The sequence below is a fragment of the Humulus lupulus genome, chromosome 3 (genome assembly GCF_963169125.1).
Source record: "Humulus lupulus chromosome 3, drHumLupu1.1, whole genome shotgun sequence".
In the NCBI taxonomy this organism is placed as follows: domain Eukaryota; kingdom Viridiplantae; phylum Streptophyta; class Magnoliopsida; order Rosales; family Cannabaceae; genus Humulus; species Humulus lupulus.
In genome coordinates, this window is record NC_084795.1 from 185,139,080 (window position 1) to 185,211,168 (window position 72,089).

Sequence of the window (72,089 nt, forward strand, 5' to 3'; positions counted from 1 at the left end):
ATCAGCTAGAGCTTGGATTTTTATTGCAGTCCATGGTACGTACAGTATTTCGAATTGGCTGAGCTCGATGGCCCATTTCAAAAGACGTCTCGATGCCTCAGGTTTCTAGAGTTCCTGCCTTAAAAGGTTAATCAGTCATGATGTGGATTGAATGGGACAGGAAGTACGGCCTAAGCTTTCTGGAGGCCATGATAAGGCAGAAAGCCATCTTTTCCATTAAAGGATACCACGATTCAGCTCCGAGAAGTCTTTTGCTAATGTAATAGACTGGCTTTTGAACTCGGTCCTCTTCCCGGACCAGCACGGCACTAGCCGCATCTTCCGTAACAGCTAAGTAAAGAAAAAGAGGCTCTCCTTCCGTTGGTTTAGACAACACTGGTAGCTTGGCTAAATGTGTTTTTAGATCGAGGAAGGCCCGCTCGCACTCTTCGATTAGTTCAAAATTTTTGTTCCCCCGAAGCAAGTTATAGAATGGCAAACACTTGTCAGTAGACTTGGAAATAAATCGATTAAGGGCTGCCACTCTTCCTGTCAGACTCTGGATGTCTTTTTGTGACCTAGGCGGTGGCATTTTGAGCAGCGATCTGATTTTGTCAGGGTTCGCCTCTATCCCTCTAGTGTTGACTATGAACCCCATAAATTTTCCCGATGTCACCTCGAAGGTACATTTTTGGGGATTCAACCTCATAGCATACTTCCTTAGGATCTCAAAACACTCCCTCAGATCAGGAACATGGTTATCAGCAGTTTTTGACTTGATCAACATGTCATCAACATACACTTCCATGTTTTTCCTGATCTGATTAGCGAACATTTTGTTAACCAATCTCTGATATGTAGCTCTTGCGTTCTTCAGCCCGAAGGGCATGACTTTATAACAATAGACGTTGGTTGGAGTCATGAAGCTTGTATGCTCCTGGTCCGCGGGATTCATAGCGATCTAGTTATAACCAGAGTATGCATCCATGAAGGACATGAGCTCGTGTCCCGCTGTGGCATCCACCAATTGGTCAATTCTTGGAAAGGGGAAGCAATCCTTGGGACTTGCTTTATTCAGGTCAGAGAAGTTGATGCAGGTCCGCCACTTTCCCGTTAGGTTTTGGAACCAGAACAGGATTGGCGACCCAAATTGGGTATTTTGCTTCGCGAATAAAGCCGCATTTTAAAAGTCGAGCTACTTCCTCTTCCAGGACCGCAGCTCGGGTTGTGCCTAGATGCCTCTGTTTCTGGGACTTCGCACGCATGCTTTTGTCCAAGTTAAGGGTATGCATGATGACGCTCGGGCTGATCCCTACCATGTCTTCATGAGCCCAGGCGAAAACGTCTAGATTTCCTTGCAGAAATTTCAGCAGCTCTGCCTTTCTCTCATCACCAAGGTTTTTCCCGAGCCTAACCACCCTCGAAGGGTCTTTAGGATCGATGTTTACCTCTTCGAGCTCTTCGATAGCCTGGAGCTCGGATCTATCTTCGCCTACTCTAGGGTTGATATCATCACTCAGGGTGGTACCTACGCCATCGGCTTGCTGAGGTTCTTCTATCCCAGGGCTATTCCTCACTTCCTGGGATTCCTCGCTCCCGTCTTGGATGGTCATCGTCTGCTGCCCGGGTTGTGACTTTCCCTTCATGGAAATGCTATAGCATTCCCTGGCAGCGAGCTGATTGCCTTGGACCGTACATATCCCCATAGAGGAGGAGAATTTGACTACGAGGTGGCAGATAGAAGTTATGGCTGCCATCAACGTAGGGCGACCCAAAATTGCATTGTACGCGGTGGGACAATCGATGACCACAAACTCGAGGAGCTTGCAAACAGTTTGGGGTCCCTCACCCAAGGTTATTACTAACTCGATTGTTCCTATCGCTGCCGACCCTTCACCAGAAAACCCATACAACATCATGGAGGTGGCCTTCGGCTCGGTTACAAAAAACCCCATTTTTTCTAGCGTGAACCGAAACAACAGGTTCACCGAACTCCCATTATCAACTAGTATCCTCCTAACTCTCTGATTGGCGAGCTGGGCGGTTATGACTAGAGGATCATTATGCGGGAATTGGACATGACTAGCATCTTCTTCGGTAAAACTGATTGGTTGTCTCTCCAATCGCTGCTGTTTAGGCAAATGCTGCTCCAGGATACACTCAACTCTGTTATGAGACCTCAGTTCATTGATGTATCTCTTCTGGGCACCTCTGCTCATGCCTGCCAGATGAGGGCCTCAGGAGATGGTTGTTATCTCTCCCCTACTATGGGAGGAGGGGTATCTTGATTTACCCAGGCCCCGGGCTGGTTTATAGGAGCCTCCGGAGCTTGTTGAGTTCTTTGTCCAGCGAGCTGACTAGAAGGGACTCGATTCCGCGCATACTGGGCCAAGGGTCCGGCCCAAATGAGTGTCTCAATCTCATCCTTCAAATGCCTGCAATCGTCTGTGTTGTGACCAATGTCGTTGTGGAATCGACAAAATTTGGAAGGGTCCTTTTTTGCCCTTTGATTTTTTAAGGGCTTCGGCTCTTTCCAAGGAAGGCGAGCAGAATTTTCCAGAAAAATACGCTCTCTAATATCCGTGAGGTCGGCATAAGTAGCGTAGACTGGTTTGAACTTCTCCTCGGGCTTATTTTTCTTAGGACCATTCTGGCCGCCCTCACCATTTCCCTTTCTCTTGCTTCCTCCCCCCTGGTTATTCTGGGCAACATTTTGAGTCGTAGTTACGATGTCCGTTTCCGCTCCAACGAGCTGGTCAGGGACTTGGCCGGTTCCTGTGACCGACGCTCGTGCTTCTTCCAAGTTTATCCATCTCTGGGCCTTGTTCAGGAATTCATCCACAGTGCTGACGCCCTTCCTCTGGATTTCTTTCCATAGGTCGCCCCCAACAAGGATTCCAGTTCTCATAGCCATGAGTCTGGAACTTTCATCTACGTCTCTAGCTTGGGCTGCAACGTTGGCAAACCTGCTCAGATAAGCTTTTAAGGGTTCTCTGGGCTGCTGCTTTACGTTTGCAAGAGAGTCTGCCTTGACGCGAGTTGCTTGAGAGGCTCAGAATGCCCTCTTGAAATCGGCAGAGAAACTCTTCCACGAGCTGATAGAATGTTTCTTATATTTCTTAAACCATTGCTTAGCTGGCCCGATCAGAGTCGAAGGGAATATCAAGCATCTCAGCTCGGGCCTGATATTATGGCCCATCATCAGGGTGTTGAACATCCCCAAGTGATCCGACGGATCTCTGTCCCCATCGAATTTGGATAGATGGGGCATCCTGAAACCCTGCGGGTACGCCGTTGCCGTGATGTTAGGGGCAAAAAGCTCGAGCTCGTCCCCTGAGTCATATTCGTCTTTTCCCTTTTCTGATAGGAGTCTCTTCATTAGCTCCTCCATCTAAGCTAACCTTTCGAGGGTTTGGTCTTTGATCCCTTGGTTGTTCTGGGGCTGTTCAATAGCTCCTGTCCCATTGTATGCGTTAGGCGGGTTATTGTCCCTCCAAGCTTGAGCTTGGTTTGGTGGGACATTCCCGTTGTCATGTATTTCAGAAGGACCATCCTCTCAACGAGCATGACTTTCATTTTTGGTCGGATCTCCCCTCTGTGAGTTGAGGCGATCTCGAAGGTCGGTCCACGGGGCGGCTCGAGGGCTTTGTGCTGAACTTAGATGATTTCTCATATCTCCACCAGATCTGCCACTTCGATGGCTTTCGATCCAATAACTCCCATTAGAGAAGCTCAGAGGTTGTTGTCAAGGGTGAGGATCTAGGACATTTCTGTGCGCTCGTGGGGGATGAGCAGGAGCAGCGGGAGGAAGATTCCTCCTGCTGTTTCCGTATGCAGGAATGTCTCGAGCAGGATGAGGAGGAGATGGATATCTTATCGGCAAAGGAGGATGTCTGATTGGTGATGCAATTCTAGTTCCGTCAGGTTAGACTAAACTAGCCCGCGGTCTCTCTACTCCAGCGCCTCTAGCCCTCTGTGTCTGGCGATCCGATTGCTGCACGGAAGGGTTAGCAGGAGCAGGTTGGCCATGCGAGCTCCCCCCAGACCTCCTTCTTGAATCATCGCAAGCTCTCCTAGGTGCATTCGAAGGTGGAGCCAAACTTGGGGTTGAAGTTCTGACTGACCGGCTGACTCATTGATGGTCCCTGGGAAAATCATCAAACATAGTTTCCTGGTGATGGTGCGACATGGACGCAGAACTAGGGGTTGAGGTTCTAACCGATCGACTAGGCCTGGGCTGACTATCCCGGCGGGACTTGTGAGTCCTGCTTTTCCTCTTTCTGAAATTAACGTCGATCACAAGAGGGGGTAGCCAGGCCAAGACTTCCTCAATTTGCTTATTTGCTTTGGCTAGATGGCTCCTCAACTGCATGTTTTCCATCTCCACCGCCGTTAAGTAACCCGGGTTCAGATTTGAGGGTAGGGGCGCTGAACTTCCGATGTCATCATGGCTCATCGACTGTTTCCCCGATCGTTGCTCAATCTCTGGGTTTTGTTCATTGGACACAGCGGTATGGTGAGCCTCCTACCCACCATGCTGATCCGTTTCGTTACCATGCCTTGAACGAGTGACCACCATGATAAACTTTTCGCGATAACACTAATCTAAATCCTCTCAATGAAAGCACCAAACTGTTGATGTGGTTTTTCGCCAACAGTGAATTATATGAATAACTAGGATGGATTAGTGCTTAATGGTAAACCATACTAAGAAAGGGATAATGCTCAAAGATGTTGGGAATCAACTACAAAGAAAATGATCACTCCTTTTTACATGGTTCGGAAGTTAAAATCCCCCTAGTCCACGAGTCCATATTATTGTTGTATACTACTTCTTATTTTTACAGAGTATTTGCATTACAGATAGAATTCAACCCCTTTCACTACCCAGGGTCTTGGTATTTATAGGAGAATAATCTCTGGGTAGGTATTGGGGTTATTCCGTGATCTCTTGATCCTTCACATCATCTCTGTGACCTTGATGATTAATATCTAAATTTTTTATTGAATTGTGGTCTAATCAATAAGTAAAATAGAGAATGGGTCGCATGGCCTAAAACAAGCCTGTGATGTCTGACCACGCACATTTATATTGCGTATCTGGGAATTCGGGAATAAAACAGACATGTGATGTCTGTTTTATGCATGTTTATATTGCGTGGTCAACTTTATAAAGACCCTGGGGTACGACATACCTCTAGCGTACCACGAGCTTAACGTAATGTTAGCTCGCGCCTTTTGATGCCATATTACACAATGGTTCCAAGTGGTAAGTTGCTAAATGACTTATTAGCTCGAGCTATTTGTCTAAAGGATCGTACCAAATTTCCTCGGATGAAAGGTGGACACATGGAACGTTGATTATGGCTTTTAGCTAGGTCGCTGTACCCGAGCTGCCTCAACAAGGTACGTGCTGATTTTCAGGGCGTACATTTCTTATTCTAGGTGCACATATCATTACTCTTTTTTAATATTTTTTTGTTCATTTCAAAAGTTTTTTTCTAAATATCAATAATATCCCTATTTCAAATTTTTATATAAATAAATATGTAGATGGCAAAAAATATGCATCAATAAAAGACCTTTATCCCATATCTCTCAAAGAATCATCTCAGGATGGGAACAAACAAACATGACCTCGAAAAACATGCGCCTCACGCCAAGTACATCAAGAGGCACCCATCGCGCCTGCTCCCATGGCCTCGAGTCGAGGCTCCTGCAAGGCACCCACCTAGCGCCTGCTTCCATGGCCTCGCACCTAGGCTCCTGCGAGGCACCCGCCTCGAGTTTGCTCCCATGGCCTCACGCCTAGGCTCCTGCTAGGCACCCGCCTCACTCCTGCTTCCATGGCCTCACGTTGAGGCTCTTATGAGGCACCCGCCTCATGCTTGCTCCTATGGCCTTGCACCGACCTCCTCACGACGTGGTCATGCTTATATGCCTCGCACCTGCTCACACGGCCTTGCATCGAGTCCCTCACAACATGGTTGCACGCCTAAAAGTCCTGAGATCCCCCCTCATCTCGCCTCCATGGACCATCTTACGAGACCATTGCTTCCCCAACATTTATGGAGCGTGCACTATGTTGACAAGGCCCTATCCTATTTTCTAGGGTAGGTGTCACCAGTGGGACGCACCTCCTCTATGTATCCCTACCATGGCAACAAGTGGGCTTGACACTTAGTAGAATACAAAGAGGCATGAGGCATAACCGTAGCTAGGGAAGGTTAGAGCGTCTATCAAGTATGTGGTACACGTGTAGGTACGAAATGTACATCCTATTAAGAGGAGTTCGAGTATAAGGACAACATCCATGCCAGAAAATTAGTGGGCATACAAGAATGGTACATAGTAAGGACTCCCCCAACACACCTTTAACGTGCATACCCAACAAGTAGTGGTGGTACGACATGGCACCATGGCAGGAGTACTTTTGTAGATCAGTGACACGTACTAGGACCGACCACCACTCCTCCAGCACCACTACCACCTGCTTTGCAAGTGCCTGCAGTGTGGAGATGAGTGCTCACATATAAATAGGACCTTCCTTCACTTGAAAAGGGGGTTGGAAAATGATGCATTGTAACCAGAAATTCTTGAGTAATATGAATATTCTCTCCATTTTCACTCTGCAACTTGATTATAAATTCAGATAGCTATCCTAAGTTCTTCTAAGTTTCTTCATAGCTCTTCATTTACTTTTAAGCTCATAAGTTTTCTGATCTAACTTGGTTGGCGAGTTCTTACCATCAACAGTTTGGCATCGTATGTGGGAAGGACAAGTATCAAGTCGTTGTTCTTCCATCAATTCCGACAAGAAGAAATGCCAAGGCATTCAAGACGCCTATGGGAATCTCAGGATGTTGAGACCCACCTTGACTGAGACCAACTAAGAGCCTCCAGAAGAGACCCTCCACCACCTAAGGATGGAGGTATGCTGGAGGAACATCCAACCCCTAGAGAGGAGAAGGAGGCATCATCTCTGGCTGTCCAACCTGAAGGAGGTCTTCCTGAACCATCTGTCACCCATGTGGATGGCTTGGGTACGCACCCTTCTCCTTGACCACCGACTACACCGCACTCCGGACACCGGGATCCAGGTCCCTCTACGCGCAGAACGACAAGACTCCGCGGGTGCATTTCGTGAGCTCCAGCTCCAAAACTCGCTTTTGCGAGTATGAGATATGCAAGTTGCACAAAAAGAATCAAAGGTTGGAAGTCACACTAGAGAACATGCAAGAGGTGTTGACGGCCTACTGCAAGGGAAGTTAAGCATGTCCCTTCCCAAGCATATGGAGAAGGAACCTGTACGAGGAAAAACCACCATACCCATGGACCGTGGCAAAACGCAACTCTCCACTAGTCATACCCTTATCCTAGGAGGCAAGGAAGATTATACACCAATGGCACAACCTGGCGTGAACCCCAGCTACGAGAGGTGCGAACCCAAGACCACCTCCAAAAGAGCTTCACCCGACTTGAGGGAGAAACTTAACCATAGAGGGTCCGAGGTAAAAACCGCACCCTTTGCAACTCCCCCGAGGAACACAACCAAAGTAAGGGTTCACCTTGAGAACCCACGAGACTCATTAAACAAAAAGAGAAGGGAACTAGACACTGAAATGCAAAGCCTTTGATGCAAGATAGTCATTGCACTTAAGGGCACAGAGGTGACGATGAGTTCGACCATGAGTCGCCCTTCACAAGGGAGATCCAAGTTGAGCAACTCCCCACCAAATATAAAGAGCCTCACATGACTCCATACGAGGGCACTACGAACCCAAAGTATCACTTAGACGCCTTCAACGACTTAATGAAGTTAAGGGGGGTCAACAGCAGGGCAAGGTGCCATTTCTTCGTCATTACACTCAAAGGAGTTGCGTACAAGTGGTTCAAGAGGTTAAGTCCAAGAACAATCAAGTCATGGCAGCAGTTCTCTGGCGAATTTCTTCAGCAGCACCACGCGGTCCGTGATTATGTTATGCCAAGTACCAGCCTCGCTAACATAAAACAAGGTGAGAGTGAATGCCTGAAAAGCTATATCCATAGATTCAATATGGAAGCAACTAAGCTGGAAAGTTCAACTAAAGCGGAGCTTAAGATGGCTATCACAACCAGAGTTTATCTAGGAAGCAAGCTATGGGATAACATTCTCAAGAGGGAGGTTACAAACTTAGACGCTTCTTTGAAAGAGCACAAAAGTATATACGTGTGGAAGAAGACCATGAGAACTTGCATGCTAGGGAAAGCAAACCTTCCCCCCATCCCCCTTCTACCAATACATCTAAAGACTCCGCGTAGAAAAGATCATTGTGATAGAGAAGTCGCTTATCAAGTTGAAGATTGGAAGAGGTCTACAAGAAGGTTTCAAGAAGAAGCTAGTGAGATTCATGAAGGATAACCTCTGATAAGACTCCCTTTATTTGTGTCACTTAGGAACCAAATAAGTCACCTTAATTGGCCCCAACAAAGTAGTTACAATAGTTTTTCTTTATTTGAGTTATGCCTCATGAGGAATCAAAAGTTTCACCATAGTTTGCCTCCTATATATGTAATTTATCTTGATAGGATCCAAAGAGGTCACCAAGCTAACTATGGGATGTAATATGACAATGACATTGTGTTTACCCTTGCATGTTGCCTACTATTACTAATGCCAAGCATCTATCTTATATATTACATCTCTCATCTCCAAGGACACTCATATGACGCACATTGTGACAGTTAGAATCCTGTGATCCACAGGGGGAAAGACTGGGTAAAAGTTGTGCAATCCTACATCGCCTGGGGAAGGTCAAGTGTGATGATTCTAAGACTGTGTAGGTATAAGACTACATAGTTGAAAGGACTACATAGTTGAAGAGGGCTTAAATGGATTGATGGGTATTACCTATGCCAACAAGATGCATCTTCTTTTCGGTAGCCCATCACTTGAAAACTCCAAAATTAAGCGTGCTTGACCTGGAGTAGTCTCATGATGGGTGACCTCCTGGGAAGTTTTCCCAGGAAGCGTGCGAGTGAGGACAAAGCACACGGGAAAGACTCGTGTTGGTTTACAGGGCCAGTCGTCATTCCAAGAAGCAACCATAGTGATGTGAGGCATTACACACGTACTGCCATTTTAATTTGGAATTGTCAAAGCCTATCGAAAAGAACGAAAAACAAAGTGCTTGCCAAGATAGATCCCATCAACCACTTAGGAGGTATTATACCCAATCTCAGTAGGCACCTAACCATGTGCAAAATATTGTTGGTATTAAATGATCAAATCAAAGGTGCGCATCGGAATATATGGACTCATTTTAATAAATATTAATACTAGCCAAGATCATATACATATATAAACATTAAATCACATACAAAACAGATCAGGGATTACCTCTTGTAGCCTATCAAGTGTCCTTGAGTCTTTTTGTATAAAATCAACGATCTTCTTATCCAGTAATCTGAAAGCTCACACCTTGATCTTCCAGACCAATTCTCAAACACACAAGAACGTGTGTAGGCACATAGGATTCAAAAGATTGATTTATGTGACTCTCTAGTTGTTCTCAACACATGAGATCTAGAGAGGTTTGACTGGAGAAGATGTTTAGAATAGTTTTTAGGTTTTGAGAAAACTATGTGCAAAATAGGTGCCTAGCCTCGCGAGCCTCAACAGGCACCTAGCCTTGTGCGAAATAGGTGCCTAGCCTCGCGAGCCTCAACATGAACCTAGCCATGTGCGAAATAGGTGTGTAGCCTTGCGAGCCTCAACATGCACCTAGTCATGTGCGAAATAGGTGCCTAACCTCGCGAGCCTCAATAGGCGCATGGCAATGTATAAAACAGGTGCCTGGCCTCATGAGATATATATAAAAATATGTATATATGTATATATATGTATGAGCAGTGAACCTTATAAGACAACCTTTGAATCTATAAGGACTAGCTACCCTTACAAAATCTAAGAAAGTCAATAGGTCCCTCAAAATTGATTTCCTCACAAACACATCCACTCTTCAAAGGGACCACCTCTTAGAAGATAAAAGGGGATCCCAAAGAGATCCTCAAGTCTAGATCAAACAAGTCGCCTTACCAATGGAAAAATGAACTTCAAGGAGGTCTTAGCAAAAACACCCTCGCAATCAATAAAAGGGCCTTGAAAATAGGTGCTTGCGAGGCTTCACAAGTACCATCTCCCTATGAGGATCCCAACCTAAGGGGAGATCCCCTCAAGGCCGAAAAGGGTCTCAAAGAAGATGCTTGCAAAAAGAGTCTCAAAGAAGACGCTTGCAAAAAGGGTCTCGAAGAAGATGCTTTCAAAAATAGTACTATGCATAATGACGAGAAGGACATTTCTCACACAAAATAACATGCCCGCGCAAAAATATATAAAAGGATAGCGAGAACTCAAAGGGTCAACATATCCTTACAAGTAGTCAAGGTGCACAACCAGACACGAATCACACGTAGTAAAGAGGTCCCAAAGGGAACCCTTTCAAAATAAAAAGGTGCTAAAAGAAGCCCTCATGCATCAAAGGACACGATAATGTTCCATCACAAAATAAGCATAAGAACATAGTAGGACTTGTTAAAAGTTCCTTATGAAGAAAGCAAGAGACCTGGAGAAACCTCTCAGGCAGAATAAGTCAAGTATAATTACAACCAAATCGAAGTAAAAAGAAAGAAGCTGCCCACTCATGGGAGAAAAAGACGCGACAAGAAAAAAAAAGAAAAAAAAAACTTCGTGGCTTCCCGCTTCGAGTACTCCATTCAGCATCCTTAGCAACAACGTGGTCACCGAATAAGGAGAAGACGAAGCTAGGATTCTGTTTCCGCACACCATGTAAGAACTTTAGCTTCCACCCTTTTCTTACTCTTAGACGAAGAGGAAGCATTTTGTAACGACCCAAATTCGCTAATAAGGCTTAAGGGCCTTGATTAGCGTGCCAGGAGGGCACGATGGGATTTATGTGTGATTTTATGAGTTAAATGCATGGTTATGATTTAAAGCATGTTATATGACTAATTGAACATTGAGATGCATGACTACGTGGTTAGTATGCATGTTAGGTGAAATAATTACGCATGTGGACCCCGTTTGCATGATAGGGGTAAATTTGTAATTTTAGCCCGCTGAGGGCATATATGTGATAATTGTGTTCTGTGAATTGTACCACGTGAGTGTGGTGTTATTATTGTGATGCACGTGCCGAGACGGTCCTAGAAAGCTAGTTAACTTAAGAGTCACAACGGGATTTCTATACCCGGCTCGGGAGGAGCCTAGGGGTACCTTGGGAATTTTATGGTTAAGTTGAGATTTAGCGGGTAATGGTTATTGGAGATTTAGTAACCTGGGTAACCATTAGTTACTGCTGTGGGTAACAAGTTTTAAGGTAAAAAGTGATAGAATTGAAATGATGTGTAAAGACTTAAGTGCCCTTTAAGGTTTAGCTAAGGAGGATTAGTAGGAAAGGGTAAAATGGTCTTTTGGCAAGGGTTATAGACAAAGTTCAGCTGGGATTTAGGGGGGTTCGGTTTGGGCACTTATGTGCACTTGAGCATTGATAGAAATGGAAGAGAAGAAAGAGAAGGAGAGAAGAAAGCTAGGGCAAGTGAAAGAGAAGAAGAGGAAGGGAAGAAGGGCTGAAGTGAGGAGGCTCTTGGGTGAATTCTCTACTTAAGGTAAGGAACTTATGCATATTTAAGTTTGATTTATGTTTTGATTTGAGAAATTTGAAGCTTGAGTTAAGATTTTAAAGTTTTAGTTTGAAGTTGCTGATTTTTGAATCTAAGGGGTGGACTTTGAGAGTGATTGTGTTATTGAGTTGGATTATGATGTTTATGGATTGATGTATGGTCTATTTGAAGTTTGAAATTGGTTTTGGGGCTTAGGTGTGAGTTGGGGATGTTTTGGGAGTGTTTTGGATGATGAAATGCAGAGGAAAAACCCAGTTTTTCTGGGTTCGCGAAGGAGCGCCGCGGCCCTGTTCTTGGGCGCCGCGGCGCGAGGCTGTTTTCAGTCAGGGGAGCTTTCTGACTTCGCTGGGCGCCGCGGCCCTTGCGGGTAGCGCCGTGGCGCTACGCCTTTTTCAGGATGGGAAATTTTGCATTTTTGGGCATTTGTTCCAGGGGCTCGGGGGATGTTTCCGATGGATTGTTTTAGGATTTTGGGAGTCCCGAGAGTGTGGGATTGGTCCCGGGAAGTGGTTATGAATTGATTAGTATTAAAGGATGTTTTATGTGTGTTGTGACTAGGATATTGGAGAGGCTCGTGCTAGAGGACCGTGCTCACGGCTTGAGTGCATCAGGAGGCTCGGAATACAGGTAAGAAAACCGTAACACCCGAGAATAGGGCATGGCCCCACTGTGTGATTGCAGGGCATGGCCCCAGATTGTATTATGTGCAAATGTTTAACCTTAAATGAATCATGATGTGTGTGAATGATTATTTCGAATGTACTATATGTGTGATTATACTGAAATGAACGGCAAGGGCCGAGAGCGGCGTAGGCCGGGTGCAGCAGCGGGGCCGAAAGTAACACTCAGCACATGGGATGCTTATATTCAGGGTGGGACCCAAGGGATACATGAGTTATCCTCGCGGTGAGAACCGAAACCCCAGGCTTTGGTAAGGCCTCTGGGGCGGCATGGCCGTGCTTGTTTATTATGATGGTTTTTCCTATTTACCAGTGAATTATGCCAGCTATATGAATAGCATATGCTATGTATTATTTGGGTTTTCTTGCTGGGCTTCGGCTCACGGGTGCTCTGTGTTGCAGGTAAGGGCAATGACTGAGTCAACCAACCATGAGTACGGAGAGCGTGAAGCGACGCGTACATGTTTGGCCTGCCCGACTGCTTTGGTTGGGGGTTTATTCGAAAATGGCTGTAATAATCTATGATTTTTATAACTGATCAATTGTAAACTTATTTTAAGGTGTAAATAGTTTTCAAACCTTATTTTGGGATCCCAAATGTTTAATACTATAAGTTTTATTGAAACGACGCATTTTTCTAAGATTACAGCCTTAACTTTTAATTAGTCACACTTTCGTTTAAAAACCTCGGTTAGCGAGTTCATTGCACACTGTTTTGTCTTAAAAACTCACTTAGTAACGGCTCTAAGGAAGTAGGGCGTTACACATTCGCTACGACTACTTCTATCTTGTGTGTGGCCTCAGCAAGCTGCTTCTTAAGTCCCTAAATCTTGACAGTAAGCCAATCATTCTCCACCCCGGCCAAAGATAGGTCTTTTGTCGACATCACTTATACTTGAAGGGTATCAATCAGCGAGCAAGTACTAGTAGACTTCACGGTCAAGTCGACCTGCGATAGTGAAGAAGAAGCCAACAAGACGAAAAGACCATGAGAAAGAATTGTTAAAGCATTCTTCACTATGAAATCTGACAAGTGCTGGATACACTCAAACCACCCAGGGAAGCATCTTAGGAGGACCACACGAGGGCTCACCTTGGCTAGACACTACTTCTTGGGCTCCTCTGAGTAGTCTGCCTCAAGCTCTTTTGCGCGTCCCAATGTTTTGTACACCAATGATACCCATGGGATCAATACCAAGGAATGATTGGCATTAATTAAACTTCAAGGGAGTCCCGAGGATCACCATATATGAAGTATGCTTTTTCCATATCTCTAAAACAAAGAAACACACTCTTACCTTACATGTAATGTCCCAAATTCGCTATTAAGGCTAATTGCCTTGAATTATGGTGCTTGGAGGGCATAATAAGATTTATATGTGGAATTAACCGAATAAATGTATGATTATGTGGCATACATGATTTATATGATAATATGAATATATATATGTGCATGTTTATGAGTATTAAATATGTATGTGGGCCCGTTCTTGTCAAGGCGAGTTAGCGGAATAGTCACAACGGGGTCAAATACCTAGCTCGGGGTGAACCTGGGGGTATTTTGGGGACTTAGTGCATATTCAGAATTTATGGGGTAACGAGTAATTATTTTGTGATTAATTGGGCATGTCGAGATTAATTGGGAATCTATAAGACAATCTGAGGATTAGCGGGAGTTGTGGCTAATGACCATTTTGCCTTGGGGCCATTAAGGAATAAGTTATGACTAAGGGGCATTATGATCTTTTTATCAAGAGGATAGACTTACCTTAGGATAGCTTAGGCACTAAAAGCCTATAGAAACAAGACAGAACTTCTCCCTCTCTCTCCCTAGTCAGTTTGCTCCCTCCCCCTTGGTGTGCATAGAAGCTAGTGGAGTTCTTGGAGAATTGGTGCCAAAGGTTGAAGATTAGAATCTTGGGGACTGAGGAATCAAGCTAGGGTCACTTGAGGATTAAACTCATGGTCGTAATTTTTAGTAAGGGTTATACTGCAATGGCTCAGGGTTAGGGATCGTGCTCGAGGAGACCATGCATTAGCTGCTCGGGACTTGAGGTAAGAAAACTGCACCCAGGTTGTGAATGGGGCTTAAACCCTGTTCATGAATGTGAACATATCTGTATCTGAGAATATCTGGATAGGCATGCTTATATACGTTGCCATTGACTACTTGTTGTGCATTGTGCATTTGTGATTATATCTGTTTACAGGCCGACATAAGGGTTCGGGGGCCGATAGCAAGGGTGCAGAATGCAGCCAGGCCTAAGGGTGCCGGGGTCGGCTATAAGACCAGAGGACTCTGCCTATAGGCGCCAGACCTGAACATTATACAATAAACAGAAGTGTGGTTTGCACTTAACTATTTCTATTGATTGATGAGTTTGGTTTATGCATTTGACTGAGTTGAATGTCACTGTTAGGTTGGATGCATATATCATATTATTGATTGAATCTAATGATTTATGTTTACTGCTTTTATATTGTTGCCTAGTTGTGCATGATGATTTAATTTTTCTTGTTGAGCCTTTGCTCACAGGTGCTATGTGGTGCAGATAAGGGAAATGGATAGTCGAACCAACCATGAGTTGGAGAGCTTTAGGGGCGGTGTGTACATATGAAGCCTACCCGACCACCATGGCTAGGATAATCTGGGAGGAACTAGGGTTGAACCCTGTTTTGCCGCTTAGGATGGCTAAGTTGTATTCCATTTGTCTTTTACACGTCTGTAACTAATTTTGGGATCCTGTGTATAAACTTAATATTTTAATGAAAAATAATCATTTTGTTGACCAAACTTTTTAATACCTGACCTTGACTTAGTCTTTAATAACACATTTAAGTTCAAATGACTCGCTTAGTGAGTTAAGCACTATTTTAAACACACAGTGTAACAGTCTTGGTTAACCAGGACATTATATTACATGTCATAAATATGGCACAAAGAGAGTCTACAAGAGTGCCTAAAGACCCTCTCCTAGACTGAGGGGCAAGTGTAGATGCCAAAAACTCTGCATCAATAAAATACCCTCATCCCATGTCTCTCAAAGAATCAGCTCAGAATGGAACAATCGAACACGACCTCGAAAAACACGTGTCTCGCGCCAAGGGCATCGCGAGGCACCCATCGTGTCTGCTCCCATGGCCAAACGTCGAGGCTCCTGCAAGGCACCCACCTCGCACCTACTCCAATGGCCTTGCACCGTGGCTCCTACGAGGCACCCGCATCGTGCCGACTCCCATGGCCTCGTGCCTAGGCTCCTGCGAGGCACTCACCTCACGCTTGCTCCCATGGCCTCGCGCCGAGGCTGTAACGCCCTGGAAAATTAAGACCGTTACACTGTGTGTTTATAAAGGTGCAAGAATTGCTAATCAAGCCATTTAATTAAAAATGTGGCACAAAACCATAATTGAACTAGGGTTAAAAGATTTTGGTCATAAAAAATAAATTTCATTTTAATAAGCATTTGATACATGGGATCCCAAAAATAAACAAGGTTAAAGAAAAATTTACAAAACTTCGAAGGTTATATACAACCACAAGCCACTCTAATGGCAAAATAGGCATTTTAGGTTCTCTTGTCCCTGTATCAACCCTCGACTGTGGCGGCCAAGCAGCCGACTACGTACATTCCGCCCCCAGAGCTCTCCAATTTAGGGTTGGTCCAGCTTACCCTTGCCTTTACCTACACCACGTAGCACCCGTGAGCCAAGGCCCAACAAGAAAACCATATAACAAAGCATAATTAATAACAGTAATCAAATAACTCACAAAACATTAGCTAGATATTCAGTAGACCATAGCATTCATATAAATAGTGACATCAATAATCTTTTATCCAGGTAATCAACATGCCAAAATCATCAGATCAACAACAATAAACATATCATGCAATATCCTGGGTCGACGCCCTTAGGCCGCACCCTCTCTTTATCCCACTGACTCCGACTCACTTAGGCCGAGCTCAGTGGTTATATAATTAACCTCAGCTACCAGTGGCCGAGTCGCGTCCTGTGCGCCAATATAATTTCGGCACTCTTAGGCCATTTATCTCATGCTCACATGGCATAATACCATCATGCAACAGTGCATAAAAGTATAGGGAACTCTTAGTCCAAACATAGTCACACAACCGGGTGCAGTTTTCTTACCATTGATTCCGAGCGGAGAAGGTGAACTGGTTCCTAGCACGATCCCTAGCCTCGAGCCTTGGCGATAAACCTAGTCATAAGAGTCATTGATATCTATCAACTTCCAATTAGAAATAAAATACCTAGGGAACGAAACTAGCCTCCGGAACCTCACTTTCTACTAAACCGGGTAGTAGAAATTGTCCCAAGCCCCTAAGATCGAACCCTCGAGCCCTAACAATAATTGAAAGCCTCCAAGGCCAAACCTCCCAGGCGAGTCGTGACTTGGCTCAGCAAGTCGCGACTTGTCCCAAGTCAATGAGCAAACTCTCACACCAAAGGGGAGGCGGGTCGCGACTTGGCCAAGCAAGTCGCGGCACGCCCCCAAGTCAGAGAGCTCCCACAGCCAGAAGGGCCACACGCACCGTGACGCCCTCAGGCTGGGTCGCGACGCGCCCTGCGAACCCAGAAAAAACCTGGGTTTCCTCCTCTTTCTTCCAGGCAAGATCACCTTAGTTTACCCAGAATTTTCCCAAAAGCTTTCCCAATCCAACACTAGTCAGTATCAAACTCAGAACCAATTTGCACGTTTTAACCACTCAAAACCTCAGCAATATCCCTCAATTATTACCTCAATTCATCAGGAAATCAACATTCAAGAACCTAGAATCAAACCTATTCTTAAGCCCCAAGCTATTCAACTTAACTCTACATAGCTAACCATGTTCATCAGCTAATCATACCCAGAAACCCAGCTAAAATTCAATGATGAGACTGAAGCTCTTACCTCAAATTTGGCTGACCTTTCCTCTGAATTTTCCAACTTCAACACCTAGCTTGAATCTCCCTAACTTTTTGTCCTAAATCCCCAAGCATCAGCCACTTCCAACAGCCCCAAAACAATCACACACCAAGAGTGAGAGGGAGAACTCGTGAGGGAGAGAGAGAGAGAGAGAGTTGAACCATTTTCCCTTCTTTCCTTCCTTAATTCTTCTATATTGTTCTACCTTATTCTAACAAAAAGGCTGAGCATATGCTTTATTAACCAAAATGACCATCTTACCCCCTTCAAATCAAACAAACCTTAACTTAATCTAGGGGTAGAATAATCATTTATTCCCAATTCCCACTAATTTCCTCAAGTGTTCCTAATATTTGCCATTTAAATCCCATCATCCAATTAATCACCAATTATTTACCCTAAGTCTAATAGTCTCCAATATATCTCCTAAATTCCTGAAAATACCCCTAGGCTCCCCCTAGCCAGGTATAATTCCCTACCGTGACTATTTCGCCAAACCGCTCACTAGGGCCGTCTCGAGCCATATACTGCAAATATATCCACATAATAATATGGTCTCAACAATTTATCATAAATAATCACATTTATGCCCTCAACGGGTCAAAATTACAAATATGCCCCTATAATCTAAACATGACCCACATGCATATTAATACTCATAAACATGCATTTCACATATCCATATAATCATATAAGCATGCTTATCACATAATCATGCATTAAATCATTTAAACCACACATAAATCAATTATGCACTCCCAGCATACTAATCAATGCCCTTAAGCCTTATTAGTGATTTTGGGTCATTACAACTATCCCTTCCTACTGAGAATTTCGTACTCGAAATTTACCTGAATAACTCGGGATACTGATCCCGCATTGTTGACTCAAGCTCCCAGGTCGCCTCCTCGACCTTGCTATTCCTCCATAACACTTTAACTAGATGAATTGTTTTATTCCGTAGAACCTTATCTTTCCGATATAAGAGCTGAATCGATCGCTCCTCATAGGACAAATTTGTCTATGTGAGCACCGCAAATTTGACATGATCCTGAAAGACCTAGGCCTCACGCAAGGCCTTCGCGAGATTGACCTGTCTCACCCCACGCGAGGGGCAAGCTCACTTCGCCTTGCTTACCTCACTGAAGGTCCTATGGAGCCATGCACCATCGTCTCGTGAGGCCTCACAGGCGTGCCCACTAGCTGCGCGCGCATCTCGCCCTGTCTCGCGAGGCACCAAGGCCCTGCGAGGGGGTGTCTCGCACACCAGGGGCGCACCACCAAGGGCCTCGCGAGGGAGGCCTCGCGCCAAAGGCGTGTCCGCTGGCTGCGCCACCAAGGCCTCGCGAGGGGGTGTCTCGCACACCAGGGGCGCACCACTAAGGGCCTCGCGAGGGAGGCCTCGCACCACGGGAGCTGCGCCATCAAGGGGCCTCGCGAAGGAGACCTCGCGCCAGAAGAGCCGCGCCACCAAGGGCCTCGCGAGGGAGGCCTCGCGCCACGGGAGCTACGCCATCAAGGGGCCTCGCGCCACAGGAGCCGCGCCACCAAGGGCCTCGCGAGGGAGGCCCTGTGCCACGAAAGTCGCGCCTCCAAGGGCCTCGCGAGGGGGCATCTCGCCTCGCACACCCAGGCATCTGGCGAGGCCGCGTCATCTCGAGCCCCCAGGACCATCTCGCACACCTATCACCTATGTCCGTGGTTGGCCTTGAGGTGCTTCGGGCGTCTCGCGCCAAGGACCCGAGAGCCCCACCTCGCACCACGACGCTTACATGCATCAAGTGTCTCACTCCCTATACCTCGATGCGGTATCTCTTACGAAGACCTATGGAGACCCTAATGCTTAGAAGCTCCAGTACGAGTCGAAAGGATCGTACTAGTACGATATTGTACGGGGTACGACCTTCAAGACCCCGTATGCTCGATCCAAATACTCATGCCAGAAAAGTAGTGGGAGTACTAGGAGAGGGGACACGGCCTGTATGCTTCTCACCAGATGTCAGAGCCGACACCACCACCAGCACCACTATGCCTGGTGCCTCACCTCTGACACTCGTACTAAATGAGTAGTGGAGGCATCCCCACAGAATCTGACCATGTATGAGAACCAACACCACTACCCCTAAGACCACTCACCTGATAGTGTACTTGCGTACTATCTGGTCCCCTGGACCATATTGTATTGGGAGCCATTAGAGCCCACTATAAAAGGAACTCCACTTCCAATTGGAAGGGGGTTGGAAAAAACACTGTAGCACTAGACCATAAGAAATACAAATTCAGTTCACCATTTTTCTTCTGCAAGTGTTCTTTAAGTTTCCAATTAGATCTTTAAAGTTTTTCTATTGATAATCTCTACGTTTATATTTTTCTAAATTAACTTGGTTGACGAGTTCTCACCGTCAACAGTCTGCAACTCCAAGTCTTCATACTTCAACACATGCGTTGTATCTGAGACATACTTCCGAAGCATAGAAACATAGAATATGTCATGAACTCTCGACAACGACGGCAGCAAAGCAAACCTGTAAGCCATCTGTCCGATCCTCTCCAGGATCTCAAAAGGTCCAATGAATTGAGGGCTCAGCTTGCCCTTCTTCCCAAACTTCCTCACCCCTCGCAGTGGTGAAACTCGCAGAAACACATGGTCTCCAACTTGGAACTCCATGTCCCTACGCTTAGGATCAACTTTTCTGTCTACTATGTGAAGCAAGCATTCTAGGTCGGATCTTCTCAATAGCTTCATTAGTCTTCTAAACCATGTCCAACCCTAAATACTTCCTCTCACCCATCTCATCCCAATGAATGGGCGATCTACATTTCCTCCCATATAACATCTCATATGGAGCCACTCCAATTGTCGATTGATAACTATTGTTGTATGAGAACTCAATCAATGGGAGATACTTACTCCAAGATCCCTCAAAATCGATCACACATGCCCTAAGCATATCTTCCAACACCTGAATCATCCTCTTAGACTGTCCATCAGTTTGAGGATGAAAGGTTGTGCTGAACTTCAACTGAGTCCCCATAGCCTTTTGCAAACTACCCTAAAACTTGGAGGTTAAGATAGGATCCCGGTCTGACACTATAGACTTAGGAACCCCGTGAAGACGCACAATCTCCCTCACATATATTTCTGCATACTGATCCACCGTATATGTCGTCTTCACTGGAAGAAAATGAGCTGACTTGGTGTATCTGTCCACTATCACCCACACCAAGTCATGAAGCCCCACTGTCCTGGGTAAACCTCCCACAAAATCCATTGTAACATCCTCCCATTTCCACTCGGGAATACCCAAAGGCTGAAGCAACCTCGCTGGTCGCTGATGCTCAGCCTTCACCTGTTGACAGGTCAAACACCTGGCCACATACTCCACCATGTCCTTCTTCATCCCGGGCCACCAATACAACGTCTGTAGATCCTGATACATCTTCGTGGTACCTGGATGAAGTGAGTACGACATAGTATGCGATTCATCTAATATCTCTCGTTTGATCCCCACATCAGTCGGAACACAAATCTGACCCTGATACCGTAGCAAACCAACCTTAGAAATATAATAGTCCTTATCTACTCCCGCTAAGACATTCTCACTAACCTTCTGTAACTGAGCATCCACCAACTGGCCTTCCTTAATCCGCTCTAGTAGGGTCGACTGTAGAGTAATGTTGGCCAACCGGCCCACCACCAACTCTATCCTCGCTCTAGACATCTCATCAGCCAACTCCCTTGAAATCTGAATGGAACTAAATAAATGCTCTGAGCCCCTTCGACTCAATGCATCTGCCACTACATTGGCTTTTCCTGGATGGTAAAGAATATCATAGTCATAGTCTTTTACCAACTCCAACCAACGCCTCTGCCTCATGTTCAGGTCCTTCTGGGTGAAGAAGTACTTCAAACTCTGTGATTGGTGTATATCTCGTACTTCTCCCCATACAGATAATGTCGCCAAACCTTCAGTGCGAATACCACCACTACTAACTCCAAATCATGGGTAGAATACCGCTGCTCATACTCTTTCAACCGTCGTGATGCATAAGCTATAACCTTCCCGTTCTGCATCAACATACAACCTAACCCCAACCTCGATGCATCACAATATACCACAAACTTTCCTTCCTCCGAAGGAAGACTTAGCACAGGTGCAGTAATAAGTCGTCACTTCAATTCTTGAAAAGTATTCTCACACTTATCTAACTAGACAAACTTCAAATTCTTTCGTGTCAATTCTGTCATTGGTGCAACAATCTTCGAGAACCCTTCCACAAACTGTCTATAGTAACCTGCTAACCCGAGGAAACTCCAAACCTATGAGGCGTTCCTTGGCCTTGGCCAATCTCTCACTGCCTCCACCTTAGATGGATCCACCTTAATCCCATCTTCACCAACTATGTGTCCAAGGAATGTCACTTCTGGTAACCAAAACTCACACTTCTTAAACTTGGTGTACAACCGATGTTTTCTTAACCTCTGCAAGACCTGTCGAAGATTCATGCTCTGCCTTTGAACTGGAGTACACTAAAATGTCGTCGATAAAGACAATGGTGAACTGATCTAAGAAGTCCTTGAACACCTTGTTCATTAAATCCATGAAGGCTATTGGGGCATTGGTCAAACAAAACGACATGACTAGAAACTCATAGTGCCCATACCTTGTTTGGAAGGCCGTCTTCGGTATATCCTCGTCCTTGATCCTCAAATAGTGATAACCAGATCGAAGATCAATCTTTGAGAATATAGTCTTTCCCTACAGCTGATCGAACAAGTCGTCAATCCATGGTAGAGGATACTTATTCTTGATGGTCAACTTGTTCAATTCTCTGTAGTCTACACACATCCTCAAAGTCCAGTCCTTCTTCTTCACAAACAAAACTGGAGCACCCCATGGTGAGTAGCTAGGCTTGATAAACCCTAAATCCAGAATTTCCTACAGTTGTATCTTCAATTCTTTCAGTTCTGCCGGTGCCATTCTATATGGTGCCCTCAACACTGGCTCTATCCCCGATGCCAACTCAATGATGAACTGAATCTCCCTGTGCGGCGGCAACCCTGGTAGATCCTCAGGGAATACATCCAAGAATTCACAAACCAATCTAGTCTCTCCCGACCCTGTTGGCATAATTCTGGTAGTATCCACCACACTAGTTAGGAAACCTATACATCCTCCCTGTAATAGGTCTCTGGCTCTCAGCGCTGATATCATGGGTATGCGGGGTCCACATACTGTACCCACAAAAATAAAAGGATCCTCTCCCTCCGGCTTAAAGGTCACCATCTTCTTCCTACAATTAATAGTAGCTCCGTATCTAGCCAGCCAATCCATCCCCAAAATCATGTCAAAATCCTCCATACCTAACTCGATCAAGTTTATTGATAGCTCCCTACCATCAACCATCACTGGCAGTGCTCTAATCCACCTCCTAGAAACTACTAGTTCCCCTGTAGGCAATATAGTCCCAAACCCCGCAGTACTGAACTCACTAGATCTACATAATCTATCAATTACCTTACTAGAAACAAATGAATGTGTAGCATCAGAGTCAATCAATACAGTAAAAGGAGAGCCAGCGCTAGAAAGCTGACCTATCATCACTGAGGGACTAGCCTCGGCCTCTGCCTGTGTCAAGGTGAACACTCGAGCTGGAGTCAAGCTGTTCACCTTCCCTGCGTCCCCTTTCTTCACTGTTGGGCAATCCTTTTTGAGGTGTCCCACCACCCCACACACATAATAGGCCTTATCCTGACATTCACCCGGATGGCGTCTTCTGCACCTCGTGCACTCTAGATAGCCGCTCCATGTGTCACCGCCTCCCTAACGGCCACCCTGCACACCCCGACCCCTCCTATCAGGACCAGTAGCGATCAAGGTATCAGGGGCTGTAGCGACCCAAATATGCTAATAAGACTTTGGGTCTTGATTAGCTTGCCTAGAGGGCAATAAATGGTTCATTATGATAATATATGTGTATTATATGATTATATGGTTAGAATGTATGTTTAGGTGATTAAATATGCATGTGGGCCCCATTTGGTAGTTAGGGGCAAATTGGTAATTATAGCCCTTTGAGGGCATAAATGTACTATATGTGATATTCTTGATATAATAGTAATATATTTGTGATGCACGTTCCGAGACAGTCCTAGAGAGCTATTTCGCTAAAAGTCACAACGGGATTAAATACCTGGCTCGGGAGGAGCTTAGGGGTATTTCAGGAATACTATAAATTTAGTTGGGGACTTTTAATTAAAGGTTAATGGTATTTTAGTAACTTGGGCAACTATAGGTGACAATTGAGGATAGCTACTTTAAGTGAGAAAGTGGTATTTATGTAAAGGAATAGGAAAGGTCTAGGCTGCCCTTGAGTTTTAGTTAGAAAGAGAGTTAGATGGAAGGGCAAATGGGTCCTTTGGCTGGGATTTAGATAACTATGGTTGAGAGAAGGTCATTCACGTTTTCTACACTTAGACAAAATTCAATTCTTGCTGAACGTTGAAGAGAAGCTAAGAAGCAAGAAGGAAGGAAGGGAACTCTGAATTTTGTGGGATCAAGAAGGGAGTTAAGGCTAGAGAACTTAGAGGATTGTTCAGCATATTGAGGTAAGGGAATTTTGTGTAATTATGTTGTAGAATTCAGCTAAGAATATCATGCTTGAGAATTGAATTGTGTGTTTTGTTTGGTGAATTCTTGGGATGAACTGTGGTTAGGTTCAGCTTGAATTTTGTTGAATTAAGCTTGGAATTTGATTGGGAAAGCAGCTCAAGGTCGAATCTCCACTTGAGGTAAGGGTTTCATGCATCTCTGTTTGGTCGATTGCTGGTGTGGTTTAAGAATTCTGAGGGATGGTTTAAGCTTTACAAGTTCTGGTTTAAGTTTTGAAAGGCTTGGTTTAAGTTTCTGAAGTTTTAAACCAAATTGTGAATTGTAGGTTTGATTGTGTGTTTGAACTTATTGTTGATATTTTTGAGTTGTTAGATGGTCTATGTGGGGTTTTGGATTGAATTTGAGACTTAGGTATGCATTGGTATTGATTTGGGAGTGTTTTGGCTCGGGAAAATGTTGGGGAAAATCCCAGAAATCTGGGTTTGCGAAGGGGCGCCGCGGCCCCGTTCTTCTGCGCCGCGGCGCTAGGCTGCATCAGTGGACGGGGGCCCTTCTGGGCATCGCAGCCCTCATAGGGTGGCGCCGCGGCGCTAGGCCATTTCTGGGTAGGGGAAAATTGTGGTTTTTAGGCTTTTGCCCAGGGGGCTCAGGGGACGCTTCCGCCACCTTGTGTGGGGATTCGGAAGGTCCCGAGAGCTTAGGATTGGTTCCGGGAGATGTTTTTGAATTGGTTAGTAATGAGAGTGCTATGTATGTGTTGTGACTAGGTTCTCAGTGAGGCTCGAACAAGAGGACCGTGCTTGAGGGTTCAGTGCTCAAGAAGCTCGAGACACAGGTAAGAAAATTGTTGTACCCATAGAGCAGGGCGAGGCCCCATAGTTGTGTTGCAGGGCACGGTCCTATATGATTATGTGTTGGGTGTAGCCCATTGTTTATGCTGGAATATGCTTAAGATATGTTTAATTAAGCTGTGTATGCATATTTGTGAATGGTCGGCAAGGGCCGGGAACGATGAAGGCCGAGAACGGCAAGGGCCGGGAATGGCGAAGGCCAAGAACGGCAAGGGGTCGGGAGCAGCGTTTAGCACGCGGAGTGCGAGTTGCCAGGGTAAGACCCTAAAGGATACCTGGGATATCCTTACGGTGTAGACCGCAACCCAGGGCCTGGTAAAGCGCCTGGGACGGCATGGCCGTATGTGTTTAGCTTGTTGGCGAATTGGTTTTATGCTAAGTGGTTCATATGCGTATGTTATCTGTTTTTGTGGAGTTTTCTTGCTGGGCTTCGGCTCACAGGTGCTCTGTGGTGCAGGTAAGGGCAATGAGAAAGTTAACCAACCATGAGTATGGAGAGCGTGAAGCTCAACCAAGTATGTAGAGAATACAGAGGGGAGTGGAAGGCGAGGTGAAGATAGGAGGGGAGTTGGATCATTGGGGCTGAAATCAACATTTGGAGGCCGAGGGAGAGGAGGGCATCGTGGGAGAGGAAGAGGACGGAGAGGGGGGCGTGGGAGAGGTTGTCGGTGAATTGAGTCATCTTATCTTTTTTTGTTTACAATCTTCTCTTTGAATCTAGTTGTCATTCTTTTTTGTTCCTGGCTTCTTCGACATTTAATTGTTTTATTTGGTGAATCTCTATTCCAAGATGGGACCATGTGGACAAAGTTTCTAACTTAAAGAAGAATGAGTTATGCTTTCTATTTATTCTTTATTTAAAACAGAAATGGTTGGGAATTTATGGTCCCAATCCTATGGATGGAGTTCAGAGAATCTTGTATTGGACAGACCAAAAAAATAGCATAAATTATAAGAGGTTATATATATTTTCCATCACTTTTTCAACAATAGCTTCTTGAATCTTTTGTTTGGAGTTATTATCTTGCATATTGTGATGTTAGTGTCAATTTATTTTCATAAAGCCTCCTTCAGTTTCACGTCACTGTATTTTGGCTCTCCTTGATAAATTGTTTCTACTCATTTGATAAGGAAACGTTACGTAGAAAAACGCGTGGACCTTCTATAATGTCAAAAGCCTATTATTCATTCACTTAAAAAAATAATTGACATAATAGTACAATTATTCCGTAACATTATAATATTTCTAAGTATACTATTTAATTTCTTGTGTCAACTACAAAATATCCTTTTTGATATGATCATTTGATAAGTGTATTGTTTATTAGTCAAACTTGATCATAATTGAAGCGTGTAATATGTTGGCGCAATATTTCTTCTCTATATTATGAAAAAATATGAGTTCAAACTTGTGGATTCTAAACGATATTGAGCTTGAGTCTTAAACTCCACCTTTGGGGTATGTTGAAAACCTGATATCAAGCAATAGCTTCTCTCTTGAGACTTATCCTCCCAAATGGAGTAATTGCTTGGGGGAGGAGATGGGGTTGTAATCAATTTGATACATGCCAGATAATATTTGATGAGAGGGTTAGAATGACAATAAGAATGCTAGGGAGTAACTATAATGAGCATCAAGTAATGGAAGTAAATGCTTTAGGGGATTCAGGAATGTAGATAATGTTTGGGGTAACGATGGTTAAAAAATCAAGAAATGGAAGTAAATGAGGTGGGAGAGAGAGTTTAAGCCTCAAGCTTCAATTTAGAGTAAATGAAATGATTTAATTATCTTTTATAGGCAAAAAATTTATTGCTCCCAACCGTTATATCTTTGTAGGCACTTAGATGTTGAGTTTGAGATGTTGATCATATTGGGTGTAGGTTATCTGTAGTCTTGCAAGAGTTGTAGCCTAGGGAGATAGATAAGAGGATCCACCCAATTCCCAAGGTATGGAGCAGGTGACCAACTAGGTTTAGAGGACTGAGGGTAAGGGCATCGTTGCTTGAGTTGCCCGTTCTAGAATTGGCCCTTGATAGGACAATGCCGAGTCCTTGTTGTACCCAAAAAATACGAGCTGAATTACTCGCACGGGGTAAAGTTGGCAGACAAGCGTATGAAGAAAGCATACATATAGAGCATCTTGCTAACTCTGAAGTGAGCAATTCGAGTCAACTTGACAGCTTACGACAACCAGATAGTCTCCAGATTGCTTCTTGTGCCAACAACTTAGTTCGATATATGCATCGCCCAACACGCTTTCGTGAAACTTTGAACATGACCCTTGTCAGTTCAGATTAGTCCTACGACATCCAGCTCGAAGGAAGTGTTCAGCTCACAGAACCCTGGTCATGATGCACACTGAAGGATCCTAAATGACTCGAAGATTCTTTATATGCCTCATAAAGGCCCATATTTTTTTATGCATATTTATTACTCGATATAAAAAATATAAATTTAATAGGCAATCATATATTTATGTAAATAAGAAGTTACCCAAATTTGTCAATTACAATATTAATGTACGGTTACCCAAAACTTTCCATGAGAATCTCCTATAAATACAAGGGGAATGGACAGTTAAAGGGATTGATTTTCTGTATGCAAAAACTTTGTTGAAATTGTCATTAAACAATTTCTTCAAGAGTCATCAACAATTTCTTCAAAAGTCCTAAAAAGATCAACAAGAGTGACTCGTGGAATAAGTGGATTTAACCAATGAACCATGTAAAATCGTGTGAGCATTTTGCACTCTTGTTTTTTGCCATTTCTTATACATTCGGTTTACGAAAAGCCTAATCTGTCTTTGTCGGATTTCTAAATCCCTTGCTGGCGAAAAAATGCGTCAACAGATTGGTGCTTTCGTTGAGAGCAGATTTCAACCTGTTTACCCTGAAAAATACTTACTTGCTAACGTGGCAAAATCAGTGTGAACGTGGGTTGTGTTGGAAATGTGCCCTGAAAGCATATGTAGTAGACATTGTTTTATGAAATAAATAAATAAATTGAATTTGTTATGCATATATTTTATGGATTATATTATTCTGTGATAATATTATGTAAACATAAAGAAAATTCCTAAGTTCATATATGTGATCTCAAACACGTATTGGTACGGGAGGATTGTGTTTGAGATAAATAATAATTTACAAAATTTCGAAGGTTATATACAACCACAAGCCACTCTAATGGCAAAATAGGCATTTTAGGTTCTCCTGTCCCTGTATCAACCCTCGGCTGTGGCGGCCGAGTAGCCGACTATGTACATTCCACCCTAGAGCTCTCCAATTTAGGGTTGGTCCAGCTTACCCTTGCCTTTACCTGCACCACGTAGCACCCGTGAGCCAAGACCCAGCAAGAAAACCATATTTTAGAGCATAATCAATAACAATAATCAAATAACTCACAAACATTAGCCAGATATTCAGTAGGCCATAGCTTTCATATAAATAGTGACATCAATCAACGAATCAATTATCTTTTATCCAGGTAATCAACATGCCAAAATCATTAGATCAACAACAATAAACATATCATGCAATATCCAGGGTTGACGCCCTTAGGCCGCACCCTCTGTTTATCCCACTGACTCCGACTCACTTAGGGCGAGCTCAATGATTATATAATTAACCTCAGCTACCAGTGGCCGAGCTGCGTCTTGTGTGCCAATATAATTCCGGCACTCTTAGGCCATTTATCTCATGCTCACATGGCATAATACCATCATACAACATTGCATACAAGTATAAGGAACTCTTAGTCCCAACATAGTCACACAACCAGGTGCAGTTTTCTTACCTTTGATTCTGAGCGGAGAAGGTGAACTAGTTCCGAGCACGATCCCTAGCCTCGAGCCTTGGCGACAAACCTAGTCACAAGAGTCATTGATATCTATCAACTTCCAATTAGAAATAAAATACCTAGGGAACAAAACTAGCCTCCGGGACCTCAATTTCTACTAAACTGGGTAGTAGAAATTGCCCTGAGCCCCTAAGATCGAACCCCCGAGCCCTAACAATACTTGAAAGCCTCCAAGGCCAAACCTCCCAGGCGGGTCGCGACTTGCCCCAAGTCAGAGAGCAAACTCTCACGCTAAAGGGGAGGCGGGTCGCGACTTGGCCAAGCAAGTCGCAGCACGCCCCCAAGTCAGAGAGCTCCCACAGCCAGAAGGGCCACACGCACCGTGACGCCCCCAGGCTGGGTCGCGACGTGCCCTGCGATCCTAGAAAAAACCTGGGTTTCCTCCTCTTTCTTCCAGGCAAGATCACCTTAGTTTACCCAGAATTTTCCCAAAAGCTTTCCCAATCCAACACTAGTCAGTATCAAACTCAGAACCAATTTGCATGTTTTAACCACTCAAAACCTCAGCAATATCCCTCAATTATTACCTCAATTCATCAGGAAATCAACATTCAAGAACCTAGAATCAAACCTATTCTTAAGCCCCAAGTTATTCAACTTAACTCTACATAGCTAACCATGTTCATCAGCTAATCATACCCAGAAACCCAGCTAAAATTCAATGATGAGACTGAAGCTCTTACCTCAAATTTGGCTGACCTTTCCTCTGAATTTTCCAGCTTCAACACCTAGCTTGAATCTCCCTAACTTTCTGTCCTAAATCCCCAAGCATCAGCCACTTCCAACAGCCCCAAAACAATCACACACCAAGAGTGAGAGGGAGAACTCGTGAGGGAGAGAGAGAGAGAGAGTTGAACCATTTTCCCTTCTTTCCTTCCTTAATTCTTCTATATTGTTCTACCTTATTCTAACAAAAAGGATGAGCATATGCTTTATTAACCAAAATGATCATCTTACCCCTTCAAACCAAATAAACATTAACTTAATCTAGGGGTAGAATGATCATTTATTCCCAATTCCCACTAATTTCCTCAAGTGTTCCTAATATTTACCATTTAAATCCCATCATCCAATTAATCACCAATTATTTACCCTAAGTCTAATAGTCTCCAATATATCTACTAAATTCGTGAAAATACCCCTAGGCTCCCTCTAGCCGGGTATAAATCCCCACCGTGTCTATTTCGCCAAACCGCTCACTAGGACTGTCTCGAGCCATATGCTGCAAATATATCCACATAATAATATGGTCTCAATAATTTATCATAAATAATCATATTTATGCCCTCAACGGGTCAAAATTACAAATATGCCCCTATAATCTAAACATGACCCACATGCATATTAATACTCATAAACATGCATTTCACATATCCATATAATCATATAAGCATGCTTATCACATAATCATGCATTAAATCATTTAAACCACACATAAACCAATTATGCACTCCCGACATACTAATAAAGGCCCTTAAGTCTTATTAGTGATTTTGGGTCGTTATAAAGGCTCTTGTGAGGCACCCACCTCGCGCCTGCACCCATGGCCTCGCGCCGAGGCTCCTACGAGGTACCCGCCTCGCGCCTGCTCCCATGGCCTCACACCTAGGCTCTTGCGAGGCACCCGCATCGCGCCTGCTTCCATGGCCTCGCGCCAAGGCTTTTGCGAGGCACCCGCCTCGTACTTGCTCCTATGGCCTTGCACCGACCCCCTCACGACATGGTTGTGCGCACCCACCCCGCACTTGCTCACACGACCTTGCGCTGAGTCCTTCACGACATGGATACACACATAAAAGTTCTGAGAGATCCCCCTCTTCTCGCCTCCATGGGCCATCTTACGAGACCATTACTTTCCGAGCATTTCTGGAGTGTGCACCTTGTGGATGAGGCCTTGCCTTATTTTCTAGGGTAGGTGTCACCTTGTGGGCTTGGCACTCAGTAGAATACAAAGAGGCTTGAGGCATAAGCGTAGCTAGGGAAGGTGAGAGCATAGATCAAGTACGTGGTACACGTGTAGGTACGAAATGTACGTTCTAATCAAGAGGAGTCCAAGTACATGGACACCATCCACGCTAGATAATTAGTGGGTGTACATGAATGGTACATAGTAAGGACTCCCCCATCACATCTATGAGGTTCGTACCCAACAAGTAGTGGAGGTACGACATGGTACCATGACAGGAGTACTTTTGCAGACCCCTAACATGTAATAGGACCAACCACCACTCCTCCAGCGCCACTATTACCTGCTTCGTGAGTGCCTGCAACATGGAGATGAGTCCTCCTGTCCCTTCGAGACCACCATGTATTTGGAGCCAATACTGCTCACCTATAAATAGGACCTTCCTTCACCTGAGAAGGGGGTCGGAAATTGATGCATTGTAACTGGAGTTTCTTGAGTAATACGAATATTTTCTCAATTTTCACTTTGCAACTCATAAGTTTTCTGATCTAACTTGGTTGACGAGTTCTTACCGTCAACAAATTATCAATAATACCTCTATATCTTTTAATATTTACAATCTCTACCTATATATAATGTCACATAATTATAGGGCTCCACTTTGGTTAGGTGGAAGTTAGGTGGTCCGGTACAAATGAGATAGATATATTCAATTGAAAGGTAATATAATTTAATATTACCTTAAAAAATCATGAATTCGGAAAATAATTTTTGGCTTTTCAAAATTGAAAAGTAAGAAAAGAGCTCGCTGTGAAGGGTTCTTTCATCGAAGGACATATTATTAGTGAGCATTAAATTTTTGGTCAATATATCTTCATGGATAGAAACCCGCTTCAATCGTCCCATATCGAAATCGAGACGAAGTTGGAGTAAAATGACAATCAAAATTGTATATATTCAACATGCCAACTAGACTATATTTGGAAAATAATCATTAATCACAATAATTGATTATCAACAAAATATATTTCATTGATACATTGTAAATAGTTGTGTTGAGATATTTAAGGTAAGTTTTCTATTCATCAATTTAAATATGGCCAATATTTTTTGTTTTTCCACAAATAAAAAAGTAAAATGTGTATATAATAATATTAACAATAATTTTTTTTTGAAGGAACAATAATTATTTAAATTTATATGTCAAATTATTAAATGTGAAACATATATAAACTAAAATAAATGTATTTAACATTTTTCTTTTATCACTTCTTTTAAAATATAATGGCACATGTCAAAATGCCTACAATTAAAATCTCATTGTGTGCGCACACAGCAAACCGTGAGTATAGTTTTTTTTTTTTTGCATTTCAGTCCTTTACCTAACATTTTTTATGTTTGATTTTCTTTTTTTAAAATTTTCTACATCTTAAACCCTTCCTCTTTGCAGCTTCGTTGCCGCCATTCTTAAACCTTTGCCCAGAGGGCTTTTCTCTCTTTCTCTCACTTTCTCTTAGTCACCATTACGGACCTGTCCCTCTATAGAATCCTTCTGCTTCCTTGTTTAACTCACTACAAAATTCCTTATCTTTGTTCACAAATCGTTCCCTCAGTCACCTCCATAACCAAGCGACAATGGTCAATATACTGAAAGGACAACGTGGGGGTGTCAAGGGTGAGCACCTCAAGCATGCCTCCATTAATGGGGTCGATATATACACCATAACTTCTCAGCAACGTTCCATCCCCAGCTGGATTGGTGATAAGAATCAGAAAGTTCCACGCAGAGTCAAACAAAGTAATTCCCCTAAAACTTTGCTCATGGCGTCCTCTTTTCCTTCAATTTTAATTTAGACAATTGCAGCTAATTTTTGGAGACTTTGAAGGGAATTTCATCGAAAATATTGAAAGAACAATATTGTATTGCTTAAATCCTAAACCCTAAACCTTACTGGAATTGGAAAACTAAGAATTTGAATATCTTTTTTTTTCTTTGGTTTGTTAGAGGATCATGATATGGTCTCGTTGCTCCAGGACTTGTGGTTCGAAACTGCAACGACCAAGATTAAGGCAACCCCTGATGGAGATTATTTGATGGCTTCAGGTGCTTAAATGTTATTTTTTAAAATTTTCTAGATCTGATATTTTGTGATAATATAGTTATACTGAGTGAATAAGTACATAAACAATCTATCGTGCAATAATTCTATATACCCGCCACAGGTATCTATCCTCCACAGGTGAAGGTATATGAGTTAAGCCAGCTTTCAATGAAGTTCGAAAGGCACTTGGATTCAGAGATAATTGATTTTCAGGTACTTTATTTATGTAGCCCAAAACTGTGCCAATTCAGTAATCTTGTTCTTTTTAATTATCATATGTGAATGTTGTACTATAATCTCATCCTAAAAATTCCTCTCATGTTTTTTTTGGACGTTTGTCATGTTTCTAACTTTTTGTTTTTGCTCATTATGCTGTGTAGATTCTAAGTGACGATTATTCGAAGATTGCATTTCTATGCACTGATCGTACTGTTTACTTTCATGCAAAATATGGAAAGCATTGCACCATGCGGATTCCAAGGTTTTTACTTTGATTTTATTTATTTTTTATCTGTTCACATATGGGCTTGCACCCTGTATTGTGCCTGGCTCTGTTAAACTCAAAGGGGGAATTCATAATAATTTTTTTTTTGTGTGTGTGTTTCCCTATTGTAATAAGGCATGGTAGACACGTTAGAGGATGAGGATTTTCCTCAGCTTTGTAGGTTTCTTCCCATAAAAAGTAAAATCTGTTCAATTTGGAGCATACAACTCTACTATTTGTATTTGTAATTGTATTTGTATTTGTTTATTTTTATTTTTTGTTTCATCATCTTTTCTTTCTAATTTTAAGATAGCTGCCGTTTCCTCTTGCTTGTATAATCCTATATATGTCTTATACGAAGTTAGGAATGGTGGAATGATTTGGTGTTGTTTGTATCTGTGCTGGTCCTCTTCTTCCTTTTTTTTTGTGACAATCTCTTGTTCTCTTTTTTGCCTTTGACAATAAAAGTTTTCTTGTTTCTTACTAAAATACAATAAAAAGAGTAAAGTTTCTGGTCTTCAATTTAGTTGAATTTTATTTTTTTGTCACTAACAAAATGTGTTTTTCCCTTATTCATTCTTGGTTGGTTCTTATTTGATTTTTTTTATTTACTTATTTACTTTTTTTTTTGCAGAATGGGAAGAGACATTGCATATGATTACTGGTCGTGTGACTTGTTTTGTGCTGCCTCCTCTCCGGATTTATACAGAATTAACTTGGAACAGGTTATCTAGCTTCCTTGAGTAGCACTTTAGTTCTTTCAGCCTTAGCTAGTGTCCTTGAGTGTGCTTTATATATGTTCCTAATTAGTTTAGGCCTGTGCTCTGAATTTTTTGACCGGTGATGAGATTTTTTGGATTTTTGTTTAGATTTAATTGTTTTGTTGCCTCTAACAATGTTTTATTTTACAGGGACGATTTCTCTCTCCTCTTACCACTCAGTCTCCTGCACTAAATGTAGTTTCTCGAAGGTTGCGGTTGATTTACAGTGATTTTATTTTTTGCATGCTCCTAGCATTTCCTTTATCACTATTCTTGGATATTTATTTTTTGTTCTACAAGTGCAGCAAGGTCCATGGACTAGTTGCTTGCGGTGGTGAGGATGGTTCTGTGGAATGTTTTGACATGAGAATGAGGTCTTCTGTTGGTAGAATTAATGCTGTTTCACCTGCTAGTGGTGCTTATGAGGTAACAATACACTGCTTTTGTCTTAAAATTAATGTGCTGTTTTTGATCCATTCACTAAGACAATGAAGGGTCATATAAACTGTTGATCTCTCTCTCTCTCTCATGGACCTCTATATGATAACCGATTTTGAATCATGCATGTCACATCCCTGGTTTGGATGACCATGGCAATTGCTATTTCTTTTATTCTCATGATGAGATTTGTTTTTATGATTAGTTATATCCATATACTCTCTAAGAGGTCATTTTCATAATTACTAATGCCTATTCCATTTTGCTCTTCCAAATTCTCCAAAAGATTTTTGTGTAGGATTTACACGGTTGATGATCTTTCTCTCTATATTAATATTTCCCTCCATTTCCTGTTTTTGTTTTCATTATTACTATGCATTTTTTTTATCTCTTTCTCTCTCTTGTTTGTGTGTGTATATATGGATGGTAAAATGAATGTCCTACCGCATTTTCTTATTTTATAGGAGGTCACTGCATTAGAGTTTGATGGAGATGCGGATTTCGAAATGGCGGTTGGAAGTAGTGGTGGAAAGGTATGAAGTAAACTAGCAGTATGGATTTCAAGCAAAAAAGGAAGCTATATGACTTGTTATGGTGTGCATAATAAAACATTGTAGACTTTAGATGTCTAATATATATCAAAATAAGGTGAATATTAAAAACATAATTGTGGAGGGAATTTTGTTTACATAGTCTAGCATTCCCTTCTCTGGAGTTTGGAAGTTTGGATTTCACTACTTAACATTTCCTGGTTTAGAGTATGGATGTTATGAGCGTTATGATTTTCTTCCTGTTATTATGTCTGAGAAAATAGAGCATAGTGATAGACCAAACCTGCCAAACAGAAACCAGTACACAGCAAAGAATAACACAATAGAGGAAAATGGAATAAAATCAAGGCTTGTATTGAACACTAGGATTTCGAGAGCCTAGTCTCTCCCCAAATGGGTTACACTTCACCAAACTCTTCACACCCCCTCACTGACCCACTCCCTAGCTTATATTCTCTCCCCTACTCAAATACCGTGTACCCTCCGACATAATCAACTAACTCATGTAACAACCTGGGTGCTAGCTTCTCATTAATCCTTTTTGCTACTGTCCCCTGACGATAAGGCCTAAGTTTAATATAAACCAGGTCTCCCACGTTGTACTGAACATCCCTCCTCTTTCTATTTGCCTGGTTCTTCATTCTCTGCTAAGCTCGTTGTAAATTTTGCTTCAGCAGACCCAAAATTTCGTCCCTTGCCTTTAAATTCTGCTCTACAGCTGAGACGATGGTGCTATTATGCTCAAAATGCAGCAGTGGTGGTGGATCTCGATGGTATACAACTCTGGATGGAGTCATTCCTGCTGACGAGTGATAGGTGGTATTATACCAATATTCGGCCCATGGCAGCCACTTCGCCCACTGGTTAGGCTTCAAACTTACAAAACATCACAAGTATGTTTTCAAACAGCGGTTCACTACTTTCGTTTGGCCATCCGACTGTGGGTGGTATGCTGTGCTCTGCTTCAGTGCCGTGCCTTGTAAACAAAAAAGTTCTTTCCAAAACAGGCTGAGAAATTTTTTGTCCCTATCGGATACTATTGAACGAGGTACTCCATGTAATTTGACAACTTCGCTGAAGAAGTTAGCAGCCACTGTCACCGCTGTAAATGGGTGTCTCAAGGGTACAAAATGTCCATATTTACTCGGTCTGTAAACCACAACCAGTATAGAATCAAATCCATGTGATAGCGGCAACCCCTCAATGAAATCGATTGAGATATCCTCTCAAATCTGTTTCGGTATCGGTAGGGGCTGTAATAACCCTACTGGAGTTTGAGCTGTATATTTGTTCCGTTGGCATACACTACATTCAGCGACGAATTTCTACACATCTTTCCTCATTCCCGGCCAATATAGATCGGCTGCCACCCTCTGAAAAGTCCTAAAGACGCCTGAATGTCCTCCTAAGTTACTGCCATGGTACTCTTGCAACAGTATTGGGATAAAGGGAGGTGGCTGGCAACACTAAACGACCCCTGAATTTTAGGCACCCTTGCACCATTGAGTAACCCCCACAATCTTGCCCTTTTTCCAATTCTTTAACCACCCTAGACAAAGTTGGATTTGAAGCAATATGTGCTTGTAAGTCCGGAATCAATAGCACATTCGGAACTGAAATAACAGCTAAGGAAATTTCTCCATGCACATGAGATAATGCGTCCGCTGCCTTGTTTTCTAGTCCCGGCCTATATTGTATCTCGAAATCGTACCCCAATATCTTAGTTAACCATTTTTGATGATCCGTGGTCATTAACCGCTGCTCCAACAAATATTTTAAGCTTCGTTGATCGGTCCTTACCAAGAACTTCCTCCCCAGCAAATAGGGTCACTATTTCTGAATTGCCAAAACTATAACCATAACCCCTGCTCGTAAATCGACTTCGGCCTTGCACGAGGTGATAGGACATGGCTAAAGTAGGCAATTGGTCGTTGCCCTTGCACTAGAACAGTCCCCAAACCCGATCTTGAAGCATATGCCTCTATTACAAATTGGGATGAAAAATCAGGGAGGGCTAACACCGGTACTGTACACATTGCCTTCTTCAGCCTATCAAATGCTTCCTGCGTCTCCGGAGTCCAACCAAAGGCATCTTTCTTGAGTTGGTCGGTGAGTGGCCTAGCTATATTCCCATATCCCCTAATAAACTTTCTGTAATAACCCGTCAACCCCAAAAACCCTCTCAGCTCCTTGATTGACTTTGGTTTAGGCCACTTAACCATTGCCTCTAACTTGCTTGGGTCCGCTGCCACTCCTTGGGCTGAAATCACATGGCCTCGATACTCAATCCGTGTTTGTGCAAACAAACATTTTTTTCTATTAGCATATAACTGGTGTTGCTGAAATTTCTCAAACACAAGCCTCAAATGATTCACATGTTGCTCCAATGAGTGGCTGTAGACTAGAATATCATCAAAGAATACTGTTATCCCCAAAAGTGGAGATTGATGACGTGGCAATAGAAGTGACAAATGGCAGTACATGGTCCGTAAAAGACACATTAAATAGTCAATAAATACATTGACTCCTTAGAGTTGTGAAATAGTGACCCGGTAGACTGATGAAGAGTTTTGTCTGCTTGAGAGTGTCGCGTCCAAGCCAAGTGCATCCGAGGAGCAGTCCAAGTGCCCGGTCGGACCTTGGTCCGATGAAAGGCCAAGGTGAGGTCGGACCTTGGTCCGAGGAGAGCCAAAGGGACCTTGGTCCGAGGAGAACCCAAGAGAGTGGTCCGAGGAGAGCCCAAGGGACCTTGGTCCGAGGAGACCCCAAGGGACCTTGGTCCGAGGAGAACCCAAGAGAGTGGTCCGAGGAGAGCCCAGGGGACCTTGGTCCGAGGAGACCCCAAGAATGTGGTCTTTATACATATGTCCAGCAAGTGCATGGTTGCCCAAATAAAGAGTGCCATATTAGAGGAGAGATATGACATGCTAGAGGAGAGTGCCATGTTAGAGGAGAGATATGACATGCTAGAGGAGAGTGCCTTGTTAGAGGAGAGGAGTGCATGTCCTACTACCATGCACTTGTCCGACCAACAAAAACATGTCCTACCACCATGCACATGTCCGACCAGCAAATGCTTGTCCTACCAGCACTTGCATATGTCCAGCATGCATGTGTCCGACCAGCAAATGCATGAGTGGTCAGTAGGAGATATGGGTCGACCAGATAGAGAGGACTAAGTCAAGATTCCCAGAAACGGCTTCAACAAGAACCGGTCTTGGCACGCGCGAGAATCTCTCATTCTTCCCACAAATTGAGGATTCTGTTGTATTTTGAATGTTTTTTGTAATTTAAATATAACAAATATAAAGAAATATCCCGATTTTAGGGATATCAGATGTACGATCCTAAGCCTATAAATATATGATTTATGGGATCAGAAAGGGGCTGCTTCTTCATCTTTGGAGACTTTTTGGGAAAATTTGGGTCCGAGTATTCTAGAGAGAGAAAGTGCTGGTATTTGAAAGAATTCTTGTATTTTTGCAATCTGTACTGAAGAAACTCAGTTGGCTCAGTCCATCTGATCTTGAGTACAGATCTATAATCACAACTCTAAGTGGATTAGGCTATTACCGACTGATCGGGGCTGAACTACTATAAAAATCTTGTGTTATTTACTTTTCTTGATAAAACTGTCTGTGTCGTTTAAATTCTCTTGAAGGTTTATCGTTTTTGACGTTCTCACGTCGTTGGCTAAAAACACAATCAACAAATACTAACACAAATTTTCTCAAGAATTCTCTAAATACTTCATTCATCAACCCTTGGAACGTGGCTGGTGCGTTGGTGAGGCCAAAGGGCATGACAAGAAATTCATAATGGCCCTCATGTGTTCGGAAGGCCGTTTTGTCGACATCCTTTGTAGCCACCCTAATTTGGTGATATCCTGACTTCAAATCAAGCTTGCAATACACGTGCGCACCATGTAGCTCATCCAATAACTCATCTATCACCGGAATAGGGAACTTATCCGCCACTGTCTCCCTATTGAGTGCCCTATAATCCATGCAAAATCTCCAACTTCCATCCTTCTTCCTAACCAATAACACCGGGCTTGAAAAAGGGCTAGAGCTAGGCCAAATGATCCCTGCTTGCAACATTTCCACCACTAATTTCTCTATCTCGTCCTTTCGAACTTGGGCATATCGATAAGGACGCACTGAGATTGGCCCCGCTCCTTCTTGTAGGTTAATGGTGTGCTCTCGGATTCGGCTTGGTGGCAACTCCGATTGCATTGAAAACACTGAATCAAACTTTTGCAGCACATCAGCGACTACTGCCGGAATAGTGCCTGAAGCCTTTGCTTCCTCGGCTTCGAGGTTGGCCAAGTGCACCCAAAACCCCAAACTGTCATGTTCCACTGTGTGTATCATTGCTTTAAGGGATATTGGGGATTTACAAAGACTTGGGTCACCCTGTAAAGTCACCCATACCCCTGACATCTAAAATTTCATCACCATAGTCCTCCAATTGACTTGCATATTTCCCAAAGTCTCCAACCATTTAATGCCCATAATTACATTGGCTCTCCCTAGCTCCAAGGGCAAAAAATCTGTGACTACCCGCAATGCTTCTAAATCCAACTCCACCTGAGCACAAATTCCTTCTGTCCTTACTTTCTCACCCGTCCCCAAGAGAATTCCATAACAAGTCGTAGGAGTAATAGGGATACCCGCCGCTGTAACCACGTCCATTAAGATGAAGTTATGTGTAGCTCCACTGTCGATCAACGCCGTAATCGGCTACTGTCCAATCTGCCTAGCCAACTTCATAGTGTGAGCTGAAGAAATACCTACCTACGAGTTTAACGAGTGTTGCGAGAGTCTCCTCCGTGCCCATTGCCTCCTCTGAATCGGGTGTCAAAGGTGGTGAGTCCGCCAAAGATGGAGTTTCTTCTTCGTCCATGGTGAGCATGACTTGTAAGAATTTTTGCTCACACTCATGCCCACGGTGGAATTTTTTGTCGCATTTAAAACAGACTCCTCTAGCTTTTTTATCCTGATATTTAGCCTCCGACAGACGTTTGAAAGCTGGTGGCCTACTCGCTTTTCTAGAGCTGGAAGGAGGGGTCACCGTTGACTGTGTGACTGAAGTTGGAGAAGGAGGAATCGTCTTGGTAAAGAATGGGTGCACCACTGCCTTGGGAGGAGTAATTGGGCTGAGAATGGGTCGGGTAGTAACCGGTTTTGGTGCTTGGCCCGTGGTAAATAAGTGATGGCCCTCTTCAATTCTTTGGGCCGTCTCCATAATTTGGGCTAGGCCTGTGGCCTGGAGTATGTGTAGAGCCCCTTTGATATCTTCCTTCAATCCTTTCACGAAGCTAGCTTCCAAAATATGCTCCGGCACGTCGGGAACTCGTGAAGCCAGAGCCTCCCACCTCAGGTGATAATCCTTCACCGTGGTTAGTTGACTAACCGACATGAACTCTTCGGAAATCGACCTAATCGGAGCTGCGCAAAAACGTAGAATCAACAACTGCTTCAATGTTGCCCATGATGTAATCGGCCTCTGATTTTCCCACTGGAACCACGTAAGGGCATCTTCGTCTAAGCCGACGATGGCCGTCTCTAACATCAATGGCTCTGACATCTTGGTCAACAAAAAATACCTCTCTGCCCTATATATCCATTCGTCTGGGTTGTCACTTGAAAACAGGGGTAGCTCCATCTGCAGAGGACGATAGCCTTGGCCGTGCGTCGGGGCTGCATAGTACGAATTTGGTTGAACGACAGCCGGTGGTCGAAACTGCTCGGAAGCTGGGGCCTGGGACGGATTCGAATGCACGACTGGAGATCCCGAACCCAAATTCTGCGAAAATTCACCATCAACAACTCTTTGTTGACGATCGGCACTAACCGCGATACCCTTAGTGGTCGCCTTCTCCGAAGCTTGCAGTAAGGTCGCCAGATTAGTTACTAGGTAATCCATCTTCTTCTCCATGGCCGGCAACCTCTGAACTTCCGACTTCAGTGACTCGACCTCTTTGGGCAGCTGCTTGAATTCTGATCGGATGTCCGACATCCCTTTCTGCAACTCCGACGGAATTGCCTCTAATTTCTCATCCCGCATCTCCATCTGAAATTGAGGCTTCGGTCCCATAGCGGACAAAGCTCTGATACCAATTTGATAGACCAAACCTGCCAAATAGAAACCAGTAGAGGAAAATGGAATAAAATCAAGGTTTGTATTGAACACTAGGATTTCGAGAGCCTAGTCTCTCCCCAAATAGGTTACACTTCACCAAACTCTCCACACCCCCTCACTGACCCACTCCCTAGCTTATATTCTCTCCCCTACTCAATTGTCGTGTACCCTCCCACATAATCAACTAACTCACGTAACAACCAATATACCCCTGCCTAATTTTCCTGTGCTGACACCCCATCCTTACCCTTCCTATTCCTCCTAGCATATACAAACGTCACTGGAGGCCTATCACATAGCATATGTACAAGCGTTTTTCCTAGAATAGAGAGAAAGTCACACAAAAAGAAAACTGAAACTTCCCAAAGTCTACTTAGAATATTCCCAAGATAAACTTCCTTTTTCTGTAGTAAAGATGTTTTAAAAAAAAAGTATTAACAAAATGCTCATAGATAAGATATTTTATTTAGTTGGTTATTTTATCTTTTATGGTGTGCTCAAAGCTGAGAGATAAGGTAATTGCTCTTGACACGATTTCTCTTTCTAATGCATAGGGAAAATATTAAGATCAAACAACTCTGTATAAGATGATTAAAAAATTGTATAGGAAAGGTCAAGAGTAGTCATGCAACAAACTCAAAACTGCCTGTATTACAATGTTATTGGTGAAGATGTCTGCTGCCTTGATGGTATTTAGAATGGAAAGAAATGAAAAAAAAGATAAAGTAAACATCGAAAGGCATACACTATGTTTTATGATGGATTTAAGATGAAAATTGATATAACATTGATTCAGGCGTTCTTTGGACAAAAATATAGATTTATACTTTTGGGTAAGATTTTAACAATGACAAAAATGTATTTAAGCTGTTACATGAATGAAATATGTCATGGTACGATTGGAATTATTGAGTTTTGTGAGTAGTGACATTGGCAATGTTCAATGATCAGTGCTTTCCACTTTCATTCCTGCTTGTTGTTGAGTCTATCCTTATTGCGAACACTATTTGAAGCTTTTCCCTTCTGCCCCCCCTCCCCCACATCTTTTGGCTATGACTTTGACTTGTTAATTACTCTTTTTGGAAGATGCAATTATACTACGAGTTTGAATTTGCTACGCATTTAATATGCAGGTTCTGATCTATGACTTGCGTTCATCGCAGCCGGTACAAGTTAAGGATCACATGTAAGTCTATTGCCCAACTTATAGAAGTCTTCTGTCTATCTCTAATAGGCCATGACTTACTGCTTGTCAACTGTCTTTGTTATGCAGGTATGACAGCCCAATATTGAGTATTCAGTGGCATCAAGTTCTTGGTTCTGAACAGCCAAAGTTAATCACCACTGATAGTCATATCGTCAAAATTTGGGACTCTAAAACGGTACTTTAATTTAAAATTCTAATGTTTCATAGACAGTTTGATATATACTCTGGTGATAACTTCTTTTGATTAGAAGAATGAACTTTATTGTTTTCTCAGTTGTTTGGAAGGAAGAAACACTATTGCTGTGTGTGTCATACAGGATTAGAGATGATTGCATAAGATTATTATCAAGTATTGAACTGGAATATGTTGAGTAATAAACAATTTTTTGGTGTCATCAAAACCTGAATTGGACTATAAAATATTATAATGAAGAAAATTCATTTTATGATAAAATGTATATGAACACAATTTTATGTATTTAATTAACCAAATAAATATTATAAAAAAACTTAAATTTAAAATTTGAACGCCAAATTATAAAAAAAAAAAAAATCTGAGGTTTTTTTTTGTCTTTTTCCTTTGTAATAAGAGGGTTTTGTAATCCTCTTAGATGGGCTGGAAGGGGATGAAATGATAATCTGAACGAACTAGTCCAGGTTTTAGTTTGGCACTTGCCCACCTTAAAGACAAGATTAGGATTATTTAGTCCTATGTTGTCTGCAGTCTGACTCAAACTGGCAAGAAAATTAGAACATTTTGATAGGCCTCCTATTACCTACGTTTACACTAGGAGAGGGAAAAGTGAGGTGAGCACCAAAAGTGGCTAGGAGTTAGTTATTTGGGCTGGTATTGCATGGGAGAGGGGTGCACGGTTTACAGTGAGGGCTAGAGTATTTGAATAAGGGGTTAGTTAATGAGGGGGGTGTGGAGAAATTAGTGATTGTAACCAATTTTGGGAGACCCTGGCTCTCGAATTCCAGGAGGTTGAATGCAAACAAATTTTTTTCTCAACACCAACAATTGCAGACGGGAGATCCATGGCCTTACAACGACCATAGCTACGTTCGGACTATCAACCACCCTGAATGGAGTTGCTGCTCCTCCAGCGACAACCCGGATGGCTGGAGTTTTTGGGTGGAGAAGTATTTTCTTTTGAATCGTCCGTCCAAAGAACAAATGCTTGAAGCTGCAATTATTGGGCTGGAAGGGGATGTGTTATCCTGGTTTCAATGGGAGAACCAGAGGCATCCAATTACTTCTTGGATGTCCTTAAAGACCTTGTTGCTGCTTCGATTCTGAACGATGCCAGTGGGGTCAACGACGGAGGAGTGGTTATTGGTGACCCAGGAAACAATAGTGAATGAGTATCGTGTGAAGTGGGAGGCTTTGGCGTCAAGAGTTTCAGGTGTGCCGGAGCATATACTCGAAGCAAGTTTTGCGAAGGGCTTGAAGGAGGATATAAAAGGGGCTCTACACATTTTACAACCAATGGGCTTGGCCCAGATAATGGAGACGGCCCAGAGAGTGGAGGAGAGTCACCAGCTGCTGCATACGGGCCCTAAACCACCAGTTCTAGGGCCGAAAAGTATACCCAACCCAATCTCCATTCCGCGACCAGCCGATACTCCTTTCTCAGCCAAGGGTTCGTCTATGACGTCGTCGACAGTGCCGTTGAGCACATCTCAGTTGAGTTTGGTAGCTACAAAACCTTCTCTTCTGACGAGACCACCGTTCACCAAACGACTTGCACAAGCAGAATACCAAGACAAGAAGGCTCGGGGTGTTTGTTTTAAGTGCGGTAAGAAATTTCACAGGGGGCATGAATGTGAGCAGAAATCTCTCCGAGTGATGTTAATGATGGACGAAGAGGAGGCAATTACTAGTGTCGATTCTCCATCGTTATCCCCGGGTCCGTCAATGGACGGCCTTACGGAGGAGACATTAACGTCGTATCTTTGAATTCATTAGTGGGCATTTCATCAGCTCACACCATGAAGCTAGTAGGGAAGATAGGGCAGCAACAGGTGATGACCCTCATATAGACAGTGGGGCTACACAATTTTGTGTCAACGGAGGTAGTCAAGGCAACCAAATTGCCTATTACAGCCACAACCTGTTATGGATTGCTGCTGGGTATGGGTAGTAAGGTGAGGACAAAGGGTATTTGCTCTCAAGTGAACTTGGGTTTGGGCACCTTACAAGTGGTCACACATTTTTTGCCTCTAGATTTGGGAGGTGCAGATGTTATTTTGGGTATAAAATGGCTGGAAACACTAGGTAATATGCAAGTTAATTGGCGCTCGATGACTATGCGATTTGAAGCTGCAGGTGCTTGGGAATCTCTACAAGGTGACCCAACCTTGTGTAAATCACAAATTTCGTTGAAAATGATGATTCGTGTAGTCCAACAAGAGGGACACAACGACTGGGTCCAACAGCCACAGAATTGACTTCTTTGAATGAGCAGATTCTAGGAGTGATTTAAGAATTATTACACCAACGTGGGTCAGTTTTTGAGATGCCATCGGGGTTACCTCCTCCGAGAGTCAGAGAGCACACTATTACCCTTCGGGAAGGGGCAGGTCCGGTATCGGTGAGGCCATATTGCTATGCTCAAGTCCAAAAGGATGAGATTGAGCGGCTGGTTGAAGAGATGTTGCAATCGGGTATAGTGAGACCGAGTACAAGTCCATTTTGAAGCCTGGTTTTGCTGGAAAAAAAGAAAGATGGGAGTTGGAGGTTTTGTGTTGATTACTGGGCATTGAATCAGGAGACGGTGGCTGACAAATTTCCTATACTAGTGATTGATGAGCTTTTGGATGAGCTACACGGAGCCACTGTTTTCTCAAAGTTGGATCTCAATTCGGGATATCATCAGATTCGAGTGGCCTTGAAGGATGTTGAGAAGACGGCTTTTCGAACTCATGAAGGGCATTATGAATTCATGGTTATGCCCCTTGGCCTCACAAACGCACCAGCCACATTCCAAGCACTCATGAATGAGGTATTTAGAGATTTTTTGCGCAAGTTTGTTTTGGTTTTCTTCAATGACATATTGGTGTATAGCTCTTCGCTTGAAGCTCACAGGGGCCATTTGGAGTTAGTTTTACAGCGGTTGCAACAACACAAGCTGTACGCCAACGCAAAAAAATGCCTATTTGCTCAGTCTCGGGTGGAGTCGACTGAAGGTGTGGTTGCAGACCCCAGCAAAATAGAGGCAATGGAGAAATGGCCTGTTCTGAAATCACTCAGAGAATTGCGAAGATTCCTTGGCCTTATGGGGTACTATCGCAAGTTTGTCAAGGGTTATGGATCGATAGCACGTCCACTAACAGATCAGCTGTGTAAGGACACATTCGGATGGAATCAGGAAGCCCAAGAGGCCTTTGAGAACCATAAGTTAGCGATGTGCAAGGTGCCGGTTCTGGCGCTACCTGATTTTTCTGCTCCATTTATTGTAGAAGCGGATGCTTCAAGTCATGGTTTGGGTGCTGTCCTTATGCAGCAGCAACGACCAATAGCGTATTTCAGTCAAGTTCTCTTGTCTCGAGCCCGTCCTAAGTCAGTTTATGAAAGGGAGCTGATGGCCATTGTGCTCGCAGTGCAGAAATGGCGTCTATACCTTTTAGGCAGGAAGTTTATGGTCTGCACTGACCAACAAAGCCTCAAGTATCTTTTGGAGCAGTGGTTGGTAGCTTCAGAACACCAAAAATGGCTCACAAAGTTGCTGGGGTATGACTTCGATATTCAGTTTAGGCCGGGGTTGGAAAATAAGGCGGCTGATGCCTTATCGAGAATGTATCAAGGGGCTGAGTTAGTGGCGATTTCGGCTCCTACAGTGGTTTCTATTCCCGACTTGCAAGATCATGTGGTAGCTGATCCGTTGCTATCCAAAATTATCAAAGAAGTTCAATTGGGCCAAGCAAACAACGGCTACACTTACAGCCAAGGGTGTTTAAAATTCAAAGGCAGGTTGGTTATACCATCATCTTCCCCATTTATTCCACTTATTTTGCAAGAACATCACTACAACAATGTGGGGGCAATTTCGGAGTGTTCAAGACGTTGCAAAGGGTGGCAGCTGATTTACATTGGTAGGGTATGCGGAAAGATGTTTAGAAATTTGTGGCTGAGTGTGCGGTTTGTCAACAGAACAAATACTTGGCACAATCTCCAGCGGGTTTGTTACAACCTTTACTGATTCCTAGTCAAATTTGGGAAGACATTTCCATGGATTTCATTGAGGGACTCCCGCAATCCAATGGATTTGATTCAATATTGGTAGTAGTAGATCATCTTTCCAAGAATGGCCATTTCATTGCTTTGCGTCACCCATTTTCAGCTACCACAGTGGCAGAGGTGTTTGTGCGAGAGGTGGTTAGACTCCATAGGACTCCAAGATCAAATGTGTCGGATTGGGATAAAATTTTTCTAAGTTTATTTTGGACGGAGCTGTTTCGTTTGCAGGGGACAAATTTGAAGCAAAGTTCAACGTATCATCCTCAATCGGATGGCCAGACAGAAGTGGTAAACCGCTGCCTTGAGACGTACTTGCACTGTTTTGTGAGTACTAAACCGTCCCAATGGGCACGATGGCTTCCTTGGGCTGAGTATTGGTACAACACCTTGTTCCATTCGTCGGCGGGGATGACACTATTCAAGGCTGTTTATGGACGGGAGCCTCCACCATTATTGCGCTTTGAGGCAGCTAGCATAAAGGTATCAGCTGTAGAACAGACGCTTCAATCCAGAGATGACATTTTGGAGCTTTTAAAAATGAATCTCCACCGAGCCTAGCAGAAAATGAAGGCCGAGGCCGACAAGAATAGGAGAGAGGTGCAGTTTTCGGTAGGGGATTTGGTGTATGTGAAGCTTCGACCATACCGTCAACGATCTGTAGCTAAACGTAAGAATGAGAAACTCAGTCCTCACTTTTTTTGTCCTTTTCGGGTGTTAGCTTGCATAGGTACCACGACTTACAAGCTTCAGTTACCGCCACATTCGCGCATACACTGCGTGTTCCATGTGTCCATGCTTCGGGCAGCCCTTGGTCTACAGCAGGAGGCTACTGCCCTTCCAAAGGATCTCTCGGCAGAGCTGGAATGGACCTTAGAACCGGACCAGGTCCTTGATGTTCGCTTAGGAACACAGAAACAACAACCTCAAGTGCTGATTAGCTGGGTGGGACTGCCGGAATTGGAAGCAACTTGGGAAGATTTTGATGTCATTAAGCAGCAGTACCCTACTTTCAAGGTGAGGCTTTGGGCAGGGGTATTGATAGGCCTCCTATTACCTACATGTACACTAGGAGAGGGAAAAGTGAGGTGAGCACCAAAAGTGGCTAGGAGTTAGTTATTTGGGCTGGTATTGTATGGGAGAGGGGTGCACGGTTTACTGTGAGGGCTAGAGTATTTGAATAAGGGGTTAGCGAGTTAGTGAGGTGGGTGTGGAGAAATTAGTGATTGTAACCAGTTTTGGGAGAGACCCTGGCTCTCGAATTCCAGGAGGTTGAATACAAACAGATTTTTTCTTCCTATTTCTCCGTGTTTGGCTACTATTTGATCTGTTTTGACAGGAAGTTCCTATCACATTTCTCCACTTGACATCTCCATTTCCCATTTGAACAATATGTGGAACAAATACAAAGAAAGGTTTAAGATGCTTTTGAAGAACATGCTTCTACAAGTCAGATTGAAGTAGATTAATAGAACTAATGATATTCATTTATTTATTTATTCTTCCTGGTTCTTCCTTTCCCTTCTTGTTTCTCTACTCTAGTTGATTTTTTTCTCTATTTCCAGGGAGATGGTATGACAAGCATTGAGCCGGCTGCTGGGAAAATAAATGATATATGTGTATTTAAGGACACTGGGTTAATATTGCTTGCTTTAGACAGCAGTCAGATACCAGCTTACTTTTTGCCCGTCCTGGGACCTGCTCCCAAGTGGAGTCCTAGACTGCAACAGTGGGTAAGTTTTTAAGGTGTCATTTGTTGGATTTAAATATTCTGTATGTATTAGTCCCTATATTGGTAATGATCTTTGAACACATCTTTGATATTCTTTTGACCTTCAATTTACAGGAAGAGCTAGAGCTAGAGGGCAATAAAGAATCATTCATTTATGATAAAACTAAATTTTTGACTAAAGAAGATCTTGACAAGTTGAATTTGACCAATCTTATTGGTACGGATCTTGTCAGAGCCTCCTTGCACGGATACTTTGTTGATTATTCGGTCTATTCGAAGGTAAGAGCAGCTTGTATACAAGCTTTGACATGAGCATCAGTGCCGAGTGGGTTTAGGAAGAGCTTGGCAACATCTTTAATGAGGCCTTGTAGTTTGATCAGTAACTTTAAGTTCTCCACAAAATCCTGCACAAATGTATATCTTCACATGATTCATAATGCTGGAGTATGATTGCTGAGGTGATCTTCCATGGAGTCCTGGACATTTTGAGTTGCTTATTGTATATTTTGTTTATGTACTTTGCAGGCTAAAGCATTAGCAGATCCTTCTTCATACGATAAATATATTGAACAGAGAAAACAAGAAAAGCTGGATAAAGAATTAGCCAATAGAATTACAGTAAGTTACAATCAATTTGAACACTTTTGGAGCTGTCTTTTTTTCGGTTAACTATACTGTATTCTTTTTTAATCATCTAGGAGATAGAATAACTTATAGACACCATCTCTTGCATTTATTCTCCCTTCCAGTATTGATTATTTTCCTTTTTATTTTAAATATAAAGTTTGTGCGTGTGTGTGGAAATGGGTGTTTATACTCACCTCCTAGACAATTGCTTGTTTAACTAGAGAAAGTTTTACTCACTAGTGGATGCTCCCACAAGGTTTGGGGTTAATTATATATGGGAACTTATCTAGCTTGCAGTATGCTAGAGTTTCATATCTCTTGAAAATTATATGGCTTAGCAGGCAGATTAATATAAAATTTTGGAGAAAGAAGTTAAAAACCTATTTACTGAGTTTATATTAACCCCACTTTGTTCAATTTCCTTCAATTTCTAATTATTTTCTGGTGCATCAGACCAAGAGGAAACTACCCAAAGTTAACCGGAATCTGGCAAAGCAAATTGCTGAGAACGAAGAGGCAGAAAATGAGAAGAAAGATGATGATGACAAGGACATCCAAAAACCATCCAGGAAAAAGAAGGCAATTGGCAGTGACATTTTTAAAGATGACCGATTTACAAAAATGTTTGAAAGCAAGGTAAGACAATCTGATCAAATTGAGATGTGGCTGATGGTACCAAGTGCCAATTGCATGGGGCTGCTCCCTTTTATTATTTATTTTTTCTCTTAGCTAACTCCTTGTAGTGCTGTTAACTATTGAATGTTTCCCAACCATGAAACATCTATAAACTACTTGTCTATTAATTGCTTCATTTCTTAATTGTTTGGCTGAAAGAAATAAATTTCACTTCAAATATTGTGTTCAGGACTTTGAAATTGATGAGTTTTCACAAGAGTATCGGGCTCTACACCCTGTTGCTTCTACTAAGAAGCAACCATCATTGGTGGAGGAACATTTTGAATCTGTTTCAGAGGGTGAAGAGGCTTCTGAAATATCCAACTCATCAGAAGATGAGCTCAACAATGATCAGAGTAAAATGAGAAAGAAAGGACCAGTTCCAAGGTCAGATTAAACACTATTTTCTCTGTAGTGTTCTTTTTTTTCGGTTTCCCTTTGAGTGGATAAGTGTGAGTTATTCTTCACGGTGTGTCGAATGCTTCGCTGATTCTAAACTTTGTGAAATGCATGCATTGCTTCATCTGATTGATATTTTATTCTTCTTGACTCTTGAGTTTGTTGTCAAAGGACTAAGTTGGTTAATACTTGTCCAACTTTAGTAAAAATTATGTTTCATTGCTATTAAAATAAAACAAACTCATTGATATTTGAAATCATTAAAGTTCTGTTTCATGGAATTCTGTTTGTAGATTGCTTGAAGTCAAGGATGAAAGGCATGCAGAAGCATTCTTCAATCGCACATCACTTGCAAATGAGGATTCCCTTCCCCTTGGGGAGAGACTGGTATCTCTAAATAATAACCCACGTACTTCTAGTATCCCAGATGGTGTCAGGTTAGGACCTGGTGGATCACGGGAGATATCGTTCTCAGCAAGAAGCTCAACCAAGTATGTAGAGAATACAGAGGGGAGTGGAAGGCGAGGTGAAGATAGGAGGGGAGTTGGATCATTGGGGCTGAAATCAACATTTGGAGGCCGAGGGAGAGGAGGGCATCGTGGGAGAGGAAGAGGACGGAGAGGGGGGCGTGGGAGAGGTCGTCGGTGAATTGAGTCATCTTATCTTTTTTTGTTTACAATCTTCTCTTTGAATCTAGTTGTCATTCTTTTTTGTTCCTGGCTTCTTCGACATTTAATTGTTTTATTTGGTGAATCTCTATTCCAAGATGGGACCATGTGGACAAAGTTTCTAACTTAAAGAAGAATGAGTTATGCTTTCTATTTATTCTTTATTTAAAATAGAAATGGTTGGGAATTTATGGTCCCAATCCTATGGATGGAGTTCAGAGAATCTTGTATTGGACAGACCAAAAAAATAGCATAAATTATAAGAGGTTATATATATATTTTCCATCACTTTATCAACAATAGCTTCCCGAATCTTTTGTTTGGAGTTATTATCTTGCATATTGTGATGTTAGTGTCAATTTATTTTCATAAAGCCTCCATCAGTTTCACGTCACTGTATTTTGGCTCTCCTTAATAAATTGTTTCTACTCATTTGATAAGGAAACGTTACGTAGAAAAACGCGTGGACCTTCTATAATGTCAAAAGCCTATTATTCATTCACTTAAAAAAATAATTGACATAATAGTACAATTATTCCGTAACATTATAATATTTCTAAGTATACTATTTAATTTCTTGTGTCAACTACAAAATATCCTTTTTGATATGATCATTTGATAAGTGTATTGTTTATTAGTCAAACTTGATCATAATTGAAGCGTGTAATATGTTGGCGCAATATTTCTTCTCTATATTATGAAAGAATATGAGTTCAAACTTGTGGATTCTAAACGATATTGAGCTTGAGTCTTAAACTCCACCTTCGGGGTATGTTGAAAACCTGATATCAAGCAATAGCTTCTCTCTTGAGACTTATCCTCCCAAATGGAGTAATTGCTTGGGGGAGGAGATGGGGTTGTAATCAATTTGATACATGCCAGATAATATTTGATGAGAGGGTTAGAATGACAATAAGAATGCTAGGGAGTAACTATAATGAGCATCAAGTAATGGAAGTAAATGCTTTAGGGGATTCAGGAATGTAGATAATGTTTGGGGTAACGATGGTTAAAAAATCAAGAAATGGAAGTAAATGAGGTGGGAGAGAGAGTTTAAGTCTCAAGCTTCAATTTAGAGTAAATGAAATGATTTAATTATCTTTTATAGGCAAAAAATTTATTGCTCCCAACCGTTATATCTTTGTAGGCACTTAGATGTTGAGTTTGAGATGTTGATCATATTGGGTGTAGGTTATCTGTAGTCTTGCAAGAGTTGTAGCCTAGGGAGATAGATAAGAGGATCCACCCAATTCCCAAGGTATGGAGCAGGTGACCAACTAGGTTTAGAGGACTGAGGGTAAGGGCATCATTGCTTGAGTTGCCCGTTCTAGAATTGGCCCTTGATAGGACAATGCCGAGTCCTTGTTGTACCCAAAAAATACGAGCTGAATTACTCGCACGGGGTAAAGTTGGCAGACAAGCGTATGAAGAAAGCATACATATAGAGCATCTTGCTAACTCTGGAGTGAGCAATTCGAGTCAACTTGACAGCTTACGACAACCAGATAGTCTCCAGATTGCTTCTTGTGCCAACAACTTAGTTCGATATATGCATCGCCCAACACGCTTTCGTGAAACTTTGAACATGACCCTTGTCAGTTCAGATTAGTCCTACGACATCCAGCTCGAAGGAAGTGTTCAGCTCACAGAACCCTGGTCATGATGCACACTGAAGGATCCTAAATGACTCGAAGATTCTTTATACGCCTCATAAAGGCCCATATTTTTTTATGCATATTTATTACTCGATATAAAAAATATAAATTTAATAGGCAATCATATATTTATGTAAATAAGAAGTTACCCAAATTTGTCAATTACAATATTAATGTACGGTTACCCAAAACTTTCCATGAGAATCTCCTATAAATACAAGGGGAATGGACAGTTAAAGGGATTGATTTTCTGTATGCAAAAACTTTGTTGAAATTGTCATTAAACAATTTCTTCAAGAGTCATCAACAATTTCTTCAAAATTCCTAAAAAGATCAACAAGAGTGACTCGTGGAATAAGTGGATTTAACCAATGAACCATGTAAAATCGTGTGAGCATTTTGCACTCTTGTTTTTTGCCATTTCTTATACATTCGGTTTACGAAAAGCCTAATCTGTCTTTGTCGGATTTCTAAATCCCTTGCTGGCGAAAAAATGCGTCAACAGATTGGTGCTTTCGTTGAGAGCAGATTTCAACCTGTTTACCCTGAAAAATACTTACTTGCTAACGTGGCAAAATCAGTGTGAACGTGGGTTGTGTTGGAAATGTGCCCTGAAAGCATATGTAGTAGACATTGTTTTATGAAATAAATAAATAAATTGAATTTGTTATGCATATATTTTATGGATTATATTATTCTGTGATAATATTATGTAAACATAAAGAAAATTCCTAAGTTCATATATGTGATCTCAAACACGTATTGGTACGGGAGGATTGTGTTTGAGATAAATGAACTTAAATAGTTCGCAGGAAAATAAAGTTATGGAATCTTTAGATTAATCACTGCAAGTACGGTCCACTAGTATTATGAATACATGTGATCTAGATCCGAATCACTAGTGTGGTACGACACTTTAGTGGAGGTGCTTTATATATTAGAGAATATATAGAACTGGACCAGATATGTTTATTAATACATAGTTAAATACCGTTTCAAAGTATTAATTAAATATATCAACTGATGATCATATACAAATAGATCTTAATCCTGAAGTTACTATGAACTCCTGTTTATATTATATGAGTTCTTTGATTCATTTGTTAGAGTCTGTCAGAATGATCAGGCTAGAAAATTTTGTTTTGGGAACTCATTAATGTAGATGACTGGGGACATAGTATACATATATGTAATCTATGCCTTCTTGCAAGAGATTGAATGATGGTTCTCTTAAGGGTTGACTTTTGGGACTGAAAGGTTATTGAGCTCAAATTCATAATTTAGTTTTGAATTAACCTTCACTAGTAAAGTCAATGGTACCTAAGGAAACAAGAGATAATTAAAAGGGTAAAACGGTAATTTTATTCCCGATTAATTATGAACCATTATTAGAGGGTCAAGTTGTATGCAATGATTATATCTGTTGACCCTGAATTTGGCCAACTGACATGGAGTCAAATATGTTTGATGTGGACAAACACGTTGGAAAGAATGTGATGACGAAATGATAAAGAACACAAGGGTTTATAGTGGTTCGGCCCCAGAATCTGGTAATAACCTACGTCCACTTGAATTGTTATTGATATAAGACTCAGAGGAGTGATCAAAGAACTAGGGTTCAATGAGTTTCAACCACCTCTCAGGAATAATACAATGTATCTAATCAGATAACTCTAATTTCTAGTGATCTGAAAGCAAGAAAGAAGAAAAGGATCCCTTTCCCTTGCGCCCTCATTCTTTATTTATAGGCTCAAGGAGGATTTACATTAATTTGTTACAGATATGATTTCATAAATAGTCGGATACTCAGGAAATCATGGGAGATAATTTCGGATACTACCATAACTGCATAAGATTTCCTCCGTGTATAGCGTGCATACGACCAGTTTGGTCGTAGGAAAAAGTTTATCGTGTGACAGTAGATGTCTTCCTGGTCGATAGTTGATTATAGATTCTGCCAGATGTCAGCCACGTGTATTTAATGCCTGCCATGTCATTCACCTCTGATTTTCGGGATAACATTTGCCCCCCAAGTTTGTTTAGTGCGACCAGCAATAAAGAAACTTAAGGGAACAACCGTTCACATCCTCATGATGTCTGTCAGAATCCCCGTGCATTTTTGAAAACCGTGACATAATTATGTCTAATCAAGCCTTTTCAGTTTCCAAAAAGGCAATTTGACGGCTTATACAGTTCCCCACGTTTCGAAAGTGGGAAGTGATGATTACTGCTTTTTGGCCATACCTTCGATCCCTATAAGTAGGCTTTTCTTCCCCTTTAAGAAATTTTTACTCACCATCTTTGCCAATATTTTCAAGAACTTGCACCAGAGTATAGAGCTTCAAAACCAGTCTGACGTCTAGCCGAAGGTCTTCCGACTCGACTTTTTCGCCTTCTTCCAAACCTCCATCTTCGCCCAGGTAAGAACTTCATTCTTTAAGCTTTCCATTATGCCATGCATGTCATTTTTATGCTTTGCGACTTCTGTGTTCTTGAGTAGGGTTTTAAGGGTTTTTTGGTATAAACTGCCCATTGCTTGGTAAGAGTGCGTCTTTATGCTTTGTATAGGTTAGGACTTTAGTTTGATAGTTAGGATCACTGGTTTGGGACGTTAGGTTGATGAAAGATTCAACCTTTAAGCCAGGTGAAAAAACCAAAAATTTTTCCCGCCCCTTAGGAGTCGAAAAAGTTCTCTTTCAAAAAACAGTTTACTTCCCTTTTTGTTTTCATCCATTTTTCAAACTACCCATGTTGAACTTAGCGTAGGATTAGGATGCTGCTGGTTATTTAGACACGAGCAACGTTATCCCAATCTCCCACACTACTTCGCGGATTGTGTCTTATCTCCTCCATTGTCTGTTTGCAGTTCATATGCAAGACCCTTGGGGAGGAGAAAGACCTATTGAAGACGATCTCTTGGCCCAACTGCTCGAAGGCAAAGAGAATCCATCTACGTTGATCCCAGAAATCCCCTTTTCTCGTCCTAGCCCAAATTGTCCACCAGTTCCCAATCAGAAAATGGCCAGAACAAAAACAAAGGCCCAAAAAAGACGAACCCCTAACTCTCCAAGTCATCCTTATGCTGATGCTCCCTCGACCAGTGGTCGAGGTGAATTCGCCCCTGAGACCGACGTCCAGAGGCGTGCCCATCCTCGTCACACTGATCAGCCAACTGTCGAGTGGCACGTCGTCCCCCCTAGTTCGATGACGCTTCGTATGATCGCTAACTACTTAAACAAATACAATCTGACGGGGGTGACCCTGGTCAGACCTTCCACCGACCAGCGAGCCAACCTGCCAGGAGGGGCTTACGGCGCCTGGTCGAGGTACCACATCGAGGTAGGTGCCACCCTGCCTCTTCATTCATTCTTTCAAGGGGTGGCAAACTACTTTTGGGTGGCCCCTTTTCAAATCACCCCGAATGGGTATAGGATGTTGGTCGCCCTCTATATCCTCTACAAGCTCAGAAAATGGCCAGCTCCTTCTCCACATGAGGTCAATTTTCTGTTCGACCTCAAGTCCAACCCCAACCATGATGGTACGGGGTTCTTCCACTTTTGTCACCAGGAGACCGGGTGCACCTTTCTGTCCGACACCACTCACATCTCCAACGTGGGGAAGTACCATCAGGAGTACTTCCTTACGCCCGACATCGCCGCAGCCAATCTGGCCTTCACTCGAGGAGGTAAAAAAAATCCTTCACCAGTGGTTTCCGTATTTTAATCATTTCTCGTCATAATACTTCGCTGTTCCATTGTGTTCCAGGCCCATGGTTACGCCCGACCCCCACTCCAGGAATGGAGTCGAGGGCAGCACTCTTAGCCAGCATGCCAAATGCTGCTAAGAGTGTAAAGAACTTAATTAATGAGGCTAACCTTAGGCTGGCTGGCCTTTGGGGCTCCCAACCTGCGACTAACGAACCCGCGGCGGGTGGTGTCCACGCCGATGCAAAACCTGAGCAGGAACCCGAGCAGCAACCTCAAGCACCCCCTCCACGGAGGAGGCCAACTGGGGTTACAATCAGGGAACCTACTGTTCCCCACTGAGCAGCGGAATCTTCGGTCCCCAAGGGCAAGGGGAAACAAAAGACTGCCGAGCCTACCGAACTATCTAACGACTCGTCGGATGTAAACGGTACATCATTCTCATTTTTGAATAATTTTCCAATTCCTTCTCATCTATTTGATGGGGATGGCAACTTTAGGAACGCCCCTTCTTTAAACTCAGATTTCTTCCAGGAACTAGGTAGTTCAGTAGATAATGTTACGACCAGTAGGTGTAGCTCAGGTACTCTACTTGTAATCCTTTTACTTTTATCTCTGTTTCCCATGACCCTTTAATCTCACTGTTTGAATTGTTTTCCTTTGTGCAGGTATGGACTCTGAGGACTTCTTCGAGCATTACCAAGCTGCTGCTGCCGCTTCTATCCCGAAGAAGGACAGCAAAAGGGCTCGAGGGGAAAGCAGCAAGACCCCTTCAAAGAAGGCTCGAACAGATGATACTCCCGTCGCCGTCCCTTCTAAGGAAAACATGACACCTCCGCCTCCCACCGAACAGTCGATGCCCATGCTCGAGAATCCACAGCCCTCTTCTAGGGCCGCTGACGAAGAGACTTTGGACAACCTTTCCGAAGGCTCCCTGTCCAGCCTCGTGGTCGGGTCGGCCAGGGAGAGAATATACAAGCCACTCTCACCCAGGAGCTTCAGGAAAGTCAAGGGGCCTTGAAGAAAGCCAATGAGGAGCGGCACAAATGGAGGGAAAGTTCTGTACTTATCACCCAAGAGTGTAAACAGCTCAAACTCGATCTGACCGCCAGCAGGGATGAGGCAAAGAAGCTTGAAGAACGGGTGTGAGAGCTCGAGGGGCGAGTGCAGGAGCTAGAGGAGGACGGGGCCAAAACTTTCAAGAAGTACAAGGAAGCCACCTTCCTCTGTTTCTACGACTTCTGGAAGCACAACTAGGAGGCCAACATTAACTATCTCTCCGAGCGATTGCAAAGGACGCTTATGGCGCAGTGCGCTGCTCGGTTGGAGGCAGAGGAGAGAGCCAAGGCCAAAACCCCTGCTGCTGATGCTGCGGCTAGTCCTCCGGCTGATCAGAACGCTCCTAATCCAGAAGACCCTCTTGCTCCCCAGTAATTTTTTTTTTCTTTTTTATTAAGCTTTAATGGCCCACAGGTCTATTTGTAAAGACAATTTACTCTTATTGCTGCGAGGGCAGCTTTTTCACTTACACTTGAACAATTACATCCGAGCAGTACTGCTCGCGGTGTAAAGGCTTTTTCCTTTTAATTTCATATTTACATCCGAGCACTAATGCTCGCGGTGTAAACGATTGCCTTATTGATATTATAATGTTTCTTTTATTATAATACCTGTTCACATGACCGAACTTAGCATAGTACTCTGGTTTGATTTAACAAAACATAAATTTTGAAAAATGCTCTAAGTACCGTAGCATGCTTTCACTCATTTTGTTCATGTGTTTACATACCCCTTGGTATGCTTTGCTATCGATGTACCTTATATGCCCCCCAAGTGATCGAGGAGCTTTAGGTCCTTGGTCACTGTAACGACCCAAATTCAGTGTTAAGGCTAAGGGCCTGGAGTAGTATGCCTGGAGGGCATGATGGGATTTATGTGTGACTTTAATAAGTTTAATGCATGATTATGATTGATTGCACGTTGTATGACTATTTGATTAATTGAGATGCATGACTATGTGAATTAGTATGCATGTAGACCTGATTGTCTTATAATGAGCATGATTGTAATCTGGCCATGTTAGGGCATATCTGTGATAATTGTACTATGTGAATGGTGCCATGTGAGTGTGGTGTTATTATCAGGATGCACGCATCGAGACGGTCCTAGTGAGCCAATTAGTCTAAAAGTCACAACGGGATGTTGTACCCGGCTCGGGAGGAGCCTAGGGGTACTTTGGGAATTTTATGTTTAAGTTGAGGTTTAGCGGGTATTGGTTATTGGTGATTGAGTAACCTGGGTAACCGTTAGTTACTGCTGAGAGTAACAAGTTTAGGTGAAAGAAATGGTAGAATTGCAATATAGGAGAAATGACTAGTGTGCCCTTGAGGTTTAGTTAGCAAAGGGTTTTGATGGAGGGGTAAAATGGTCATTTGGCAAGGGGTTTAGACAAATTTGAGCTGTGTTATAGGGGTACACGGTTTGGGCTTGGCATATATGTTGGGTTTTGATAAAATTAGAAAAGAAGAAAAGAAAAGCTAGAAGAAGAAGAAGAAGAAGAGGAGGAGGAGCTGAAATTTGGAGACTTGGAGATGGATCTAGGAAGCAAAGAATGAATTCTCCACTTGAGGTAAGAAATTTTATGCAAATTTAGGGCCTTGTTTCTGTTTTGATTTGAGAAATCTAAAGCTTGAGTTGAGTTTCTAGGTTTTGTATGAGTTGTTGAACTTAGGAATCTAAGGGGTGGATTTTGAGAGTGATTGTGTTCTTGAGCTGGGTTATGACGTTTATGGGATGATTGAATGGTCTACTTGGGGTTTTGATATGGTTTTGGGGCTTAGGTTTGAGTTTGGGATGATTTGGGATTGTTTTATTTCGGGAAAAACGCAAGAGAAAACCCAGAAAATCTGGGTTCGTGTATGAGAGCCGCGGCCCTGTTCTTGGGCGCCGCGGCGCGAGGTTGCATCAGGAGGAGGTCAGGCTGCTGGGCGCCGCGGCCCTTGAGGGGAGTGCCGCGGCCCTAGGCCATTTTGGCAGGCAAAAATTCTGGTTTTTAGGGCTTTTGCCCGGGGACTCGGGGGATGGTTCCGATACTTTGCTTTATGGATTTAGAGGTCCCGGGAGTGCGAGATTGGTCCCGGGAAGTGGTTTTGGGTTTGGTTAGTATTAAAAGTGTTTTGTGTGTGTTGTGACTAGGTTTTCGGAGAGGACCGTGCTCGTGACCGTGGTGCATCGGAAAGCTCGGGACACAGGTAAGAAAACAGTAACACCCGAGAATAGGGCATGGCCCCACTGTGTGATTGCAGGGCATGGCCCCAGATTGTATTATGTGCAAATGTTTAACCTTAAATGAATCATGATGTGTGTGAATGATTATTTGAATGTACTATATGTGTGATTATAATGAAATGAACGGCAAGGGCTGAGTGCGGCGTAGGCCGGGTACGGCCGTGGGGCCGAAAGTAACACACAGCACATGGGATGCTTATATTCAGGGTGGGACCCAAGGGATACATGAGTTATCCTCGTGGTGAGAACCGAAACCCCAGGCTTTGGTAAGGCCTCTGGGGCGGCATGGCCGTGCTTGTTTATTATGATGGTTTTCCTATTTATCAGTAAATTATGCCAGCTATATGAATTGCATATGTTATGTATTATTTGGGTTTTCTTGCTGGGCTTCGGCTCACGGGTGCTCCGTGTGGCAGGTAGAAGCAAGGACTGAGTCAACCAACCATGAGTACGGAGAGCGTGAAGCGACGCGTACATGTTTGGCCTGCCCGACTACTTTGGTTGGGGGTTTATTCGAAAATGGCTGTAATAATCTATGATTTTATGATTTCTCAACTGTAACCTTATTTCAAGATGTAATTAGTTTTCAAACCTTATTTTGGGATCCCACTTGTTTAATAATGGAAGTTTTAATGAAACGACGCATTTTCAAAGATTACAGCCTTAACTTTTAATTAATCACACTTTTGTTTCAAAACCTCGGTTAGCGAGTTCATTGCACACTGTTTTGTCTTAAAAACTCACTTAGTAACGGCTCTAAGGAAGTAGGGCGTTACAGTCACTTGCCTTGACCACGGCCTGTGCGAACATAACTGCTCGATAGGAAACATAAAACTTATAATACAGCAAAAAAACACACGTAATGAACAAATACTTGTAAAATAAATTTACAAAGGTTGGCAAGAATGACTGGCTGTGCACAGTCCCTTATAATCTCGTATTAAAAATGGACTAATCATGTCTTTACGAGTGATCTTAGAAAAGATCTTACACTTATAAGCGATTAGCCATACAACGTGGCTAACCCTTTTTCGAGACTTGTAAAAAGTAAAAATTAATACAAGCCAGTCCTTTAAAAAGGACTGTTTATTGGTAGTACTTGCGCAGGTGTTCACCGTTCCAATAGCGTGGAACAAGATCTCCATTTAAGCGTGCAAGTTTGTAGGTGCCCGGATGAAGGACTTCTTCAATCTGGTAAGGTCCTTCTCAGTTTGGTCCGAGTACTCCAGCAGTGGGGTCGCGGGTGCTCAAGAAAACTCGTCGTAGCACTAGATCTCCGACGTTGAGTTTTCTTTCTTTAACTTTTGAGTTAAAATACCGGGCAACCTTTTGCTGGTACGCAGCAACTCAGAGTTGGGCTCCTTCTCGTATCTCTTCAATTGAGTCTAGGGACTCCATCATTAGTTGGCTATTCTGGCCCTGGTCGTATGTGATGCGTCGATGTGAGGGGGGATCTAATTTGACGGGTAGCATAGCTTCATACCCGTATGCTAAGGAAAATGGAGTGTGACCTGTAGCTGTTCGATGAGAAGTTCTATACGACCAGAGTACTTCAGGCAGCCGTTCTGGCCATGCTCCTTTAGCATCTTCAAGTATTTTCTTCAGGGTGTCCTTGAGCATTTTATTCACTACTTCGACTTGCCCGTTCGCTTGTGGATGAGCAACTGAAGAAAAGCTTTTGATAATCCCGTGTCTTTCGTAGAAGTCGGTGAATAGATCACTGTCAAATTGGGTGCCGTTGTCTGAGACGATTTTTCAAGGCAAACCATATCGGCAAACAATGTTCTTGATGACAAAGTCAAGAACTTTCTTGGTCGTTATGGTAGCGAGTGGTTCAGCTTCGGCCCATTTGGTGAAGTAGTCAACTGCTACAACTGCGTACTTCACTCTGCCTTTTCCCGTTGGCAGGGATCCAATCAAGTCTATTCCCCATACTGCAAAAGGCCAAGGACTCTGCATCTGTTTTAATTTATTTGGAGCTGCTCGTGGGATTTTTGAAAATCTTTGACACTTATTGCACTTTCGCACAAACTCCATTGAATCTTCATTCATAGTCGCCCAGAAATAGCCTTGCCTTAGAATCTTTTTCGCCAAACTTTGCCCCCCAGCGTGATCCCCGCAGAAGCCCTCATGTACTTCCTTCATTAGTTCCTTAGCTTTCTCTGGTGTAATACATCTGAGCAGTGGCATGGAATATCCCCTTCGGTATAGAACGTTATCGACCAGTATATACCTAGTAGCCTGTCTTTGAAGAGTTCTGGCCTTGTTTCTATCTGCTGGTAGTACACCATTTGTCAGATACTCCAAGTAAGGCGCCATCCATGTATCTTCCATTCGGATTTCCATACTGGCTTCAATTGCTCGTATGCTTGGCTCACTCAATCTTTCTACTGGCATAATGTTCAAAGTATCAGCATCTTTCGCGCTCGCGAGTTTGGCTAAGGCATCTGCGTTCGAATTCTGATCCCGGGGTATTTGCTAGAGGGTAAACTTCTTGAATTGGGCCAATAGATCTTTAGTCTTGTTCAAGTAGGCCACCATTTTTAGGCCTCGCGCTTGATATTCCCCTAGAACTTGATTCACTACCAGCTGTGAATCACTGTAAATATCCAGCACCTTTATACTCATGTCTTTCGCCAATCTTAATCCAGCGAGGAGTGCTTCGTATTCGGCTTCATTATTCGACGCAGTGAAGTCGAATCTAATGGTGCAGTGAAATCGATGCCCTTTTGGCGTTATCAAGATCACTCCTGCTCCTGCGTGAGATTCGTTTGATGACCCATCCGTGAATAACTTCCATGAAGGAGCTTCATCTTGAGGCTCAGACACATTAGGCTTTTCGCACTGCTCGCTGTCCGGGAGTTCGGTGAACTCTGCAATAAGATCAGCCAAGACTTGTCCTTTTACTGCTGCTCGCGGTGAATACGTAATATCGAACTGCCCCAGTTCGACTGCCCATTTTAATAAACGTCCAGCCGCCTCTGGTTTTTGGAGGACTTGCCGAAGGGGCTAGTCAGTTAAGACTGTGATAGGACGGGCTTGGAAGTAAGGACATAGCTTCCTTGAGGCCAAGATTAAACAGTATGCTAACCTCTCGATGGGAGGATACCTTAGTTCTGCTCCGATTAGCCTTTTGCTTACATAGTAAACTGCCTTTTGTACGCCTTCTTCCTTTCGTACTAGTACTGCACTAGCAACAACTTCAGTGATTTCCAGGTAGATGAACAAAGTTTCTCCTTCGATAGGTTTTGATAAAATAGGAGGTTGTGCCATATGGGCTTTCAAGGCCTGAAAAGCTTGCTCGCAGTATCCTGTCCATTCAAATTTCTTATTGCCCCTAAGTAGATTGAAGAAAGGGACACACTTATCCGTTGATTTTGAAATAAATCTACTTAGGGCTGCAATGCTCCCAGTTAAACTTTGTACGTCTTTAATCTTCTCTGGCGATTTCATGTCGATCAGGGCTTTTATCTTGTCGGGGTTGGCCTCGATTCCTCTTGAATTAACAATGAACCCCAAAAACTCCCCTGATCCAACTCCAAAGGAACATTTGAGAGGATTTAGTTTCATCTGGTACTTGTTCAATACATCGAAACACTCTTGCAAATCCTTCACATGTCCTTCCGCCTTTTTCGACTTTACCAGCATGTTGTCCATGTACACCTCCATGTTTACTCCGATCAATTCTTTAAACATGTTGTTGACTAACCGCTGGTAAGTCGCACCTGCGTTTTTCAGTCCGAAGGGCATTACTTTATAACAGTATAAGCTCGTATCGGTCCGAAAGCTGGTGTGATCCTCGTCAGGGGGATGCATACTGATCTGATTGTAGCCCGAGTATGCATCCATGAAAGAGAGGATCTCGTGTCCTGCAGTAGCATCGACCAACTGGTCGATCCTTGGGAGTGGGAAACAATCCTTCGGGCAGGTTTTATTGAGGTCTGTAAAATCCACACAGGTTCGCCATTTGCCGTTAGGTTTGGGAACCAGTACTGGATTGGAGACCCACGATGGATAAAATGCCACCCTGATGAACCCATTCTCCTTTAATCTCTCAACTTCTTCTTTTAAGGCTCTCGACCGATCCTTATCGAGCAGCCTTCTTTTCTGTTGCACGGGTGGAAAACTCTTGTCTATGTTCAGGACATGGCTTATGACTGCAGGATCTATCCCAGCCATGTCTTTGTGCGACCAGGCAAAGACTTCCTGGTTCTTTCGTAAAAACTCCACCAGTGCATGTTTCGTAGTGGGTTCTAAGTTTTTCCCGACCTTCACGACTCTGGTCGGGTCCTTCTCGTCAAGTTGGACCTCTTCCAGGTCCTCGACGGGTCCAACATTTTCCTCAAAATCCCCAAAGCGAGGATCTAAATCTCTATCCTCACTTTGGGCAACACCCTATTTGGTGACTTCATCACCGGATTGGGCTTGTGTATCAATTGCCATCTGCAACCTATCAGAGGGAGTGCTTTTTGACGTTCCCTTCTTCACCTTCATGACTGAGGCATTGTAGCACTCCCTGACCTCCCTCTAGTTTCCCAACACGCGTCCTACCCCTGCGTCTGTCGAGAATTTCATGGCTAAGTGCCATATAGAGGTGACGGCCCGTAGATCAACCATTATAGGCCTCCCAATGACGACATTGTACGCCGAAGGACAATCGACTACTATGAAAGTAGCGAGTAATGTCCTGGTAGCAGGCGCTGTACCTACTATCACTGGTAGTCTGATTGACCCTGCTGGGGCGAGTCCCTCACCAGAGAAGCCTATATTGTTTGGTTGCAGGGCTCCAGGTCCTTAACGGACAACTTCATGCGTTCCAGCGAAGACTTATACAGGATGTTCACCGAACTTCCTGTATCAACTAGCACTCTCTTCACCATCATGTTGGCCATTTGGATATCCATGACCAGCGGATCGGAATGTGGGAACCAGACATCTTGGGAATCGCTATCAGAGAAGGTTATTTTGCCTTCTTCTGACTGAGCCTTTTTTGGCATGCGGTCATCCACAGTCATCATCTCGATGTCCTGGTCGTGGCGCAGAGTCCGAGCATATCGTTCTCTGGCCTTTCCACTGTTTCCTGCGAGGTGCGGGCCTCCACAAATGGTTAACAATGTGCCAATCACGGGGTCAGGCTGCAAAGGTGGTGAGCGTTGGCGTGTGGGCGCTTGCTCGTTGCCACCAGGAGCTTCTTGTTGGGAATTTCCCGAGGCCCGTATATCTTCTCAAGTGTCCTTGTCTAATTAGGAACTCGATCTCATCCTTCAGCTGGTTGCATTCATTGGTATCGTGCCCATAGTCGTTATGATAACGACAGAACTTGGTAGTGTCTCTTCTCGAAATATCTTTTCGAATGGGAGCAGGTTTCTTATAAGGCACGCTAGAACTTGTGGCCTGATAAACTTCTCCCCGAGACTCAACTAGGGCAGTATAGTTAGTGAACCGGGGTTCATAACGGTTGCCCTTGGCTCGTTTATTGTCGGAGGTGGAAGGCTCATTGTGTGGCCGTTTCCCCCCATTCTTGCCATTGCCATTGCTGTTCCTGTTGCCTTTGCCGTTGCCGTTGGGCTTGGACCCATTGGCGGCTTTGGCGGGCTCGACAGTCCCCTTGTCCTTGCCTGGGGGCTTTCCTTCATTGGCGATGGCATCTTCGAGCTTGATATATCGATCAACTCAATCAAAAAATTCCTGGGTGGTTCTGACCCCATGTTTTCTGAGGCTGTCCCAGAGAGGCATGCGGTGCTTAACTCCTGCAGTTATGGCCATCATCTTGCCCTCGTCTCCCACTGTTTTCGCCCCAGCCGCTGCTCGCATAAAGCGCTGGACGTAATCCTTCAGTGGCTCTCCGTCTTGCTGGCGTATTTCGACCAGCTGATTTTCCTCAGTCAGGTGCACACGACCCGCATAGAACTGTCCGTAAAATTCTTTCACGAACATTTCCCAGGAAACTATACTTGCAGGAGGGAATTTGAAAAACCAGTCCTGTGCGGCATCAGAAAGTGTTGCAGGGAAGATCCTGCACCGAGCGTCTTCGGACACTTTCTGAATGTCCATTTGAATCTCAAATTTGTTGGCGTGAGATACCGGGTCACCATACCCGTCAAAGTTCGGAAGCGTAGGCATCTTAAACTTGCTAGGAGTTTCTGCCATAGCTATCCTTTGGACGAAAGGAGTGCCCTTTCTCCTATCGTGGTCGATATAAGATGTTCATCCCCTGACCATCTGCTGCACTGCCTGGTTGAGGGCATCTATCTGGGCCTGCACAGCACTAGGAATCGCCGTGGCCTCTGGTGCTGGGGGGACGTACTCGCCGTGCCGCTCGCAGCGATCGTTGAGTACATCTCTCAAGTCCTCATCTCTCCTCCGCTGCTCGCTAACTCCGAGCTGGTTGGAGACGTTATGTAACGCCCCACGTCACTATGGCTGCTTTCTGGAATGACGACTGGCCCTACAAACCAACACGAGTCTTTTCAGCATGCTTTGTCCTCACTCACATGCTTCCTAGGAAAACTTCCAAGGAGGTCACCCATCCCTAGATTACCCCAGGTCAAGCACGCTTAACTTTGGAGTTCTCAAGTGATGGGCTACCGAAAAGAAGATGTATCTTGTTGATATAGGTAATACCCATCAATCCATTTAAGCCCTCTTCAACTGTGTAGTCCCATACCTACACAGTCTTAGAATCATCACACTTGACCTTCCCCAGGTGGTGTGGGATTTCATAGCTTACCTGGTCTTTCCCCTTACGGATCACGGGATTCTGACTGTCACAATCAACCCTCCTTACGGGCCCGACGTCCCCGTTGGCCACACTTTCAGCTGGGTCAAGGCTCTGATACCATTTGTAACGCCCCACATCACTATGGCTGCTTTATGGAATGAATACTGGCCCTACAAACCAACACGAGTCTTTTCAGCATGCTTTTTCCTCACTCACATGCTTCCTCGGAAAACTTCCCAGGAGGTCACCCATCCCTAGATTACCCCAGGTCAAGCACGCTTAACTTTGGAGTTCCCAAGTGATGGGCTACCGAAAAGAAGATGCATCTTGTTGATATAGGTAATACCCATCAATCCATTTAAGCCCTCTTCAACTGTGTAGTCCCATACCTACACAGTCTTAGAATCATCACACTTGACCTTCTCCAGGAGGTGTGGGATTGCACAGCTTACCCGGTCTTTCCCCTTACGGATCACGGGATTCTGACTGTCACTCGTTATTTTGTCTGGGCTGCCCTCCAGCATCCCATCTGTCGGGCTGGTCATCCTGAGGTAGCTGGCTCCTGCCTCCACCTCTTTCTTCATTTCTCTGACCGGCTGTAACGCCCTACTACCTTAGAGCCGTTACTAAGTGAATTTTTAAGACAAAACAGTGTGCAATGAACTCGCTAACCGAGGTTTTGAAACAAAAGTGTGACTAATTAAAAAGTAAGGCTGTAATCTTTGAAAATGCGTCGTTTCATTAAAACTTCTATTATTAAACATTTGGGATCCCAAAATAAGGTTTGAAAACTAATTACATCTTGAAATAAGGTTACAGTTGAGAAATCATGAAATCATAGATTATTACAGCCATTTTCGAATAAACCCCCAACCAAAGCAGTCGGGCAGGCCAAACATGTACGCATCGCTTCACGCTCTCCGTAATCATGGTTGGTTGACTCAGTCATTGCCCTGACCTGCAACACAGAGCACCCGTGAGCCGAAGCCCAGCAAGAAAACTCATGCAGAACATAACATATGCAGTTTATACAGTTTATCATAACAGATAATCCATAGATAAACAAGTCAACCGTTAGACTAAGCAAACACATGTATCCACCGGGCCCCGCCCTGATTATAGCATCCCATGTGCTGTGTGTTACTTTCGGCCCCACGGCCGCCCTGGCCCACGCCGCACTCGGCCCTTGCCGTTCATTTCATCATAATCACACATATAGTACATTCGAAATAATCATTCACACACATCATGATTCATTTAAGGTTAAACATTTGCACATAATACAATCTGGGGCCATGCCCTGCAATCACACAGTGGGGCCATGCCCTAATCTCGGGTGTTACGGTTTTCTTACCTGTATTCCGAGCTTTCCGATGCACCAAGGCCACAAGCACGGTCCTCTAGCACGAGCCTCACTGAAATCCTAGTCACAACACACACAAAACACTCTTTAATACTAACCAACCCAAAACCACTTCCCGGGACCAATCCCGCACTCTCGGGACCTCTAAATCCCTAAAACAATACATCGGAACCATCCCCCGAGTCCCCGGGCAAAAGCCCTAAAAACCAGAATTTTTGCCTGCCAAAATGGCCTAGGGCCGCGGCACTCCCCTCAAGGGCCGCGGCGCCCAGCAGCCTGACCTCCTCCTGATGCAACCTCGCGCCGCGGCGCCCAAGAACAGGGCCGCGGCGCCCATACGCGAACCCAGATTTTCTAGGTTTTCTCTTGCGTTTTTCCCGAACTAAAACAATCCCAAATCATCCCAAACTCAAACCTAAACCCCAAAACCATATCAAAACCCCAAGTAGACCATACATCAACCCATAAACATCATAACCCAACTCAATAACACAATCACACTCAAAATCACCCATTTGATTTCAAATTTCAGAAAACTCAAACCCAAAGGCCAAAAACACAACCCAAGCTTGAAAATCCTAAACCATGGCTCCAAAATCTTAAACCACAACAGAAAAGAAACCCAAGGATGTTTAAAACTCTTACCTCAATCAAGAATCCACACCAAGCTTCCTTGATCTCCTCCTAGACTCTCACTTCTCCTTCTCCTCCTCTTCTTGCCCTAACCTTCTTTCTCCTTCTCTTTCTTCTCTTCAAATTCTATCAAGCCTCAAGTGACATAAATGCCCAAACCGAACCCCCCTAAATCCCAGCTGAATTTTGTCTATAACCCTTGCCAAAAGACCATTTTGCCCCTCCTTGCCTATCCTTTCCTACTTAAACCTCAAGGGTACTTAGTCTTTTCATTTCTATTTCATTTCTACCATTTTCTTTCTAAAACTTGTTACTCTCAGTAGTAACTAATGGTTACCCAGGTTACTAAATCTCCAATAACCATTACCCGCTAAATCTCAACATAACCATAAAATTCCCGAGGTACCCCTAGGCTCCTCCCGAGCCGGGTATAGAAATCCCGTTGTGACTCTGAAGTTAACTAGCTCTCTAGGACCGTCTCGGCACGTGCATCACAATAATACAACCACACCCACGTGGTACAATTCACAGAATACAATTATCACATATCAATACAGTTATGCCCAACATGGCCAAAATTACAATTATGCCCTTCTAACACGATCCGGGCCTACATGCATACTAGTAAACATAGCCATGCCTCTCAGTTAAACAAATAGCCAAATAACATGCTTTAAATCATAATCATGCAATTAAATTCATAAAATCACACATAAATCCCAACCTGCCCTCCTGGCACACTAATCAAGGCCCTTAAGCCTTATTAGCGAATTTGGGTCGTTACAACTATCCCCTTCTCATAAAAATTTCGTCCTCGAAATTTACCCAAACACATCAGTCGGCAACCCGCAACCTGACCATAATCTCCAAGGTCCATCGCCTTACTTTAGTTCCTACCAATGCTCTTTCAGGAGAACAATCTTGGCTCGCAAGATCTCGTCTAATAGCCATACCATGATAGCTTCTTGCTTACACCGTAACCCTGCTGAAACCTCAGGGTTTGCTTAGATTAAAATGACCAATTCATTGTCTTATTCTTGATTCCAAAGTTACTCAAAAGTCATCACCTCCACCAGGTGGGATCAACTTGTAGGCCCCACTGGCCTAACCCTTAGTACAACTTCGGAATTTTATGTTGAATCAAGAGTCAGAACTCTCTCTTCTTTCTCTGAACACCTTACAGATCCTCGTCTGTTATTACGCAGAGATGCAACTCTTTCCTTCCGGAGCTTTATTTCCTCATAATTTAACCATTCACAAGTTCTTTACCCTTTCAAATAGGCAGACACCCTTGCCTTAAGAATTCCAACCACTTGTCTGGCTTTCACCCTGAACCAATGCCAAAACGTAGTATTCACTAACCTTCACCTCTTAACATGTCCTATGTCGTGTTCCAGTAACCAGACACCAGCAACTGCCACCACGACTAACTCATCAGGGATTACACTTCCCTTAATACCTCAAGTATTTGCCTACTCAGCGCTCAATTCTTTAAGATATCCGATAAGCTTTCAGACTGCCACCCCACTTGCAATCAACTGATAATCCCAGATTCCCACTCTGTTCTTTTCGTTCTCTAAGTCCATTCCAAAATTTAAACTCCTAAAGGGTCTCAATTCGATATCATCGACGCTCCGTCCTGAAACCAGTTCACTCGACCCAATCAACATTAACTCACACAACCGAGTTAAACTTTTCATGTCCAAATACCTTACTTAAGGTCTACTGTGGTCTATTCCCATGATACACTACCACATCACCTAAACTCTGTCACCCGCTCAACCCTCCCGGTACAACGTACCCTAGGAGGTGGAATGATGTCCATTCGGAGTCCTCATTCGAAACCATATCCTATCTGGATCCTTCACTCGATCCTGGTATCCTACTGTACCACCATGACAGGGTCCTTCCCTGTTTCAACTCAAGTCAACACTTCGGATTCCATAGCTCAGTGACACTCACCAGCTAACCCTTACCTATTAACATTATGCCTACTCAGTCGTTCTTTTGTCCACCCCAATTCAATCTATGGCGCTATTCCCCGACTGACACACGCCTCACAGCTAGGAGTTTCGCCTCCAATTATATCTCCCCTCACTCAATCAAGGATTTCAAACACTGATCATTTATCTGCTACTTTTCACCACCTCTGTGTCTCAACGCTATCTTTCTTACTAATACCCAATACTTAAGTACCTTATGCCATGCACAACAGTCGACTTAACGTCCCAAGTGTATCAACCATGGTCCATTCAGTCGCCTCCCGCTAGGTTCAATCCATCCTCGCGTCAATTTATTCCTGGGCGTGCCCAAATCGTGATGCAATCCCACATTTCCATAACCCTACCATAGATCATGTCCTTCATGCAATCACTCTTTACTTAATCAAAACATACGCATATTCCAGCATCACCAGATACCAATAAATTCTTACATGCCTTCTGAATTTCTTTCTGATGTGACACCACTCAGTCCGTCTAACCTCGAGTTTTACTGTTCTCCTCATCTCTGATGTAGTGGTCTCCGAAGGTGCTTATGCAATAGATGACGCGCTTACCAGTCCTGAGATGCTTTCTGTTCTTCAAATGTTCTTCATTAGTTTATTGCGGCTTCAGATCAATTCCTCTCTTACCTGTCCTTTCTCCTTGTAGCTCTAATCTGAGTACTCCTGACGACGCTCAAACTAACAATCCGTAGAACCTTACCTGGGACTCCGCCTTCTGGGTACAAACGTCTGTCTCATAGTCACTTGCTCACCATTTCCGTCTGGGAGTAATCCACATGTACTGCTCGTGAACTTGAAGGGAACCTGCCTGAACCATTCTTGTATTCTCTACTTAAAGAACTTACCTGTGCTGCTGTAGCTTGAACCAAATCTAGAATCTTTGTTACCAACTCCTCATACTTTACTCAGTTCAAAACGAAATTCCTGAAATGTCTCTTTCCTTGGTTCCCAACCTTTGTACTTTTCGTCCTAACCCTGCGATGCTAACAGTCCCCGCGGTACAACACTCTGGCTACTCCAGGGCCAAATTCCTCCGATTGCTTCAATAGACTTTTCTGTCGGCCAAAATCGTCTTTACCACATTCCTGATACCAACCCTATCTGTAGTCTGACCTTGAAGTGTTACCTAAATCTTTCTGTGCATAACCATATAGCTTTCCCACTGGTCAACTCTGTCTCCTTCACATACTCCAGATGATATCCACCACAATCCATCTGCCTGAGTTTCTAATTCCTTCTCAATAAGTATTACTGTCCTCAGCCTCTCAAATGGCACCATTGAGGCAACCTCTTTATGTCCATCACCCTCTCGGAGCATTCACAACACCGAGTCCTTCCAGTTCGCTACTTGCCCAAAGCATAAGCTCGTCAGTTAAATACTCCTCCTTAAGGACTCAGCCTCGAACTTGTAATGTATCGACGCATTCCAGTTCTCCATTTCCCTCACCATGGGAAATCCATCCTAACATCCCAAGTCATTCTACGCAGAAGTCACGCCCTCACCTGACCTCCTCTCAGGTGGCATCCTCTTCTTCAATGCATACCAAATAACCTACTGGTTCCTGTCGCCATCTCGATAACTACCTTTACAATCAGGCTCCTTTCAAATCTCAAATTAGGTGCCCAAGCACTGTCTGGGGTCCTTCTACCTCATAAATCGAGAATCCTTCCTTGTGGCATTCTAACAATAAAAGTACCACCTTATCGGCCAGACCTTTTCCCCTTTTTGGCAAAACCAGAAGCCACAACCCTATCCGGGGTTCCTTTACCTTGATTATCACGAGTCTATCTTTACCACTTCCATCCAAGGAAGCACTGCCCTTGCGGCTCTAGCACTCATGCTCTAAACATCAACCATCAGTTCCTCGAACCACATGGCCCTCTCCGCCATCCACATGCGGACGATAATTCCTTATATCAGGGCGGCCCAAAATCCCTAGACTAATCCAGATCTCATATCCTTAAATGGGTCGCCATCTAATTCCGGATACATCCGTCAGTATAAATTCCCAAAATGAATTATCCAATTCACCAAACCCATTGTTCTACACTGTTGTTACTCTATCAGTCCAAACCAAACTTATAAGTCCACCAGTCTCCACAGTTCAAATCACGTCTTTATAACCTCTAACAATTCATCATCTAGGTTCTTCCCAACCCATTAAGCCAGTACCTCAGCCCGAGTACCCTTTCC

The 72,089-nt window shown here is 43.4% G+C and overlaps 1 protein-coding gene across 1 annotated transcript; it reads left to right on the top strand.

The window, feature by feature from the left end:
• Window positions 1-31,941: 31,941 nt before the first annotated feature.
• On the top strand, window positions 31,942-50,826 carry LOC133823328 (uncharacterized). The gene is made up of 16 exons (XM_062256001.1): window positions 31,942-32,299; window positions 32,507-32,605; window positions 32,725-32,816; window positions 32,984-33,084; window positions 33,722-33,812; window positions 33,999-34,057; window positions 34,154-34,274; window positions 34,751-34,819; window positions 42,115-42,167; window positions 42,255-42,363; window positions 47,991-48,158; window positions 48,272-48,436; window positions 48,683-48,775; window positions 49,238-49,420; window positions 49,650-49,846; window positions 50,152-50,826. Exons 1-16 carry the CDS (start codon window positions 32,137-32,139, stop codon window positions 50,504-50,506), a joined length of 2,118 nt encoding a protein of 705 aa, XP_062111985.1. The 5' UTR covers window positions 31,942-32,136; the 3' UTR covers window positions 50,507-50,826.
• The last annotated feature ends 21,263 nt before the right edge of the window (window positions 50,827-72,089 follow it).

Coding starts and splice junctions, on each gene's coding strand:
- LOC133823328 (XM_062256001.1), top strand. CDS start 32,137: ATGGTCAATATACTGAAAGGACAACGTGGGGGTGTCAAGGGTGAGCAC. Junction 32,300..32,506: donor TCCACGCAGAGTCAAACAAA/GTAATTCCCCTA, acceptor TTGGTTTGTTAG/AGGATCATGATATGGTCTCG. Junction 48,159..48,271: donor GTCCTAGACTGCAACAGTGG/GTAAGTTTTTAA, acceptor TTCAATTTACAG/GAAGAGCTAGAGCTAGAGGG.